The sequence below is a fragment of the Mytilus galloprovincialis genome, chromosome 7 (genome assembly GCF_965363235.1).
Source record: "Mytilus galloprovincialis chromosome 7, xbMytGall1.hap1.1, whole genome shotgun sequence".
Classification (NCBI taxonomy): Eukaryota; Metazoa; Mollusca; class Bivalvia; order Mytilida; family Mytilidae; genus Mytilus; species Mytilus galloprovincialis.
In genome coordinates, this window is record NC_134844.1 from 38,429,401 (window position 1) to 38,501,489 (window position 72,089).

Genomic DNA, 72,089 nt, shown 5'->3' on the forward strand with positions numbered 1-72,089 from the left:
CTAAACTGTTGGGACCAAAACTCCAAAAATTAATCCCAACGTTCCTTTTGTGGTCATAAACCTTGTGTTTAAATTTCATAGATTTCTATTTACTTTGCTAAAGTTATTGTGCGAAAATCAAGAAAAATGCTTATTTGGGCCCTTTTTTGGCCCCTAATTCCTAATCTGTTGAGACCAAAACTTCCAAATCAATCCCAGCCTTCATTTTATGGTCATAAACCTTGTGATTAAATTTCATAGAATTCTATTTACTTAAACTAAAGTTATAGTGCGAAAACCAAATGTCTTCTGCTGACGACGTCGCCAATGTCATACCAATATACGACTAAAAAAATTTCAATTTTTGCGGTCGTATAAAAATGTTCTTTTCTATGCAAAATTGACCTTGACCTATGATCTCAAAATCAAGAGAATTGCCCCATTTCTCTATATCTTCCTTCCTTTTAAGTTTCAAATTCAAGTAAGCAAGGGAACACATTTAGAAGTTACCACATGGAAACAATTAAGCAAGTGACCTTTACCTTTAATATTTACCAAACACAACATAGCATAAACAATTTAGCAAGTGACCTTTACCTTTGACATTTACCCAACACAACATAGCATAATTTTCCTTCCTTGTATCTTCTATCTGTTTAAATTTTATTTCAATCAAGCAAGGGATAATCAAGTTATCATCTGCATATGCTTTGTTTCAGATACAAGGACTGAGAAACTGACAAAACAATTCCTAAATTTTCAAAAGCATACACCAAATGAAGGCTCAATATGGATAGATCCCTGAAATTGCCTGAATTAGTTTCTGCATCTTTTTGGTAATTATATTGTGGGATTGCTACCTGAGAATCTTCAACTGGATCTTACAGATAGATTATCATGCCATGAACTCGAGTTTCTGCATATTGTGTAATTTTTAATAAGCACGTTTTTTCTTGACAAGTATTTGATTATTTACATACACATCAAGCTGCAAAATTGACTATCAGAGTTTATATTATCAATAAAATGCTTGATACAGACGGATAAATTTAAACCATATTCACCTCTTGCTATGTTGTGCATATTTTCAAACACAGGAAGATAAGACAAAGATGATGACATGTAGGTACCTAGACAGTGATTATGACTCCTCCAAACAAAATATAGATACAGCACTGATGTATACCCCAGGAAAGTTCAGATCAAATTGTGTTGATATATGGTTAAAAAAGTATCACAGGATATATAAACCAGATGCTCTGCGCCCGCGCAGCTTTATACAACGGCAGAGATCAAACCCTGAACAGTTGGGGCAAGTATGGACACAACATTCAAGCTGGATACAGCTCTGAATTTGGATTATGATTTAGTTGACACAGCATAGGTTTATCCTGTTTATGACACAGAATGTATGTAGTCTAATGAACTTAATTTTTTTTTGTCTTTGAGGTCTCAGTATTCACTATGCTGTTGAATATTAATCCCCTGAAAAAAAATATTTGGAGAAATTTTCTTTTTAATTTTCTGAAATCTAAACTGAGAAAAATTGTTCCCCCCCTCTTTTCCCTCTAAATATTAAAATATAAAAAGACATACAGTCATGGTTAAAATCAAATCAATCAATAGTAACTTCTAAAAAAAGTTACAGCTAATCATCTCACGACAATCACCATTTCTTAATACATAATTTTCAAGTAGTGTAAGGGAGGTAATCAAACATGTATTTAACAGTATTCTTTAAATGGAATTGGGATTACCTCCCTTACACTGCTTTTAAATTGTCTAAACTGCCTTTAACCAGAAAACCCCGTGTCACTTATCTGACCCGCAATTTATTCTTGGAGCAAGAACCCCAAAACTCAATTCCAGCCTTTCCTTTGTAGTAAGAAACCTTGTAGTAAAATTTCAGAGAGATCCATAAACTAAAACACAAGTTATTGTCTGTAAACTAGAAAAATGCTTCTCTTCGGCCCCTTATTCCTACATGTTTGGGGAAAATAACCACAAACTGAATCCTAGCCTTCCCTTTGTTATATGGAACCTTGTGGTGCAATGTCAGAGAGAATCATACAGTCTGTTTGCCCCATAACCCTTAAAATAAATCTCAACCTTCTACTTATGGTATTAAAAATTGTGGTACAATTTCAGAGCAATTGAAACACTTATACACAACTTATTGAATGTCCTGAAACTAGATAATCTCTTGTTTTGGGCCCCTTTGAGCCCCAAGATCCTAAACCTTTGGGACCATAATCTCCAAAATCAATCCCAACCTTTCTTTTGTGGTTATTAACATTTTGTTAAAATTCTATTGATTTCTATTCACATAAACTAGTTATTATCCAGAAACCATCTGTTGGGACGACGCTGACGACAATGACATGATACCAATATATGACCAAATTTTTGTAATTTTTGTGGTCGTATAAAAATGGAGAATGTGTCCCCATGGACACAGATGACCCCCCCCCCCCTTTTTACTTGATAATGGTAGTGTGACACCACAAAAATTCAACTTGATTTGTGTAATTTGGTTATAAGCATTGTGTATAAGTTTCATAACATTTGGTTGAGGCAAACTTTAGTAAGATAACAGAACTAGAGGCTCTAAAGAGCATGTGTCGCTCACCTTGGTCTATGTGCATATTAAACAAAGGACACAAATGGATTCATGACAAAATTGTATTTTGGTGATGGTGATGTGTTTGAAGTTCTTACTTTACTGAACGATTTTGCTTCTTACAATTATATCTATAATGAACTTTGCCCATTAGTAACAGAGAACTATATTTGGTAAAAATATACATACCAAATTAATGAAAATTGTTAAAAATTGACTATAAAGGGCAATAACTCCTTAAGGGGTCAATTGACCATTTAGGTCATGTTGACTTATTTGTAGATCTTACTTTGCTGAACATTATTGCTGTTTACAGTTTATCGCTATCTATAATAGTATTCAAGATAACCAAAAACGGCAAAATTTCTTTAAAAATTACCAATTGGAGGGCAGCAACCCAACAACCAGTTGTCCAATTCATCTGAAAAATTCAGGGCAGATAGATATTGACTTGATTAACAATTTAACTTCTTGTCAGATTTGCTCTAGATGCTTTGAATTCATAGTTATAAGCCAAAAACTGCATTTTACCCCTATGTTCTATTTTTAGCCGTGGCGGCCATCTTGGTTGAATGGCCAGGTCATACACATTTTTCAAACTAGATACCCCAAAGATGATTGTGGCCTAGTAGTTTCAGTGGAAATTTTGAAAAAGAGTACTTAGATTTATGAAAAATGGTTAAAGATTGACTATAAAGGGCAATAACTCCTAAAGGGGTCAACTGACCATTTTGGTCATGTTGACTTATTTGTAGATCTTACTTTGCTGAACATTATTGCTGTTTACAATTTATCTCTATCTATAATAATATTCAAGATAATAACCAAAAACAGCAAAATTTCCTCAAAATTACCAATTCAGGGGCAGCAACCCAACAACCGATTGACCGATTCATCTGAAAATTTCAGGGCAGATAGATCTTGACCTGATAAACATTTTTATCCCTGTCAGATTTCCTCAAAATGCTTTGGTTTTTGAGTTATAAGCCAAAAACTGCATTTTACCCCTATGTTCTATTTTTAGCGGTGGCGGCCATCTTGGTTGGTTGACCAGGTCACGCCACACATTTTTTAAACTAGATACCCCAAAGATGATTGTGGCCAAGTTTGGATTAATTTGGCCCAGTAGTTTCAGAGGAGAAGATTTTTGTAAAAGATTAATTTAATTTATGAAAAATGGTTAAAATTGACTATAAAGGGCAATAACTCCTAAACGGGTCAACTGACCATTTTGGTCATGTTGACTTATTTGTAGATCTTACTTTGCTGAACATTATTGCTGTTTACAGTTTATCTCTATCTATAATAATATTCAAGATAATAACCAAAAACAGCAAAATTTCCTCAAAATTACCAATTCAGGGGCAGCAACCCAACAACCGATTGACCGATTCATCTGACAATTTCAGGGCAGATAGATCTTGACCTGATAAACATTTTTATTTCGTCAGATTTCCTCAAAATGCTTTGGTTTTTGAGTTATAAGCCAAAAACTGCATTTTACCCCTTTGTTCTATTTTTAGCCGTGGCGGCCATCTTGGTTGGTTGACCAGGTCACGCCACACATTTTTTAAACTAGATACCCCAAAGATGATTGTGGCCAAGTTTGGATTAATTTGGCCCAGTAGTTTCAGAGGAGAAGATTTTTGTAAAAGATTACTTTAATTAACGAAAAATGGTTAAAAATTGACTATAAAGGGCAATAACTCCTAAACGGGTCAACTGACCATTTTGGTCATGTTGACTTATTTGTAGATCTTACTTTGCTGAACATTATTGCTGTTTACAGTTTATCTCTATCTATAATAATATTCAAGATAATAACCAAAAACAGCAAAATTTCCTCAAAATTAACAATTCAGGGGCAGCAACCCAACAACCGATTGACCGATTCATCTGAAAATTTCAGGGCAGATAGATCTTGACCTTATAAACATTTTTACCCCATGTCAGATTTGCTCTAAATGCTTTGGTTTTTGAGTTATAAGCCAAAAACTGCATTTTACCCCTATGTTCTATTTTTAGCCGTGGCGGCCATCTTGGTTGGTTGACCGAGTCACGCCACACATTTTTTAAACTAGATACCCCAATGATGATTGTGGCCAAGTTTGGTTTGATTTGGCCCAGTAGTTTCAGAGGAGAAGATTTTTGTAAAAGTTAACGACGACGGACGACGACGGCGACGGACGACGGACGACGGACGACGACGGACGACGGACGCCAAGTGATGAGAAAAGCTCACTTGGCCCTTCGGGCCAGGTGAGCTAAAAATAAATATTTTACAATTTTTCTGTTTATTAAGAGGAATAACTCATAATAAGTCTCAAATGGTTAAGGTGAAACTACCAAAATTCAAACTTGATCAGTATTTTGGGGTAATAAGCATTGTGTATAAGTTTCATAGAATTATATGGAAGCAAACTGAAGTTAGAGAAGGGAAACCAATTTTGGGTACATACAGACAAGGGCAAAACTTACTGCCCCTCCAGCTATGGCAGGAACATAAAAAGAATGTGTTCATGTGACAGATGACTATGCTTGTAAAATCTAATGAAGCATTTTTTTCCATTTATAAAGGGGAAATTACTTGACAGTGATTAAAGGGACACCATCCAAATTCAAGCTTGATCTGTGTTTGATATGTAAAATGCATATAGTTCCGTAGGAGGCTAATTGAAATTAGAAAAAAGAAAACCACTTTCGGAGGGAATGGACATACAGACATGCAAGGGAGAACATTTTACTCTTGTCACCCAGCAGCAGGGGGCATAAAAATATACCAGGGCAATGTTCATTTAAACTTTCAATAAAAATAATAATAATAAATTGGATTTACGCTAGTGTACCTCTTTATATAAACATCAATGATCTTTAATTTATTTAAAAATATACTAAAACCACACTATATATACTATCCATTTGGCAAAATACATGCTTTGATTATCAATGTATCATTCCTAACATATGTAGAATTATCCAGAATTCCAATCGGCAAAAATTCCATATACCCAAAGCCTTTATGATTGCGAGGTGTATTTGGTCTTTGAAATGCAGCTAAATTTGGTTTAGAGATTAAAGTTTCAACAACATGATGCCGTAATTCACATACAGGATTTTGATCAATAACGGTCAATATTATTCTGCCATTAAAAGGCCAGTCTAAAATGTCATCATAATCTCCCTGCATAAAATGAATAAAAATAGAAAGATGAGTTCCTCGCGCAGAATCTACACCATTTAAATTGGCTCTTATACATAACTTGTACCCATAGAAATGAGAATAAAATGGTGGACTGTGAATTGCTGTTGTATCACCAATTTCCGCTTCTCTTCTGTATTTGCGATAATTTCTTATTTTCCAAACATAAGTTCCATTGCAAGTCCTTCCTTCAAATTCATTAATAGTACTTTCTAACATTTTAAGCCTTTTATTTAAATCCTTGACAATTTTTTCATGATTATCATTTCTACCACGAATTTCATCGATTTGATGTTCGTGTCTAGCTAAACTTTCGTCCTGTGTAACATTCTGATCTTTCAGAGACTTTAATTCATATCCTTGTTGGACAGAGACATAAGCCCCACCTTCTACATCCTTATTGGATTGCTGAGAAGAATAACTTATACTTGGAGCAATTTGTGTTTGCTCACTTATATTCCTCTCTATCAGACCATGACTATGGCTACCAGTGACAGGTTCTGGGAAACCTTCAACAGAGGAGACATTAGAATCAGGTGAATAAGGAACTGGAGTAGGGTTTGATAAGACATTCATTCCTTGCTGTACACCTATACGTAAAGATTCTAGTAAGTTTGTGATTGATTGTTCCGATGACGTGACTGGTAAACTGTGTGATTGTGGGACAGCAGGAAAATGTTGTAATGCTCCAGGGGCTATATTTTGTACAGCTGAGCTCAGCTGCATTAAAATGTTGAACATCAAGTTCATATGCTGTTGTATGGATTCTTGTAAATGTTGTGACATTTCACATCTCTCCAGCTAAAAAAGAAGAAAATAACATTCAATAATCATTTTATTTTTCATTTTCAAATGGTTATAACATTTTATTTAAATAAAGTATGTCAATAAAGGTTTTGATTTTGTAAATAATGCCCGTATTTTTAACAACCATTCATTCTGTTAAAGAACAAATTCCTGATATTTTGATAATACTGAACTCCCTCTTATTTGTTATATTTTCAAAAAATCTACCCGGAAATATGTGTTTAATTAAAGCCAATTGTGTAAAGGTGTAAATATCAGTGAAAATATACCTATGTCATGTAATTGCAGTAATTCTGAATACACATATGGCCCCATTTCCCATGTCATAACAGGAGACACTAACATCGTTTGTGACCGAGAGTTAAAATCATTCCTCAGTTAATGGACCTAAATATCGTCCCCCGTCAATTATTAATTGGAACTGAGTGTCTATTAATTGGAACTGAGTGTCGTAATATCATCCACAACTCACTCAGTAATTACTGTTTGAAATGGGTAAAACTGGAAAAAACAGACAAAAATCTTTGGCCTCTTTTTTTTAATTCAGCAATTAAGATACAACAATGTAGTTGATATTTGTATACAACATTTTAAAGAACATTTTACTCTTAACAACAACCATAAAAACCCTATTTCGCGTATCAAACTAAAAGAACCAAACAAGGAATTTGTTTTTGTCTCAGCTGATAAAGCTGCTAATAATATCATTATTGTTTGACATAAATTTTATATTGAGGTTCTGCAAAAGGAAATCACGAATTCACCAACATTCCAACTGACTTCATTTTCAGAAAACAACGTCTGTAACAAACACAAACTTTTAGCTACTTCTTTACAAGCAGAACCAAAAACAATGAAAGTTCCAACTATTTACTGGCTTCCAAAGCTACACAAACAACCTTACAAATATAGATTTATTTTATCTTCAAGCCATTGTTCCACTACTAAATTGTCTATTCTACTTACTAGTACACTTGGTACAACAAAAAACCTTCTGGAGTGTCAAAAACTTGTTGGAAGTACTTGATAAATTGAAAGCATATATTGGTGATTTTGAATCTGTTCAAAGTTTTGATTTTTCTACCCTATAAACCACTTTGCCTCATATTCTTATTAAGAAAAACTTCACAACCCTAATTAACCGGGCATTTAAAAATTCAAAATGCGAGTACATATGTTCAAACTCTTTTAGGTCATTTTTTAGTAGCAATAAACAAAAGAACTATGTTAATTGGACATGCTTTGATACTATATTTGTGCTTGAATTTTTCCTTGATAACATTTTTGTTCGCTTTGGAGTTTCTGTATATCGTCAAGATATTTGAAAACCAATGGGGACTAACTGTGCACCACTTATTGCGGACCTGTTTTTGTATTGTTATGAGTTACAATCTATGACTAAAATTAGCAAAGACCCATCGAAACAACATTTGATACAGAAGTTTAACAATACTTTTAGATATTTGGATGATATATTGGCTCTCAATAATGACGACTTCAGTATGTATACTAAAGAAATTTATCCTGTTGAATTTACTTTAAATAAAGCTAATACTAATCATGACCACTGCTCTTTCTTTGATCTTGATATCTATATCATTAATGGGAATCTAAATACAAAAATTTATAATAAAAGAGATGATTTTTCATTTCCTATCATTAATTATCCATTTTTAGATTGTGACTTTCCCTTGTCACCGTCTTATGGTGTTTATATATCTCAACTTGTACGATTCGCTTGTGTATGTAACAACTTATTAGATTTTAGCGAGAGAAATTTATGTATTACCGAAAAATTATTACACCAGGGTTTTTGTTATCACAAGCTTGTCAAAACATTTACTAAATTTTATCATCGATATAAGGAAATAATTCCTAAATATAACTCAACATGCAGACATCTTATACGTTCAGGTTTTTCACATCCAATCTTTTATGGTAATATTCTTTACAAAGCACAACCAGATGCTCCGCAGTGCGCAGCTTTATACGACCACAGAGTTCAAACCCTGAACATTGGAGCAAGTATGGACACAACATTCAAGCTTGATACAGCTCTGAATTTGGATTGTGATTAAATAGTCGACACAGCACAGGTTTCTGACACATAATGAATGTGGTGTAAGAACTTAAACTTAAAAACTAAATTTTAAATTGGACATTACCTATGATGGTCCAATATCCAAAATCTAAATACATGGTTAGATTCAGCATATCAAAGAATCCCAAGAATTCAATTTTTGATGAAATCAAATAAAGTTCAATTTTGGACCCTTTAGACCTCAATGTGATCCAATCTGATAACCGGGCCCAAACATCAAAAATCTAAATACATGGTTAGATTAACCATATACATTGTATCAAAGAACCCCATATATACAATTATTGTTGAAATCAAACAAAGTTTAATTTTGGACCCCAATTTGGACCCACTTGAAAACTGGGCCTATAATCAAAAATCTAAATACAGGTTTAGATTCAGCATATCAAAGAACCCCAAGGATTCAATTTTTTTTGATATCAAACAAAGTTTAATTTTGGACCACAATTTGGACCAACTTGAAAACTGGGCCCATAATAAAAATTATAAGTACATGTTTAGATTCAGCATATCAAAGAACCCCAAGGACTCAATTTTTGTTGAAATAAAAAAAAAGTTTAATTTTGGACCAATATTTGGACCAACTTGAAAACTGGGCCCATAATAAAAATATAAGTACATGTTTAGATTCAGCATATCAAAAATCAAACTTAGTTTAATTTTGGACCTTTTGGACCTTAATGTAGACCAATTTGAAAATGGGACCAAAAATTAGGAATCTACATACACAGTTAGATTCGGCATATCAAAGAACACCAATTATTCAATTTTTGATGAATTCAAACAAAGTTTAATTTTGGACCCTTTGGGCCCCTTATTCCTAAACTGTTGGGACCAATACTCCCAAAATCAATCCCAACCTTCCTTTTATGGTCATAAACCGTGTGTTTAAATTTCATAGATTTCTATTTACTTATACTTAAGTTATGGTGCGAAAACCAAGTAAAATGCTTATTTGGACCCCTTTTTGGCCCCTAATTAACTGTTAGAACCAAAACTCCCAAAATCAATCCCAACCTTCCTTCTGTGTTCATAAACCTTGTGTTTAAATTTCATTGATTTCTATTTACTTATACTAAAGTTATTGTGCGAAAACCAAGAATAATGCTTATTTGGGCCCTTTTTTGGCCCCTCATTCCTAAACTGTTGGGACCAAAACTCCCAAAATCAATCCCATCCTTCCTTTAGTGGTCATAAACCTTGTGTCAAAATTTCATAGATTTCTATTTACTTCAACTAAAGTTATAGTGCGAAAACCAAGAAAATGCTTATTTGGGCCCTTTTTTACCAATAATTCCCAAACTGTTGGGACCAAAACTTCCAAAATCAATCCCAACATACCTTTTATGATCATAAACCTTGTGTTTAAATTTCAAAGATTTCTATTCACTTATACTAAAGTTATAGTGCGAAAACCAAAAGTCTTCGCAGCGGCGGCGGCGCTACAATGACGACGACGCCAACGTGATACCAATATACGACCAAAAAAATAAAGCGATCGTATAAAAATGTAAGTATTCACCTCAAAAGCTTACAAAACCTTTAAACAGACTTATTAAGAAGGGATATAGTTACAATACTGTTGTCAGGTCATTAAAGATTGCATATTTTGGCTTTAATATTGATTCACTTATAGGGTCTTTGCACACAAATTAAACACATTTATTTAAAAAGAGTTGTTGGCATAACACAGGTTATGTTCTTCTCATATATTTTATGATAGTATGATACTAAACCCCTAAGGGAGGGATTGTGCCTGATATTCATATGATGAAGACATAATCTTTCAATCATTTTAATTGAGGTCTGGAGCTGGCATGTCAGTTAACTGCTAGTAGTCTGTTGTTATTTATGTATTATTGTCATTTTGTTTCTTTTCTTTTGTTACATCTTCTGACATCAGACTTGGACTTCTCTTGAACTGAATTTTAATGTGCGTATTGTTATGCTTTTACTTTTCTACATTGGATAGAGATCTTATAAATATGTTTAACCCCACCGCAATTTTGCGCCTGTCCCAAGTTAGGTGCCTCTGGCCTTTGTTAGTCTACTTGTATGATTTTTAATTTTAGTTTCTTGTTTATAATTCGGAGTTTAGTATGACGTCCATTATCAGTGAAATAGTATACATATTTTTAAGGGGCCAGCTGAAGGACGCCTCCGGGTGCGGGATTTTCTCACTACATTGAAGACCCATTGGTGGCCTTTGGCTGTTGTCTGCTCTATGGTTGGGTTGTTGTCGCTTTGACACATTCCCCATTTTCTTTCTCAATTTTATAATCAATCTTATTTCTTAAGATAGTAGCTGAAAGTCAAAATATGAAAAAAGTCAATGGGTATTTTTAACCCTTATTTTATTTTTACTATAAATTTGGGGAAAATTGTGTACAATAAAATGTGGTTTACCCAACCATATATGTGCCTGTACCAAGTCAGTCTATCTGGACCATATCTTATTAGTTAATATATGATATTGTTTGTGTGTCTTCACAGGAGTCTAGTGTAGGTAGTTGGTATGGTCTTGTATGTTCACTGTTATTATCTGATATTGTTTGTGTGTCTTCACAGGAGTCTAGTGTAGGTAGTTGGTATGGTCTTGTATGTTCACTGTTATTATATGATATTGTTTGTGTGTCTTCACAGGAGTCTAGTGTTGTAGGTAGTTGGTATGGTCTTGTATGTTCACTTGTTATGTTAATATTTGATATTGTTTGTGTGTCTTCACAGGAGTCTAGTGTTGTAGGTAGTTGGTATGGTCTTGTATGTTCACTTGTTATTATCTGATATTGTTTGTGTGTCTTCACAGGAGTCTAGTGTAGGTAGTTGGTATGGTCTTGTATGTTCACTGTTATTATATGATATTGTTTGTGTGTCTTCACAGGAGTCTAGTGTAGGTAGTTGGTATGGTCTTGTATGTTCACTGTTATTATCTGATATTGTTTGTGTGTCTTCACAGGAGTCTAGTGTAGGTAGTTGGTATGGTCTTGTATGTTCACTGTTATTATCTGATATTGTTTGTGTGTCTTCACAGAAGTCTAGTGTAGGTAGTTGGTATGGTCTTGTATGTTCACTGTTATTATATGATATATTGTTTGTGTGTCTTCACAGGAGTCTAGTGTAGGTAGTTGGTATGGTCTTGTATGTTCACTGTTATTATATGATATATTGTTTGTGTGTCTTCACAGGAGTCTAGTGTAGGTGGTTGGTATGGTCTTGTATGTTATTATATGATATTGTTTGTGTGTCTTCACAGGAGTCTAGTGTAGGTTGTTGGTATGGTCTTGTTTGTTATTATTTGATATTGTTTGTGTGTCTTCACAGTAGTCTAATGTTGTAGGTAGTTGGTTTGGTCTTGTATGTTCACTTGTTATGTTAATATTTGATATTGTTTGTGTGTCTTCACAGGAGTCTAGTGTTGTAGGTAGTTGGTATGGTCTTGTATGTGCACTTGTTATGTTAATATTTGATATTGTTTGTGTGTCTTCACAGGAGTCTAGTGTAGGTAGTTGGTATGGTCTTGTATGTTCACTTGTTATTATCTGATATTGTTTGTGTGTCTTCATAGGAGTCTAGTGTTGTAGGTAGTTGGTATGGTCTTGTATGTTCACTTGTTATGTTATATGACTTTTGATTGAGTTAAGCCATTTCAATGATTTATAGTGTATAATTGTATCAATAAATTTATTGACACAATTATTATAACATGTATAAAGAGAATGTTCCCTATTGGAATTTTGAAAAACAAGGATTTATAGTGTGTCGTTCTGATGTTACACTATTGTTTCAGGCAAGGGTGAAAACTGATACCTATTGAAGTGCTGCATTTGTTTGTACAAAATGTACCTGTCCTAAGTCAGGAACCAGATAATCAACGGTTGTTGTATGTTGATGTGGTTCATAAGTGTTTCTGTTTTTTTATATTGTTTAGACCATTAATTTCCCTGTTTTTATATTGTTTAGACCATTAATTTTCCTGTTTTTATATTGTTTAGACCATTAATTTTCCTGTTTTTATATTGTTTAGACCATTAATTTTCCTGTTTGAATGGTTTCATACTAATAATTTTAGGGCCTTTTATAGCTTGCTGTTAGGTGTGAGTAAGGCTCTGTTTTGAAGACTTTTAGGGCCTTTTATAGCTTGCTGTTAGGTGTGAGTAAGGCTCTGTTTTGAAGACTTTTAGGGCCTTTTATAGCTTGCTGTTAGGTGTGAGTAAGGCTCTGTTTTGAAGACTTTTAGGGCCTTTTATAGCTTGCTGTTAGGTGTGAGTAAGGCTCTGTTTTGAAGACCGTACTTTGATCTATATTGATTTACTTTTACAATTGTGACTTGAATAGAGAGTTGTCTCATTGGCACTTATACCATAACTTACTTAAACAAAATGCAGGTTAATAAAAAATATTAGAGATCAGTAGCTATTTTCTGTGGATGATACTTTTGCATTGTATTAACTGTGTTACCTGAAGTCCATTTATGTATTTTATTTTTGTTTCCCCGGTGTTAACTGGTTAACAAGTTTAGATTATTTTCATTGGCTGATTTGACAATTACAGTTCAAGAGTTATAATCCTGTGTAATAAATGTCATAATTAACTTTGGGTTAACATAAGGTCATCAACCATAAATCAAAGTTTAGGTTATGCTAAGTTTTTTTTTATATCTGATTTGATATTCAATATTCAAAAATTAATTATATAAAGCTAAAAATAAATGAAAACTGCAATGCATTGCAAATGTTCTGTAACGAGTCCACTTTTTAACAGTATGTGTACCTTAATACAAAATTCTGCTGTGATCATAAAAAGACCATCCTCATGCACATTAACTGAAATATTTTTAACATGCAAATATATTTTTTTTTCAAACTTTTCAAAGATACTTGCATATAAAACATCAAAATAAATGTTGGCACGTAACATAAATAGTTAACTTCCACTGACCCTTAATTTGTCTAAAAAATTCCCATTGCCATCAAAAAGTATCCTCAGAAAACTTTTTTTCTTTTTTTTGTATTAAAATGCAAACAGTATTCAAGTACGCAACCACTGAAACAATGGGATGCAATGCAAAAATAAAAATGTTCAAATAAAAGCACTTTATAAAAACATCCCTTTATATTTTCTAACTGCATTAAAATCTGTAGCATTAATGTATCATTTTGTTACATGTGTAATGCATTTTATGTTTTTTTATCATACACCAGATCAAAATTAACTAAGAGTTTAAAATTTCAAAATAAAATTCAACTTACAGTTTAATTAGTGTTGTAATATATCACGATAAACAATGCCAATTAGAAATTGATAGAGTCGTAAGGGTAATCCATTCAATATTCTATTAACTTCCTGAATTAAAGTGATTGGACCTTTACAACAAACAATAATAAATGTTATTTATGTCAAATTCAAAGGTCTTTTAAAAGTTAACAGAACATGAGATCTGACAAAGTTAACAGTTATAATACCATGAGATCTGACATAAAAAACAGATCATTGTTACAAGACCATGAGATCTGACAAAACACCAACAAAAAAAACACATCATTGTTACAAGGCCATGAGATCTGACAATAAATTAAAAAAAAACTTATCATTGTTACAAGACCATATGAGATCTGACAAAAAAAAATCCAGATCACTGTTACAAGACCATGAGATGTGACCAAAAAAAAAAACAACAGATCATTGTTACAAGACCATGAGATCTGACCAAAAAAAAACCAGATCATTGTTACAAGAACATGAGATCTGACAATAAACCCCCAAAAAACAGACTATTGTGTCAACATCATGAGATTTGACAATGTTAACAGATCATGAAATCTGACCTCATCATTCTATCTATCTTTTGCTTTTAAGATGTTTAAAATATTTTATTTTCTGGCTAATTAATTGAGATATATATATTTTTCAGTATTGTATCATGCCATATAATGAATCAAATTATGAAAACAAAAAGCGCATTACAAATTGTTATTTTATCAAACTCAAACAGTCTTGAACTAATTAAAATAAAACTGTTTTCCCTATCTTTAAAAATTGTACTACAAAATATTAAAGCATAAAATATAGGCTTTAGTCGTGCATGAGCAGTCATAGCCTTTGAACATCCTCATAATTTCTGCAAGTTTTAGAAAAACCTTAATCATAATATATATAGCCAACTCAAAGTTACCATGCAGTTAATTTTTCAAGCATTGATGCAAGGACAGAAATGTACTTTTCCATTGATTTAATGACTAATGAAATTACTTTTAAGTGATAAAACCTTGTTTCTGGGTTCCTGCATCAATTACTTAATTTCACAGTTTGATCAAAACAATGAACATTAGTACACAATCGGGATATACGCTAGGAAGACTCCAAATTATAATGTGATCAAGATGGGACATAAGGATGACAGCATAACGAGAAGTATTTTACTTCCTTGTTGGTTTGATATATATCATTCTCTGGAATCAGCTGTGATAAAATTAAAAAAACACAACCTGCTGTCAATTTACTTACAGTGAAAAATAAATCTGCTTATTTTCCAGTTATTGACAATTTCAACATACTAAAACCTAAAAATTTGTATTACCTAACAAAAATCTTTTTTATAACTGGCTAAATATTTAATAATTTTTTTTTATCAATTTTTCTTTAATTTTGTATTGATCTTTTTGTGTGATTATTTTCCATCTCAATTGACTCAGCTGATAACAGTTATTTAAACTGAGTAGAGTGAGAACATAATGACATGATATAAGTCAACATCAAATATAAGTCAACATCATTGATGTTGCCTAGGAAAATAAGAGATTAACAGATTATCAATGGTATCTAATCTTGAAAAAAATTGTCAGCTCCTTCTTATCTCTCTTAGTGCTCTTCAGTGAGAGTTTAGCCAAGAACCTCCCTCTATTTTTTGTATCCATATATATTATGTAAATATACTTATAGTCACATTAATAATGATGAGAACCCATTCATAGTTTTTACTGTTACAGCACTGTCCCAGGTTAGGGGAAGGTTTGGATCCCGTTAACATGTTTAACCCCGCAACATTCTGTATGTATGTGCCTGTTCCAAGTCAGGAGCCTGTACTTCAGTGGTTGTCTTTTGTTAGTGTTACATATTGGTTTTTCCTTCATTTTTTTTTATAAATTAGGCCATTTGTTTTCTCTTTTGAATAGTTTTACATTGTCATGTCAGGCCTCTTATAGCTGACCATGTGGTATAGGCTTGAAGCATGTATGTTGACCTATGGTTGTTGATTTCAGTGTCATTTGGTCTCTTGTGGAGATTTGTCTAATTGGCAAACATACCACATCTTCTTTTTTATAGTTCAGTGATAATGAATGTCTCACATATAGCTAGGTTACAAAACATACAACTGAACTAAAATTGTACAAGACTAACAAAGGCCAGAGGGACAGGTGCAAAAATGTGTTGGGGTTAAACATTTCATGTGAGATTTCAACCCTCCTCCTTTACCTCTAACCAATATAGAATGAAGAAACACACAGCAATACACACAGTAAAACTCTGTTTATAACTTACCCTTGTGGTGCAACCCATGGGTTGATACTGACAGGGAACTATTACTCTCTGACAGTCAAATTCTTCATGGCTATTTATCTGTAATAGAATTAATTCAAATAATTAACTCAAGTTAATTTTAAAAAAGGTATATATTATTCTTGAAAGTATTGACAGGGTCCACTGAACCATGGAAATGATGTCAAAACATGTAAGACAGCCATTTACATCTTAGTATCTGAACTAGAGTTCACTACATAATTTTAACCTTTATAAAAATAAGATGTGGTATGAGTGCCAATGAGACAACTCTCCATCCAAGTCACAATACATTTAAAGTTAATAATTATAGGTCATAGTATGGTCTACAACAAGGAACCTTGGCTCACACTTAACAGCAAACTATATAAAAAAAGGGCCCAAAATGACACATGTAAAACAATGAAACAGGGGATTTAAGTCTGTTTATGCATGAAATGAGGTTGGGGTCAGGTGAGCCAACCTGACGGACACGAAGACGCTACAAGGAACCAATATATCAAAAAGAGTTATCCTGTTTCTCCTAAGTGAGTATTTGGTTTGACAAAAAAACTCAACCAAGCAGTCACTTCACCATTACAATGAAGTCAAGGACAATGGACATATGACAGACAGAGAAACTTATTATCATAAGGTGTCTGTATTAATTTTAAGTAGTCAAAATGCATCCAGGTCTTCTATCTTCTGAAGTAAAAGGCATTATTCACATAGCTTATGCTGTCAAGAAAAGTTTGCTAAAAAACATATCAAAGCACAAGTGGCTTTTACCAAAACTAAGTCCTGTAACTTGAGTGGGCGGGGTCTCAGGGTTTAATTTCCTTTTTTTTTTGACAATCATTGCAATTCTTAAGAAAATACTACCACCCTCAATTAATTAATTTGAATGCCCCACCTCTCCCCATGCATTAAAATCTGGAACACCATAAGCATTGATAAGTATTTCAATGAGAAATTATTTCCAAAAAAAAATGAAAAAGATTTTTTTATTGATAAGAAACAAACTACCTACCTGTATTTAGAATATTTTCATTTTATCAAAAATTGTTCAAATATTTACATTAAATGCACATTTTGCTTTCAGCGATCATATATCAAGAAAGCACACCTTTCAATTTAGTTTTATATGACTCGTATTTCTAACATATAATAGGAAGATCAAATTTAGGTACTTCTTGTATATTAAAAATTCAGGAAGTGTTTTTACGATTTAAACACTTATCAACAACGTATTATATAGTACAGTTTGATTCATATTATTTGAATAGACTTTAATGGTCATTAAAAATTTAATTGGTTGTTAAAATTGTGAGAGATGTTAGGTTGTGATATGACCTATAAAAGAATGCACTTTTTATGTTAACTTATTATTACAATTTGTCAATATGATATATAAGACCGTCCTGTGTGTCGTTGTTTTATTCATATATATATATATAACTCCAAGCATAGACTTGCTACCATTCCCGTTCTATTATTTCTCTCTTACTAATTTATATGTTTACTGATAAGTGCCAGCCTACTGATTGCCCTTGGAGAAAGCCTTCCTCCTGCAGATGTCACTATAATTGTAATCTCCTAGTTATAGCAGTAAAATTATTAAAGGGGCAAAATTGAAAAAAAAAGAGAACAAAAAACATAATTAGGAATGGACATGTAGCAAGTCTACTCCAAGCAAGTCATATCAAATGAATATTTGGAGATAATATTGGATTGAATAAATGTAGATATATGATGCTGTTAATTCATTATTATTCTCTGGAAACTCATTTTTGTGGGTTTTATTGGTACAGTTGAATCACAAATTTAAATGTTTCATAAAAGACAAATTTCTATAATGCTGAGTCTAGACTAGTCTAGACTAGGCAGAACCACGAAAAAACACACATCAAGGAAAATGCAAGATTTCCACAATCAAGGAAAACTAGTACCCATTAACATAAATAAATCAATCCCTAACTCAAAAGGAGATGTATATATGTAGGACTCAGAACCACAATGGTACTCAGAACTGCGATGGTCACGCTAAAGTGTGATGGTCCACACTGAAGTGTGTTGGTTTACACGCTGAAGTGTGATGGTGACATTATGACACTAACTTGTTGATAACTACACTGGTGAGCAATGGTGGTTAAGCTGAAGTGTGATGGCGGTTACACTGAAGTGTGATGTTCTAGCTGTCTGTGATGTAGAGAAAAAAACAAAATGTATATGTTTAGAAATCTGTTCTAGTTCATATAAGGAAGAGGAGCTGGATAATTGTTGATGGTACAGCAACACAAATGTAATGATTATATCAATGAAACATTCTTCTTTTTTTATGCCCCACCTATGATAGTAGAGGGGCATTAAGTTTTCTGGTCTGTGCCTCCGTTTGTCCGTCCGGTTAAAGTTTTTGGTCGAGGTAGTTTTTGATGAAGCTGAAGTCCAATCAACTTGAAACTTAATACACATGTTCCCTCCCCATGATATGATCTTTCTAATTTTAATGCCAAATTATAGTTTTGACCCCAATTTCATGGTCCACTGAACATAGAAAATGATAGTGCAAAGTTCAGGTTAAAGTTTTTTGGTCAAGGTAGTTTTTGATGAAGTTAAAGTTACATCAACTTGAAACTTAGTACACATGTTCCCTATGATATGATCTTTCTAATTTTAATTCCAAATTAAAGTTTTGACCCCAATTTCATGGTCCACTGAACATAGAAAATGATAGTGGGAGTGGGGCATCCGTGTACTATGGACACATTCTTGTTCTGCATCAGTTAAATTGGTGTTGGTTAAAAGTCACTGTTTTTATGCCCCACCTACGATAGTAGATGGGCATTATGTTTTCTGGTCTGTGCGTCCGTTCATCCATTCATTTGTTCGTCTGTCTAGTTTCAGGTTAAAGTTTTTGGTCGAGTTAGTTTTTGATGAAGTTGAAGTTCAATCAACCTGAAACTTAATATTTATGTTCCTTATGATATAATCTTTCTAATTTTAATGTCAAATTAAGGTTCTGACCCCAATTTCACGGTCCACTGAACATAGAAAATGATAGTGTGAGTGGGGCATCTGTGTACTGGGGACACATTTTTGTTTGCAATATTTTATGACTAAATATGTGCATATTCAACAAAGAGAACTCGCTAAGGGAAGACATCAAAAGTTCAATGTAGGATAAAAAACTTAATTCAAATAGTTTTTTTACTATGGCCAGGGGCATAAAAAAGCAAAAACTTAGTAAAATTATTGTCAAAGGACAATAACACTAAAAGAGTCAACTGAAAATTTCAACCATGCTTTATAATTTATTTGTACAGGTCACCAAACGGTCTTGAATGATGAACAAATTCCTTTCTGTTTGATAAACCTGAGAATTATTGTCTACAAGGTACATTTAATCCTGCTTATAAACACCATACCTTCCCATTGCCTTCATAAAATTCATCCAAGGATCACTTCTGTATACACACTTTTGACACATCTCTAGAGATGAGTATGCTACAACAAGACCTTCTTGTCAGTTCCCAAAATGATGGGCTTATTATAGATCAACTTGTCAGTTCCCAAATAATTGGCTAATTATAGATCAACATAACAGTTCCCAAATAGTGGGCTAATTTGTCAGTTCCAATAATAATGGGCTAATTATAGATCAACTTGTCAGTTCCCAAATGATGGGCTTATTATAGATCAACTTGTCAGTTCCCAAATGATTGGCTAATTATAGATCAACTTGTCAATTCCCAAATGATGGGCTAATTTTAGATCAAATTGTCAGTTCCCAAAAGGTGGGCTAATTAAAGATCACCTTGTCAGTTCCCAAATGATGGGCTAATTATAGATCAAATTGTCAGTTCCAAAAAGGTGGGCTAATTATAGATCAACTTGTCAGTTCCCAAAAGGTGGGTTAATTAAAGATCAACTTTTCAGTTCCAAAAATAATGGGCTAATTATAGATAAACTTGTCAGTTCATAAATAATGGGCTAATTAAAGATCAACTTGTCAGTTCCTAAATAATGAGCTCATTAAAGATCAATTTGTCAGTTCCCAAATGATGGGCTAATTTAAAAATCAACTTGTCAGTTCCCAAAAAGTGGGCTAATTAAAGTTTAACTTGTCAGTTCCAAAAATAATGGGCTAATTATAGATAAACTTGTCAGTTCATAAATAATGGGCTAATTAAAGATCAACCTGTCAGTTCCTAAATAATGGGCTAATTATAAATCAACTTGTCAGTTCCAAATAATGGACTAATTAAAGATCAACTTGTCAGTTTCTAAATAATGGGCTAATTATAGATCAACTTGTCAGTTCCTAAATAATGTGCTAATTAAAGATCAACTTGTCAGTTGTCAAATAATGTGCTTATTATAGATCAACTTTAATTCCCAAATAATGGGTTAATTAAGATCAACTTGTCAGTTCTCAAAAAATGGGCTAGTTATAGATCAACTTGTCAGTTCCCAAATAATGGGCTAATTAAAGATCAACTTGTCAGTTCCCAAATTAATGGACTTATTAAAGATCAACTTGATAGTTCCCAAATAATGTGCTAATTAAAGATCAACTTGTCAGTTCCCAAAATGATGTGCTAATTAAAGATCAACTTGTCAGTTCCCAAATAATCGGCTAATTAAAGATCAAATTGTCAGTTCCTAAATAATGGGCTAATTATAGATCAACTTGTCAGTTCCCAAATAATGTGCTAATTAAAGACCATCTTCTCAGTTTCCAAAAAAATGTGCTAATTATAGATCAACTTGTCAGTTCCCAAATAATGTGCTAATTATAGATCAACTTGTCAGTTCTCAAATAATGTGCTTATTATAGATCAACTTGCCAGTTCCTAAATAATGGGCTAATTAAAGATCAACTTGTCAATTCCCAAATAATGGGTAGTCAGTTCTCAAATAATGCACTTATTATAGATCAACTTGTCAGTTCATAAAGAATGGGCTAATTAAAGATCAACCTGTCAGTTCCTAAATAATGGGCTAATTATAAATCAACTTGTCAGTTCCAAATAATGGACTAATTAAAGATCAACTTGTCAGTTTCTAAATAATGGGCTAATTATAGATCAACTTGTCAGTTCCTAAATAATGTGCTAATTAAAGATCAACTTGTCAGTTGTCAAATAATGTGCTTATTATAGATCAACTTTAATTCCCAAATAATGGGTTAATTAAGATCAACTTGTCAGTTCTCAAAAAATGGGCTAGTTATAGATCAACTTGTCAGTTCCCAAATAATGGGCTAATTAAAGATCAACTTGTCAGTTCCCAAATTAATGGACTAATTAAAGATCAACTTGATAGTTCCCAAATAATGTGCTAATTAAAGATCAACTTGTCAGTTCCCAAAATGATGTGCTAATTAAAGATCAACTTGTCAGTTCCCAAATAATCGGCTAATTAAAGATCAAATTGTCAGTTCCTAAATAATGGGCTAATTATAGATCAACTTGTCAGTTCCCAAATAATGTGCTAATTAAAGACCATCTTCTCAGTTTCCAAAAAAATGTGCTAATTATAGATCAACTTGTCAGTTCCCAAATAATGTGCTAATTATAGATCAACTTGTCAGTTCTCAAATAATGTGCTTATTATAGATCAACTTGCCAGTTCCTAAATAATGGGCTAATTAAAGATCAACTTGTCAATTCCAAAATAATGGGTAGTCAGTTCTCAAATAATGCACTTATTATAGATCAACTTGTCAGTTCATAAAGAATGGGCTAATTATAGATAAACTTGTCAGTTCCCAAATAATTGGCTTATTATAGATCAACTTAAATTCAAAAATAATTGGCTAATTAAAAATCAACTTGTCAGTTCTTAAAAAATGGGCTAGTTATAGATCAACTGGTCAGTTCCAAAATGGTTGGCTTAATTTAGATCAACTTGTCAGTTCCAAAATAATGGGCTAATTAAAGATCAATTTGTCAGTTCCCAAATGATGGGCTAATTTAAAAATCAACTTGTCAGTTCCCAAAAAGTGGGCTAATTAAAGATCAACTTGTCAGTTCTTAAAAAATGGGCTAGTTATAGATCAACTGGTCAGTTCCAAAATGGTTGGCTTAATTTAGATCAACTTGTCAGTTCCAAAATAATGGGCTAATTAAAGATCAATTTGTCAGTTCCCAAATGATGGGCTAATTTAAAAATCAACTTGTCAGTTCCCAAAAAGTGGGCTAATTAAAGATCAACTTGTCAGTTCCAAAAATAATGGGCTAATTATAGATAAACTTGTCAGTTCATAAATAATTGGCTAATTAAAGATCAACTTGTCAGTTCCTAAATAATGGGCTAATTATAAATCAACTTGTCAGTTCCCAAATAATGTTCAAATTTAAGACTATCTTCTCAGTTCCCAAATAATGGGCAAATTATAGATCAACTTGTCAGTTCCCAAATAATGGGCTAATTACGGATCAACTTGTCAGTACCCAAATAATGTGCCAATTACAGACCAACTTGCCATTTTTTTTTAAATGGGCTAGCTATAGATCAACTTGTCAGTTTCCAAATGATGGGCTTATTATAGATCAACTTGTCAGTTCCCAAATAATGGGCTAATTAGGAATCAACTTGTCAGTTCCCAAATGATGGGCTAATTATAGATCAACTTGTTAGTTCCCAAATAATTGGCTAATTATAGATCAACTTGTCAGTGCCCAAATAAATGACTAATTATAGATCAACTTGCCTGATTTCTCAAAAGTTCAATCTGGCAGTATTGACATACAACTGTCACCATAGGACACTCTTTATGCAGGTGTTCCTAAAAAGTCAAAAACAAAAACTCATTAGAAAACTAAAAAGTATTGGGTGAAAAGTCTGTATATCTTTCAACTCTCAAAAATTCAATTGAACCTTCATGCTACCAGTCAAAATCATCCTTATATTTTTTTGTCGGCTGATATTTATGCTGGATACTGCAACATTCTTAATATTTTCATGGCAGTTAGTTAAACAAATATATACAGGTAAGCCTTCAACCCTTTGTTAAAAAATAATAAATATTAAATAAAAGAAGATTGAGTCCACATGATAATAAAATAAACAGCTGGGCCATTAGAGCATGATACGCACATCATGTTTTCAAAGAATAAAGTTCAATAACGTCATATCAGAAACTTACGAATATCCAAAGGAAGGTTATCTTAATAGATATAAATCAGTCACCAAAGTTTAATAAAAACTGATCAAAGCACTTTGAGGATATTGTTGAAAACTTGAAAATTGACCCTTTTTTATGAATAAAATCCCACAACTTGAAAACATCAAATTTAAAATTTATAAAAATCAAATGAGAGCTTACAATAACTAGAGGCTCTTAAGAGCCTGTGTCACCCACCTTTGTCTATGTGCATTTTAAACAAAGGACACGCATGTATTCACGACAAAATTGTGTTTTAGTGATGGTGATGTGTTTGAAGTTCTTGCTTTACTGAACATTCTTGCTGCTTACAATTATCTCTATCTAAAATGAACTTGGCCCATTTGTAACAGAATTTATGAAAATTGTTAAAAAAATGACTATAAAGGGCAATAACTTCTTAAGGGGTCAACTGACCATTTTGGTCATGTTGACTTATTTGAAGATCTTACTTTGCTGAACATTATTGCTGTTTACAGTTTATCTCTATCGATAACAATATTCAAGATAATAGCCAAAAACAGTAAAATATCCTAAAACATTACCATTTCAGGGGCAGACTTGATGAACAATTTAACCCAGAATTAATTGCTCTAAATGCTTTGGTTTCAGAGTTTTAAGCCAAAATCTACATGTAACCTCTATGTTCTATTTTTAGCCATGACAGCCATCTTGGTTGGTTGGCCAGATCATGCCACACAATTTTTAAACTAGATACCCCAATAATGATAATGGCCAAGTTTGGTTAAATTTGGCACAGTAGTTTCAGAGAAGAAGATTTTTGTAAAATATAACAAAAATTTACGAAAAATTGGTAAAAAATTACTATAAAGGGCATTAACTCCTTGAGGGGTCAACTGACCATTTTGGTCAAGCACACTTATTTGTAGATCTTACTTTGCTGAACATTATTGCTGTTGACAGTTTATCTATATCTATAATAGTATTCAAGATAATAACCATAAACATCAAAATTTCCGTAAAATTACCAATTCAGGGGCAGCAACCCAACAACCAGTTGTCTGATTCATCTGAAAATTTCAGGGAAGATAGATCTTAACTTGATAAACAATTTTAACACCCCCCCCCCCCCTCCTTGTCAGATTTGCTCTAGATGCTTTGGTTTTAGAGTTATAAGCAAAAATCTACATTTTACCCCTATGTTCTATTTTTAGCCATGGTGACCATCTTGGTTGGTTGGGTCACGCCACACAGTTTTTAAACTAGATACCCCAATGATGATTGTGACCAAGTTTGGTTCAATTTGGCCCAGTAGTTTCAGAGGAGAAGATTTTTGTAAAAGTTAACGACACCGGATGACTCCGGACACAAAGTGATGAGAAAATTTCACTTGGCCCTTTGAGCCAGGTGAGCTAATAAATATAAACAATTCATCAAAATGTCAGGAAAACTGCTCAAAGCATTTTTGAGTTATGGATCAAAAACTGGAAAATCCCCTTTTTGAAAAGAATAAAACCCAATGACTCTGAAACATAAAATTTAAAATTTATAAAAATGGAAAGGGAGCTCATGTCAATATATATAAAGAATTCACTAAAGTTTCATGCAAATTGTTTCCTTGTTGTCACCTGTTCTATCAATTACCTGTTCTCTTTCTGCTGTCACCTGTTCACCACATTTACAACAGACAATTTTCCGTTTAGTACAGATCTGAGATAGATGATGAGGTAAGTCTTTACGTAGTAATATATCACTACATTCATTAGGACATGGAATTGGCACATAACCACACACTTCTAAATGTTTCTGCAGAAAAAGAAAAAAAAATGACTTCAGGAGATAACAAACAACACTTTATATTGCAAGGTCAATTTTCAAGTGTGAAAAAATTGAATGAAAAATTTAAATTTGTACAAATAAAAATACCAAATTTAATGCAATCAACAATTTTCTAACTATCACTGTTCTACAGAAATAATTAATACAACAGTTCATTATATTTTCTCCTTTGTTTCAAATTAACAAGCTATTTATAAGACTGTGATAAATTGATGGAACTTTAAAAAAAAAAAATAAGTAAAAAAAATTACAGGTCCATGTCCTTGTTTTTGCAATATTATCATGATTATCTGAAAAATTTGTGGAAAATGATACTCTTTCAATTTTTTCATTTTCGAAGGGCATTTTCTTTTTCAAAGAGAATGAAAAACAACAAGGATTTTTATAAGATTTTCAAAAATTGTTTTTTAAACTTAGAAGATGTAATACAAGTAACTGTTGAGCTACAGCAAACTAAATTTTTTCGCAGAGGTGTGATCCTGAACAGTAGAGCAAGTATGGACACAACATTTAAGGGCATAGGATACACATACTGGGGAGGTAATGACATTGCTAGCGTAAATTGTTATTTTGGCAACGTCAAACTATGACTTATCAGGAAAAGATTCAGTTTTCAACGGATTTTTATCATTCAAACTTATATTAAACTTGAAAACGAGTTCATGGACCCATCTTTTTTAAAATGCCATTTGGTTTGATTACGCAAGAAGATTATGTGTGCCAATTTTCATGAAAACGTAAACAGTGCAATTTTTCTTAATTTGATAAATACAGCAAAAAATTGTGGTTTTTTTTTTCATTTATGAACATTTGATAAATATGGGTTATTTCTGAAAAAAATGTATTAATTTTTAGATACTTATAAAATACAGAAATTACAAACTTATAATTTAACAAAAAATAATTTGTGTTTATCGTTTAAAACAAAAAAAGTTATGTCTTTCTTTCGAAAGCGAAAAATAAGGCCACAAATCCTAATTTTAAGCAAAAATACAAAATTTCTACCTCATTTTACTAAAAAAAAGTAGCACATGAAGGTATATTTTTTATTACATATTTAATTTAATCAGGTAAAAAATAGTCTATATGGAAATTTTTATCAAAACTGTATTGTATGCCCTTAAGCTTAAACCAGCTCTGAATTTGGTTGTGATTGAATATTCAAAATGAGATTATTACTACACCAATGACCAATGGTCAATTGAAACAAAAATGACTTTGAACTTTTAACTGATCATCAATGACATGATACATGATAAAGGCTTAAGCATTGTTATAATAAACAAATTAGTCATGATGAAATAGGAGAGTTCCAAGATAGCTTTTGTGTCACTTTGGAGTTTGAAAAAATCATCTCACACCTATGCATCTTTCACAAAGGTAAATTAAGCAAATGGAATGATTTTAACAGACTTCCTCCTGGAAAATTCAACCATAATTCTATTATAACAACCTCACTCTGTTATAAACCAAAAGCTACAATATGGTATCATTACCCATAAGTTGATATATCAATTATATGGTCATTTTTATAAATTTCTGAACACTGAATTTTTCGAAAAAAACTAAAGAATTTTCTTATCCCAGGAAAAGATTACCTTAGCCATATTTGGCACAACTTTTTGGGAATTTAATGGTCCTCAATGCACCTCATTTTTGTACTTGTTTGGCTTCATAACTTTTTTTATCTGAGCGTCACTGATGAGACTTATGTAGACGAAACGCACGTCTGGCGTATTATATATCATATTATGTGTGCAAAATTTGGCATTGAAACTGTAAAATAACTGAAACACCAATCTTAAATAATTGTACTTACAGGTAATTGCTTTAGAACTTCTATCACTTTACAGCCTTCTTTGGATTTGGGACATTTAACTTGTAAACTAAGGATTTCACGTTTGGCAAAATTATCTGGAAACACTTGGTCTCTTATCACAGTTGTATTATCTACAGGACAACGTTGTTCACCAGACTCACTGCAAATATTATTGAAAATGTGGAACAAAGAAAATATTGAAGTTTTCACAACTCTTCAAATTTACAGAATTAAACTTTTTTCTCATGTACTTTTATAAAACACTACAGGTTTTGTTTAAAATATTTCATTTCAGTGTGACATAGTCATATAATGTCAGTAAATTTAAAAATAAAATGGAAAAACATCAAATCTTAACTGGACAGACACCCAGAATTTCCATGTCCCCTGCAACGCGTTGCACGCATGGCAATAAGTGATTTGAAAATTTATATATGAATAGATATGATAAATTCATGTTGTGCTTAGAAACATCTTTTTATCAAAAGAAAAAGATTACATTTTTTTTATACATAATGTAAAATAATAAATGTAAGAAAGACAACTCCTTTCAAATTATAAACAGAAAAGTATATTTTGGAAAATGAAAATTACCTTAACCACCTGTGTATACATTTATGACAAAATCTGTGTCCACAAGGTGTTTGAACTGGGTCACGTAAAATAAGTAAACAAATTGGACAGTCATATTTGTCATCTTTTAAGTTCACAAATTCAAAGTCATAACCGTCTTCTGGTTCAGTAAGAAAATTAACATTTGATGAGTAACTTCCAGAATCTCCGTTGTTCTTTGGTTCTAATGTGTCGAACACACTGGCCATCTGACCTTGATCATCATATTTACGTTAGGAATCATAGGTATGGTTACACAGGGACATAATACACCTTTTCTTTGTATGATGTTTCTGAAAAATAAGAAATAGTTATATAGTGTTGATACTTAACTGTATGTATACATGTTCATATAAAACATTTTAAACATTCTTTTGTTACATCTTCTGACATTGGACTCGGACTTCTCTTGAACTGAATTTTATTGTGCGTATTGTTATGCGTTTACTTTTCTACATTGGCTAGAGGTATGGGGGGAGGGGGGAGATCTCATAAACATGTTTAACCCCACTGCAATTTTGCGCCTGTCCCACTTAGTCAGGAGCCTCTGGCCTTTGTTAGGTCTTGTATGATTTTTAATTTTAGTTTCTTGTGTATAATTTAGAGTTTAGTATGACGTCCATTATCACTGTACTAGTATACATATTTTTTAAGGGGCCAGCTGAAGGACGCCTCCGGGTGCAGGAGTTTCTCGTGCATTGAAGACCCATTGGTGGCCTTCGGCTGTTGTCTACTCTATGGTTGGGTTGTTGTCACTTTGACACATTCCCCATTTCCTTTCTCAATTTTATTTATGCTTATATATATGTATAAGAGTCAACACTGTATATGATATACATCTATATATTAATATAACAAAACATGCTTTTTCTTTTTCCCCATTACAAACTTATATTCAAATAAGGGACATGAAAATTTCATGAGCAACTTTTCGGACTATTCAAAAATCTCTTAGACAAGTAAATATGTTCAAACTACTTGTAATGGAACAATCAGTAGCGACAAGTCAAGAACATTCCTGGTAAGTACTAAGTATGGAGAGTCACTGAGGATCCAGAAATTTCAGAGGGGCCAACTGCCTGCTTAAGAGGAGGCCTGCTCCAGTAATACCTTAGTGATTCCATAAATAATGATCAACTAAATTGTTCCCATTGTTCCCACAAAAGAGGGGGTTGGCTGCCCCCTGGAAAACCCTCTAAATCTGCCTCTGAGAGGTGTCTCATTGGTACTCATACAACATCTTCTTTATCTATATATAGTACTCGTCTTTGTACTCGTTTTTTACACACCACACCCTTGTAAATAAAACCACACAAAAGCTACCTACTGATTTTTATCCAATTGAAGATTTCAATACTACATTTCTCATTGTAATCTTTTTCAATACAGGTATCTTAGTACATAAAGGGGTTATAACACTACTTCCAATTTTTTCGCATGAATAATCAAATCTACTCATGTTAAAACTTAAATACCTTTTACCATACATCTAATACTATGTTCTCAATTAAAAAGTAATCTTAATTTACAGTGAATTATTGTAATTCTTTATATAATATAAAAATAGAATACTTTACTATTCATTTCGTGTCGTGTAAGTTTTCATAAAAAGAATATGATGTAGTAAAACCTGATTGAAGTTGATAATGATACGGGTTTGGTCCTTTAAAGATGATGACTAAATTTAACAACAAGATTGCTCACTAAATTATACATCTCTCGAGATTTTAAGTGAAAGAAAAAACAAGCACCATGCATTGTTTAAAACAAACGACAAAGTAGAATTAGACAAAAATTCATTCCAAATGCAACTGCTGAGACTATTGCACCACATGTATACATAAATGTATTGAACATACTTGCAGAGAAAAAAGAGATAACCATGATAAGTGACAGATCTGGAAATGTTTTGATCTATGACAATAAGGTTAAGGTCAGGTGAACCCTGACTGACAGACATGTGGAAATTATAATGATTCTATATCCTAAATATAGTTAACATTGAGAATGGAAATGGGGAATGGGTCAAAGAGACAACAACCCCATCCAAAGAGCAGAAAACAGTCCAAGGCTATTATTAGTCTTCAACACAGTGAGAAAATGCCACACCTGAGGCTGGCTGTTTTTTTAGAGAAAATCATGGGATCAAAAGACTATAATATGTAAGTTTCTTAGGCAGTTGCTGAACCATGAAAATGAGGTTACAGACAATCCACATAAAACAAATGTAATCTTCATACAGATACCATGAGGCATTTGTATACAAGATACAAAGTTTCCACATCTTCTACTGTCTGAAATACTAAGCTTTATATAAATAGGTTTACACCATTAGAACCCATATGCTGCGCTCCAGTCATGCTTTAACGATTCCCTATATAATCAACCAACTTTGTCCCACAAAAGGCCCTCCCTGGATCCGTCTATGTTGTTAATGAGCATTTGTTTCATTGGATCATTGAACTCTATACAACATGGAACACTTCTCTGTTTAACCTACTCGGTTCATCTAACAAATTTAAAGTTTAATTGATACCCAGTCAATTTATCACCCTCAACATGTTACATGACATTTTTGGGTCAATCTCAATAACATAAGTAAAGTGTTGGCGTAAATATAATTTCAACATAGTTTCCACTTACCGGTAATCTAAATACAGATTTTGGAAATTCTGTTCCTATAACTGCTTATCAAGTATATATTTATATAGATGTATAAAATATTGGCAAATTATGCAAAGTTTATGACTGTCGAGTCAAGGCACTTGAAATCATGTGCTATTGCTTACAAACAAGGACAATTTATGTGACTATGTTTTGTAAAGAACTTTTTACAAATGAATTGTGATGGCTATCATTCAAAATATGTTTGATAATTTTCAGCTGGATACAAACAAGGAAGTGATCTGTATAACGGACTGGGTAATTTCAGAGCGTTTCTCACTTAAATCATTTTTTTTCTCTCTTCTTATTATGCAACATTAGATGCAGTTAATCAAAGAAAGACATTTAAAACATTGTAAACCAGGTGCTCCGCAGGGCGCAGCTTTATACGACCGCAGAGGGTGATCCCTGAACAGTTGGGGCAGGTATGGACAAAACATTTAAGCGTGATACAGCTCTGAATTTGGATTGTGATCAAATTTTTGACATTATATGGGTTTTTTACACAAAACAAATGTCAAGATTTTACAAATCAATTAACGATTTCTTCTTCAAACTTATTTAAATCTAAAATTAAATAGTTGACACAGCATAGGTTTCTGACACAGAATGAATGTGGTCTAATGAACTTAAAAATTTTTTTGCTTTTGAGCAATTCACTATGCTGTTGAATACTAATCCTGTCAAAAAAATGTTTGAAGAAATTTTCTTTTTATTTATGAAATCTGAAATGAGAACAAGTATGGACACAACTTTTAAGCTAAAAATATTTTAGATAAGATAAGGAAAAAAAAACTTCATCAGCAACATTTTATATTGGCAAATTTCCAATGAAGTTCTTTACATAAAGTAATTGGCAAATAAAAAAATAGAAAATGACATCATAGTCATGTCTGGCAAATATCCAACATACATTATCTAAAAACATTTTAGATAAGATAAGGAAACAAGAGGCTGTCACAACGACAGCAAACCGGATTTATTAACATTTATTTGTGTCCTGGCAATATCACAAGAACCATTACTGATGAATGGTGAAAGTGAAAATCGTCAATATCAAATTTGACCTCCATTTTGTCATCAGTATCAACATATTAAAATTTGAAAAGCTTAGATTGAATGGTTCATGAGTAAATGCAACAACCTGAATGGAAACGCCATTTTACGATCTTTCAAGAACCATAACTCCTGAACGGTAAAAGTCAAAATCGTCATTATTGAACTTGACCTCTATTTTGTCATCAGTAACAACATATTAAAATTTCAAAAGCTTTGGTTGAATGGTTCATGAGAAAATGCACGGACACAACGAGAAAAACCATTTTTCAATCTTTCAAGAACCATAACTCCTGAACGGTAAAAGTCAAAATCGTCATTATTGAACTTGACCTCCATTTTGTCATCAGTAACAGCATATTAAAATTTCGGAAGCTTTGGTAGAACAGTTCATGCATAAATGCACGGACAGGACTGGAAACTCCATTTTTCAATCTTTCAAGAACCATAACTCCTGAACGGTAAAAGTCAAATTCGTCATTATTGAACTTGACCTCCATTCTTTCATTAGTAACAACATATTAAAATTTGGGAAGCTTTGGTAGAACAGTTAATGCGTAAATGCACGGACAACTCCATTTTTCAATCTTTCAAGAACCATAACTCCTGAACGGTAAAAGTCAAAATCGCCATTATTGAACTTGACCTTTGTATAGTTGTCAGTAATAACATATTAAAATTTTAAAAGCTTTGGTTGAACGGTTCATGAGTTAATGCACGGACAACATTTGATTGCCGCCCGCCCGCCCGCCCGCCCGCCCGCCCGCCGTACATCCCCAAATCAATAATTGACATTTTTGTCACAAAAATCCGGTTAAAAAAGCTTTATCAGCAACATTTTATATTGGCAAATTTCCAATGAAGTTATTTACATAAAGTTATTGGCAAATAAAAATAGAAAATGACATCATATTCATGTCTGGCAAATTTCCAACATATATTATCAACTACTATTCTATACAAAGAAAGATAACTCCAATTGAAAATTAATTGCTATTGCACAATATTGTGCAATTAGATATTTCTTGCTATTGTGCATTACTGTGCAATTGAAAATTTCTTGCTATTGCACAATACTTGATATGGAATCCTGATTTGGACCAACTTGAAAACTGGGCCCATAATCAAAAATCAAAGTACATGTTAAGATAAAGCATATCAAATAAGCCCAATAATTCAATTTTTGGTTAAAATCAAACTTAGTTTAATTTTGGACCCTTTGGACCTTAATGTAGACCAATTTGAAAACTGGACCAAAAATTAAGAATCTACATACACAGTTAGATTTGGCATATCAAAGAACCCATTTATTCAATTTTTGATGAAATCAAACAAAGTTTAATTTTGGACCCCCATTTGGACCAACTTGAAAACTAGGCCAATAATTAAAAATCTAAGTACATTTTTAAATTCAGCATATCAAAGAACCCCAAGGATTCAATTTTTGTTTAAATCAAACTAAGTTTAATTTTGGACCCTTTGGACCTTAATGTAGATCAATTTGAAAACACGACCAAAAATTAAGAATCTACATTCATAGTTAGATTCGGCATATCAAAGAACCCCAATTATTCAATTTTTGATGAAATCACACAAAGTTCAATTTTGGACCCTTTGGGCCCCTTATTCCTAAACTGTTGGGACCAAAACTCCCAAAATCAAACCCAACCTTCCTTTTATGGTCATAAACCTTGTATTTAAATTTCATAGATTTCTATTTACTTATACTAAAGTTATGGTGCAAAAACCAAAAATAATGCTTATTTGGGCCCCTTTTTGGCCCCTAATTCATAAACTGTTGTGACCTCAACTCCCAAAATCAATCCCAACCGTCCTTTTGTGGTCATAAACCTTGTGTCAAAATTTCATAGATTTCTATTCACTTAAACTAAAGTTATAGTGCAAAAACCAAGAAAATGCTTATTTGGGCCCTTTTTGGCCCCTAATTCCTAAAATAGTGGAAACAAAACTCCCAAAATCAATCCCAACCTTCCTTTTGTGGTCATAAACCTTGTGTTTAAATTTCATTGATTTCTATTCACTTTTACTAAAGTTAGAGTGCGAAAACTAAAAGTATTCGGACGACGACGACGACGATGACGCCAACGTGATAGCAATATACGACCAAAAAATTAAAATTTTGCGGTCGTATAATAAAAATTCATCTTCGCTTTTTCGGTCGTATATTGTATGACGTTGGTGTCGTCCAAAGACATTTGGTTTTCGCACTATAACTTTAGTATAAGTAACTAGAAATCTATGAAAATTAAACACAAGGTTTATTACCATAAACGGAAGGTTGGGATTGATTTTGGGAGTTTTGGTCCCAACAGCTTAGGAATAAGGGGCCAAAAAGGGCCCAAATAAGCATTTTCTTGGTTTTCGCACAATAACTTTGGTATGAGTAAATAGAAATCTATGAAATTTTAACATAAGGTTTATGACCACAAAAGGAAGGTTGGGATTGATTTTGGGAGTTTTGGTCCCAACAGTTTAGGAATAAGGGGCCCAAAGTGTCCAAAATTGAACTTTGTGTGATTTCATCAAAAATTGAATAATTGGGGTTCTTTTCTTGTTCTTTGCACAATAACTTTAGTATAAGTAAATACAAATCTATGAAATTTTAACACAACAGTTTAGGAATTTGGGGCCAAAAAGGGTCCAAATTAAACTTTGTTTGAATTCATCAAAAAATGAATTATTGGGGTTCTTTGATATGCCAAATCTAACTGTGTATTTAGATTCTTAATTTTTGGTCCTGTTTTGAAATTGGTCTACATTATTAATTAAGGTCCAAACGGTCCAAAATTAAACTTAGTTTGACATGTACTTAGATTTTTTATTATAGGCCCAGTTTTCAAGTTGGTACAAATCGGGGTCCAAAATTAAACTTTGTTTGATTTCCACAAAAATTGAATATATGGGGTTCTTCAATATGCTGAATCTAACCATGTATTTAGATTTTTAATATTTGGGCTCCACATTGAGGTCTTAAGGGTCTAAAATTGAACATTATTGATTTCATCAAAAATTGAATTCTTGAGGTTCTATCACTTCTATGATATGCTGAATCTAACCATGTATTTAGATTTTGGATATTGGACCATAATAGGTAAATGTCCATAATTTAAAATTTTTAAGTTTTTAAGTTTCAGTTCCGTGTCAGAAACCTATGTTGTGTCAACTATTTAATCACAATCCAAATTCAGAGCTGTATCAAGCTTAAATGTTGTGCCCATACTTGACCCAACTGTTCAGGGTTCGACCTCTGCGGTCGTATAAAGCTGCGCCCTGCAGAGCATCTGGTTTTTATCTGCATTCCATATAACATGTATAATGCAATAACTTTTAATAAAAGATACTTGTATGTATATGCAATCATTAGGTTCTAAAAAAGATTCTTTGATCAAACAGAAACATCATGATGAAGTTTTGTCAAATTTTAAATTTGGACTGTCATTGTTTTTTGGGGTTTTTTTTTTCCCGAAAAACAAATGTTGTGCACATTAAAATAGCATTCCTATGTATATTTTTCTATCAGTAGGCTACTTCAGAAATAATGCAGATGTACGAAGAAAGTATCTGAACATATACTTTCCTGAGATATTTAAAATATATAAAATTAACCTTTTTATAATTTAAAAAAAAAATTTTACTTGTAGAAAACAATCAAATGTATGCAAAGACAAAGAAAAAAAATTTCACAGCACCAGTAAGCTAAAATGAAAAGAAATATTGCAATGAATAATATACTACCTTATTGATTGTACAAATTCCAACATTCGTTTAATAATATACTGTACTTCCTAGTTGTCAATTTCAATCAGGTCGAGCTAATCATAGCTTGTATTAAATATAACGCACTCACTTGCAGTACAACTTAAACATTGCTTTTGCTTTTGCAACCAGAACCTCAGTTTATGAAAATGCATTAGAATTCAGAAAAGGTGTATGAATAATAAAGGAGATATCAACGATCCTTCTACGTATTTGATTCAAGTTTGAGGAATTTCATTTAACATGACCTCAAAGATATCTTCCTATTAGGAAATTTAACATAACAATAACTGTAATCATCCATGTAACATATAATGTTGTAAGTTTTAATTCTATTCAATAATTACTTATATTTTCTTTTGTTTATACCCTTTGAATTCAGATAAAAAGATGTTTTTTCAAAAAATTCTGCTTTACTAAAACTATTTATAGGTATGATCATGCATAAGATATACAAATATGGCAGTCCTGAAACCATAAAAAATCTTTACATTAAATCCCTTTAAAAATTTTTTGGAACTTGTGGTCTTCAATTAAATCTATCTCACATTTAATTTATTCTTTGTGACATTGCAGTAACATTTTGTTGACCTTCATCACAGAATCTTTTTCAAAAGGTAATATTTGTGCAGACATGGCAGAGAAGGAATCTGAAGTGTGCAGTTATGGCAGAGAAGGAATCTGAAGTGTGCAGTCATGGCAGAGAAGGAATCTGAAGTGTGCAGTCATGGCAGAGAAGGAATCTGAAGTGTGCAGACACGGCAGAGAAGGAATCTGAAGTGTGCAGTCATGGCAGAGAAGGAATCTGAAGTGTGCAGTCATGGCAGAAAAGGAATCTGAAGTGTGCAGTCATGGCAGAGAAGGAATCTGAAGCAGGCAAATTAAGGAAATATATTTTTTCTGACACAGAAAATTTCAAAGGAACAATTTTTTTTTTTCCCTTTTGATTTAAACTTTCAGAAAAATAATCTCATAAAACAACTTCTTACTTTCATATTTTGAGCAAAGCAGGATGAATCTTTATTGGATACAATGTTAAAGTTTTATTTGTGCACAACTTAAAAACATAATTTTCACATTTGTTTTTTACCATGCATCTCTTAATTATTTTTTTTATGTTGACCACTGACTTGTTTAAAAATATCAAAACATATATATATAAAACACCAAACTAAGATGAGGTTTTTCTTTTCCAATTCTTGATATTTACTCATCTCAGAAAATATGATCAGAGACTTATATACTTTAGTATACATGTACATGTTTTGTCTCTGATATGATCACTATATTGGTGAAAGACTTTAAGCATTACATCTCTTTAGTCTCACTTACATGACACAGTTAAAGGCTGTGAGAGCTTGTTTTTTTTTATATCTGATACACATTTCACCATTAAAACATGAAAATAGCCAAAATTCAAAAAGCATAATAACTTCAACCACCCCACAAATTGGTTAACAGTACATACTGTATATGATTAAACATGTCATTTTTCATATCAGACCCTATATCATCCCTAGGTTATGATATCAGCCTTAGAGCCGACAGGGATGATTTTGAGCATGGGCTGATAAGGGGTCTGATTTGAAAAATGACATGTCATGTTCTTTTTATCATTTATTTCAACAGAAGACATTCAGACAAAAACTATTTTCAAAACTTTGAAAAAATGGTTTTGTTGTAATATATATTGGTTTGCATTTTTTAATATAATTTCCTGATTCCTAATATTTTTTTTGTATCCAACTTTGTTATGTTTTACACAAAGAAACATACCAGTGGGGTATATTTTCAGGAATTTGCAGAATAACATCGAAATGTCAGCCGTTAACGTTACAGGAAAGCAGTTGATATGAATCAGAAGCAGTTGATAACAAAAGTCTTATTACACGGATGGGCTTAGTCAATTCTTCAAATTTAATTAATAAATGTATGTACAAATAAGTTTTATCATGGGTTACAATTATACCATTATTTTCTATAAGTATATTTTAAATATATATATTAATTTAAAATAGAAATATACATTATACAGTCCACAGTATCCAAATAAAAGCTCACCGTGTGAAAATTACTTAGAAATTATATTTTGATCACTTAAATTTCAAAATACTTGTAACTTACATTTCACATCCACATCCAACAAAACAATACAACTTCAAGAGTTCTAAGCAAACAACTTCCACTTTCAACATCTATTTTAAGCAAAGTCAGTTCATTCAAACTGATATAAGGATGAGAAAATCAACACTTTTGAATTATCCTTTTTGTAAGGAAAATCATAACTTAATTATTGATAAAAAAAATACTCATTTAATATCTCCATTTTAACTTAATCTTATTAAGATTAAAACAATTATTCACAAATATAAATTTAGTATAAGGATATCTTTTTTTTTTCAAATGTGATAATTTTATCACAATCTAAGGTTGTATAAAGGTCAAATGTTATCATATAATCTTCAGCCATATAATAACAATACCAAGTAATATTGAAATTCATAAATTAATTCCAAGAACTGATTCAAAATTATAATTTTCATCTTACATGTAAATACAAGTGCACATGTATTGTGTATTTTTAAGGCAATGTGATGAATTTATTTGATAGATCCATGCTCTGGACTAGTCAGTGCTCAGACATGTCATGAATGTAATAATAACAGAGAACTGAAAGAAACATCATACAGGAGCATGAGAAAAGACTGCATGATCTGATGTGAATCAAAATAATGTTTAATGAACAACTGCTTCCTAAGGGCTGTGACCTAGCACTTTGAAAATGAGGCTCAACATGTTGGTCTTGTACAAAGCAGGGTTTCTAGTTATATTAAACTTACATGTTCTTATCCTGGTATGCCTCTTATATTTGAAGCTGGACATTAAAAACTAATTAGTTTTTTTTCAGTGGTGGCATTGCAGACATGCACATTAAAAGTTCAAAAAGACTTAGAATTCCATAACTATTGCAAATAAAATTGAGAAAGGAAGCGGGGAATGTGTCAAAGCGACAACAACCTGACCATAGAGCAGACAACAGCCAAAGGCCACCAATGGGTCTTCAATGTAACGAGAAACTCCCGCAACTGTAGGCGTCCTTCAGCTGGCCCCTTAAAAAATATGTATACTAGTACAGTGATAATGTTTACCTTAATTTTGGTTAGCTTCAACTGCATACCATCAATTATGTCTTTGATCAATTTGTTAATACTGAAGCTACATGCAGAAAGTTGGTGTCTACACCCAAAAAAATCTTCAGTAGGTAATTCCCAATTTTATGTTTACAGGAAGGTTTAGTGTTAAAAATAAATAAATAGTCATAGTTATGGTTTTGGTTATCAATAAGTATAGTCAATCCCCAAAAAGTCATTGCACTTATAAATATTCTAACAGTAATATAGGATCTTCGAAGTTTTCTTCAAAGGTTGTACAGTACATTGTCCCAATACAAATTGTACCCAAATATGTCACCAACATCTTTAACAGATAATACTACTGGATTAAGCCCACACTATGACACACTAATACACACAACAACAACAGTCATTAGACACATTACACTTTCCCCCCCTCAAGAATGTCTTAAGAATCTTAAATCCTAAAGATTTTTGTTGACTGACACATATATGCAAATCATGTTGGCAAAAAAAAAAATTTTTTGTATTGCTTGTAGCAGATGCTTGACTCAGTCATGAAAGTAACCATTATAAATCCAAACAGATGACAGATGTTATCAATCCATATAATGTAGCCATGTTATGCAATTTTCACATAACAAATACTTATAAAGAAACAATCAAAGAAATATTTCTTTTAAAGATGATTTAAACAGCCAACTAATTTAACAGGAATCGGATCACTACAACCTACTTTTCCAAATATTTGTAAAAAATCTATAATTGAATAAAACAGCCTTCAAGTATGTCAGTGTAAACTTTCATCTTTATTTTTTGCAAGAAAACTTCTAATATGACCCTGAATATCAATTCTGTCAACAGGGGGTACAAAAGAGAGTATTTCTGCTAGAAAAAGATCTCTCTGATTATCATATTGTTATTATTTCATTTATATAAGGAAATTCCCCCTTGAGTGATTTGTATTTCATTGCAATTGACAAAAATACAATACTGCAGATTCAGTATTATATCCATTGATTAAAAAATACAGGAAACACTAGAGGTGAACAGAAGTTGAGTTCCCTGTACAAATTTAACTCACATTTTGATTGGCCAAATAAATGACCAATCAATGTTTGATTGAAAAACAGAAAGTCACATGCATTCTTCCTTTAACATTGTTATTTATATTTTTTTTTTTTTTTTAAAACAAAATAACATCCTCTCCTTTTATACTTTAATCTTGAGGATGCATTTGACACTTCTTTATGTGATTTATTAAGTAACAAATGACTTTTTCCAATTAAAACTAAGAAACAATCAATTGGCTAAAAGGAATGCAATTTCATACTGCTTAATAACTTCACAAGCTAGAAAACTGAAGTACTAAGTAGAAAACTCTCTGTTATTGCATAGTTCTGAAGCAAAGATGAGTCTTCCATACTATTTACACAAAATTCTTTATTAAATCCACATAGTTTTGATTTGTAAAGAAAACTGACAAAAGTGTTCAAAAATGTAGCATTCCCCTTTAACAAAAATCCTTAGTTCCATTTCACATTTGTTCTAAATCAATATTCCCTCCTTACCAAATTTAAAACATGATCATGATGATAAATTTAACTCTCAATTAATTGCTACAATAACCAGATATGAAATCAGATGCTCTTGTAAATTATATCACATGTATTTATTCTGATAATGTTATAATACAACATGTTGAAAAAAATCTTCATGCTTAATTTCTGCTAATAAACAATTCTGCCAAACCTTAAATTTAATAAACATGCAAATGGAAATCCACATTAAGTTTTTAACTATTTTCTCCATTTTTAATCAAATTTATTTTAATCATTCTGGTTAACATGTCATTGTAATATATTTTACGTTATTGAATGAAGTATATATTTACTTTGCAATGAGGAAGTCTATCTTATTGGTCTACTACCTTTCGTACTTAATCAGGAAGTATAGATAAAAATAAGATGTTTTCTCCACAAATAAACTGGCCTTATATTTATAAAGGACAGGTCAATATGTGGCTGTTACATATGGATGCAGAGAATAAATCAACTCTAATATTTAATCATGATCATCCTCAACCATATTTATTATACATTTAATGCCATAAGTCATAACTCTAAATTTATACATTTAATTGTACATGTAACTCTGAATTCTCATTATCAGTGTATTTGTCTGTTAAAATATAATTTTCTTGCTTCTTCAAGAGTTATCTTCCTTTATAACAGAGCTAGTATTCATTTAAAGTCCTAAAATGTTAATGATAGCATGTTTTTCAATAGAAGGTCATTAAATTATAAAATCAGAAACATATCCTAAGTTACTCAGTGTACAGATCTAGATAACCTAGTTTATTTTCTGTATGAAAAACCTTAATGAAAATCTTAATAATTTACAAAAGCCATGTTTAAATTGTTTTCTATAAAAAAAAAACTATTAGCAGTTTCTCAAGTTTGAAATGTGGATTATAATTAATGCATACTAAAGTTCTATACTTTGTGTCAGAATCATAGCAGTATCTATTGTCAAGGAGACAAATTATTCTCAGAGACTGTTATTTAATGAATTAAAAGGAGTTGATTTGTTTTACATTATCCTCAACCAGGAAGTAACACAACAGAAAAAAACACCTAAAAATTAAAAAACTACATGTAATTTGAATAACTAAATCTATACATATCACATGTATATACAATGTCATGTACAATCACTACCTGTATGAGTTTGAATAAAGTCAAACACTTTAAAGACTCAATTGAAAACTTGTGTATAAAATCAATGAATAGCGACCATTTTATCCATCAAATGACTATCAATTTATATATATTATATAACATTTATGATAATTCATAAAAGTAACTTTCAATCAATATTGAATACTATTATATTTTTGCACTTGTGTGGTCCGACTTTTCATCAAATGCTTTATAAATCACTGGGTGGCCTGATCCAAGAATAGGAAACAGCAAATGTATTACTGTGATGTCATTTATTTACATAAGTGGGTACCAATTTTCATGGATTGAGGAACAAACTAGATTTTTTCCAAAGTCTGCATACAAGCCAATAGAAAATGTGGACTTAAAAACATTTAATTTTGTGGTTCATCTAGACCCACTATAATTTATGTCCCATGTCAGAGTATAGACCCACTATAATTGATGTCCCATGTCAGAATATAGACCCACTATAATTGATGTCCCATGTCAGAGTATAGACCCACTATAATTGATGTCCCATGTCAGAGTATAGACCCACTATAATTGATGTCCCATGTCAGAGTATAGACCCACTATAATTGATGTCCCATGTCAGAGTATAGACCCACTATAATTGATGTCCCATGTCAGAGTATAGACCCACTATAATTGATGTCCCATGTCAGAGTATAGACCCACTATAATTGATGTTCCATATCAGAGTATAGACCCACTATAATTGATGTCCCATGTCAGAGTATAGACCCACTATAATTGATGTCCCATGTCAGAGTATAGACCCACTATAATTGATGTCCCATGTCAGAGTATAGACCCACTATAATTGATGTCCCATGTCAGAGTATAGACCCACTATAATTGATGTTCCATGTCAGAGTATAGACCCACTATAATTGATGTCCCATGTCAGAGTATAGACCCACTATAATTCCCACTATAATTGATGTTCCATGTCAGAGTATAGACCCACTATAATTGATGTCCCATGTCAGAGTATAGACCTACTAAAATTGATGTCCCATGTCAGAGTAAAGACCCACTATAATTGATGTTCCATGTCAGAGTATAGACCCACTATAATTGATGTTCCATGTCAGAGTATAGGCCCACTATAATTGATGTCCCATGTCAGAGTATAGGCCCACTATAATTGATGTCCCATGTCAGAGTATAGACCCACTATAATTGATGTCCCATGTCAGAGTATAGACCCACTATAATTGATGTCCCATGTCAGAGTATAGACCCACTATAATTGATGTCCCATGTCAGAGTATAGACCCACTATAATTGATGTCCCATGTCAGAGTATAGACCCACTATAATTGATGTCCCATGTCAGAGTATAGACCCACTATAATTGATGTCCCATGTCAGAGTATAGACCCACTATCATTGATGTCCCATGTCAGAGTATAGGCCCACTATAATTGATGTCCCATGTCAGAGTATAGACCCACTATAATTGATGTCCCATGTCAGAGTATAGGCCCACTATAATTGATGTCCCATGTCAGAGTATAGACCCACTATAATTGATGTCCCATGTCAGAGTATAGACCCACTATAATTGATGTCCCATGTCAGAGTATAGACCCACTATAATTGATGTCCCATGTCAGAGTATAGACCCACTATAATTGATGTTCCATGTCAGAGTATAGACCCATTATAATTGATGTCCCAGGTCAGAGTATAGACCCACTATAATTGATGTTCCATGTCAGAGTATAGACCCACTATAAATGATGTCCCATGTCAGAGTATAGACCCACTATAATTGATGTCTCAGGTCAGAGTATAGACCCACTATAATTGATGTTCCATGTCAGAGTATAGACCCACCATAATTGATGTCCCATGTCAGAGTATAGACCACCATAATTGATGTCCCATGTCAGAGTATAGACCCACCATAATTGATGTCCCATGTCAGAGTATAGACCACCATAATTGATGTCCCATGTCAGAGTATAGGCTCACTATAATTGATGTCCAATGTCAGAGTATAGACCCACTATAATTGATGTCCCATGTCAGAGTATAGACCCACTATAATTGATGTCCCATGTCAGAGTATAGACCCACTATAATTGATGTCCCATGTCAGAGTATAGACCCACTATAATTGATGTCCCATGTCAGAGTATAGACCCACTATAATTGATGTCCCATGTCAGAGTAATAAGGAATTTACAGTATGCTTCCATATTTTTTGTAGGTACATAAAAAAAAAACTCCATATAAACAACATATTCTTTGACCAGTGACCTATATTTAATGAACTCCATAGTCTGTAGCATAGATCTATAAAGTTCCACTTACTTCACTTATTGTACTTTATCAAGGGAAGCCATAAGCTTAATGACTGCCTTCCTGTACTAAAAATTATATAAATTTTCATACAAGTTTATTAAGGTTACAATTAACATTTTTGTAGATAAACTGAGTGCCAATGAAAATGCAACACTTTTGTTTTTCAAAAAAAATCTTATAATTTTTATTTTATTTATATTAGAACTTATTATAGTTGGTTGAAAATGACTTTTAAGACAATTGTCGACAACTTAAAGGTTGAGTGTTTTTTGGAACAAATGCGAAGTAAAGATTATTTTGAATGGACATAATCCGAGTTTACTGCTTTTCAACATAAGCACCATTTTCACGATTAGGTCATTTAAAGCCTTGCTAATGTCATGAAATTTCACGACCTTATTGTTAAGAAACTGCAATAAACATCTGAGTAAATGCCAGGACTTTATGACAACCAGCGACATGCAGTTTTGGGCATGACCAAATGAAGCCTTTCACTGCAAACAATTACAAGAAGACTGAAGTTGTAGCCTCTACAATAACCCAAATCATCCACAAATTCAACCAAAATGGATCATTTAATGATAAACAATATCCCGGGGGATGAGAAATGCTCAGCAAGACCGATACATTTGGTCTTTAACAGTCCAAAGGTCACGAGAGTTCAATGATGGTCATGGTAGAAACTTTGGAGCAATTTCAGTAAAGCACCATTTGTGCAAAAAATTATTAAAGTGCACCACAGTCTTTCCTTAGTGACATCTAAACTGCCGTCTGGAGTATACATCGAATTCTGTAGACCAAAAATCATTCATTATGTACAAAAACCATCAGTGGTGGTTACATAGACATTTGGCACCCTCCTTGGCCATAAGACATGCTTTTCGCCGGATTTTGGTCTGATCGAGCAAATTTTGCATCAGATTTGATATGGTTTAGACGATTAAAACCATCACCAATATCATAAAGTCAGCTTGAGTTTACTTTGCGGGACAAGTGGAATAACATTCCTCGGGATCCGGGATGATCAATTCCAAAGCGCTGTTGAGATTTCGCAGCACCACAGGTTGTAACATTTTTTGTTAGGACTGTGAATTGATGATTCCACATTGGATGTTTTGTTTACCAATTGCGCCCGAAAGATGACAATGAAACATTTTTGTTTGATATCGAACTATTGTTAAAATTAATAAAGAGCTGCTGAACCAACGCCTCTTATGTTTTGTGCTGGTAGAGTTCCCTTAAGTGGATACCAGATGGTATGCAGGGTTGTCAGATAAAAAAATCAAATACCGCTACATTGACAACAACACTTTTAAGTAAACTGCATCTTTTATTGTCGACATGTTTCGCCGATTAGATCGGCTTCATCAGGACAAAGTATACAAAATTAGAACCCCTGAAGTACAAAAAAAACGGTATCATGTATGTGACGTCATAATTGTCCATTGTTGACGTTGCTATGGGATACTCTATATCATTATGTAATGTTGAACAGAAAATGAATCAAACATAGTACAATGCAAATGAAGTTACTAAATTTTAGAGTTAATCTATAATTTTTCGAATTGTCTTTATCTTTAAAATGGTTGTAAACTATTATAACGGTAAGTGTATAAATAAAATGTGTTTTTAAATAGAAATTAAATTTGTGTAACATGAATGTAAGTACAATGTCAGTGTACAGTTTTATAAAGTTTCTTCCTAATTTGGACAACACTTATAGGGCACACCCCTACCACTTCGACTGGGTTCCCTTTGGCCGGAGGTACTACTTCCAATCGCGTCGGGAATGCCGTAAAGTGGTTTACTGTCGCAAAATTTCTTGGCAATGTTGGTTGAACTGGAAATGGTGGTGGGAAGGATTTATGTTCTTTGTATCTTACTTCTTTTAACTTTAATTTCCTGCAGGTTTTAAATAGTACTGGAAATCTATCTTGGCTGTTTTGTGTCATCTCCATTTATTTTTGAAAGATCCTTTTTAAGGTTTCACACTAAAATAATTTTACATTTAATTTTCTGATGGCACAGAATGATGGTACATATAAATCTTGATATATTGGCCGTCCTGTTGTAGGAATGTAGTCCTCTTTTCATGTTTGATTCATTTTCTGTTCAACATTACATAATGATATAGAGTATCCCATAGCAACGTCAACAATGGACAATTATGACGTCACATACATGATACCGTTTTTTTGTACTTCAGGGGTTCTAATTTTGTATACTTTGTCCTGATGAAGCCGATCTAATCGGCGAAACATGTCGACAATAAAAGATGCAGTTTACTTAAGTGTTGTTGTCAATGTAGCGGTATTGTTAAAATTGTTAATTTTCAAGAACAATTTATTTTAAAAGATTATCATTTCTAATATAAATTAATATTATTATTAATTTTGAAAAACCAAGTGTTGCGTTTTCATTGGCACTCAGTATAAGTTTAATCAACTTTAAATTAACTTATAAATTGATTATTCTGTGAAACAAAAGATGTCACAAACCACAGAAAGACCTACAATGTAAATAAACTCATCATAGATACCAGGATAAGATTTTGTATTCATGCAAGAACTGCATTTCCTCTACATAAGACTCATTAGATACTCTTGAATCCAAAAAAGTTAAAAGGTCAAATAAAGTACCAAGTTGAAGAGCATTGATGACAAAATTCCTAAAAGTTTTGCCAAATACAGCTAAGGTAATATATACCTGAGGTAGAAAAGCCTTATATTAGTATTTCTAAAATTGAAATTTTTTGTATCTAGTTAATTTATGAATACGACCATATCAATGATAATTCATGTTAGCACAGAAGTGCTGACTACTGGGCTATTGCTGTTTCCCAAAGGAAGGATATACTAGCCTTTTTGCAAGTTTTTGCCCAGAAAGGTATATATCTGCCATGTTTAATGCAAATACATAAGAGTGCACCACTTGCATATGGCCTAACTATTCTTGTCATGATTTGCTGGTAATTTTTACAAGTGACTACTGGAGTGGAGTTTGAGGGTCATTCATTCTTAAATATCTCTTAGTAAATACTGTATATTCAATAAATTATCAGACGGGTTAAACATTCAGATCTTAATTGTCACAGAATTTGTCAGAAAATCAAAAGCAAACACCATGTTTTCACTGATATCAGCAAAAGAAACTTTCAAATAAATTTCCAGAGTTTTTCATATGCATTTAACCCTTACCGAACTTAACCTTTCCATGAACATCATTTACAATGTATAAGGTGGTGGTATTTCACAAACATACACAAGGAATGACACATTCCACTGACACATATCTGAGATGAAACATTACACATACATGTACATGTACATTATGTAACACATTGCTATATGACACACTGCCCGTGTTACAGTTTTACTGTTAGTAGAGCGTTATTTATAAATTTAACTGCAAGCAATTAATATCTCTTAATTACATGTTCATGAACAAATATGTATACATGTACATGTTTACTATAATGGTTTAAAATATAATCCACTTCAGAATTACTGTCAATGAGACCGCAAAGGGGAGGGCTACTTCAATATTTAATATATTAATTGATAGGGGGTGCCGCTGGGGTTCTGTTACCCCACCCTTTTCATATAATTTAGATGTTTAAAATGTATACCTTTTCATATATTGTGCAGGTGAAAATGTAACCTTTTCCCATATTGCTCGGGTTTCATGTGGTCTGTAATGGTATGTAATGTAAGAGTGGAATACCAAAGTGCCAAAAGAAACCAGATGCTCCGCAGGGCGTAGCTTTATACGACCACAGAGGTTGAACCCTGAATGGTTGGGGCAAGTATGGACACAACATTCAAGCTGGATTCAGCTCTAAATTTGGATTGTGATTAAATAGTTGACACAGCATAGGTTTCTGACACAGAATGAATGTGTTCTAATGAACTTAAAATTTTTGTTTTCTCTTAGAGCAATTCACTATGCTGTTGAATATTAATCCTCTCAAAAAAATGTTTGAAGAAATTTTCTTTTTTATTTATGAAATTTCAAATGAGAAAAATTGAACCCAATTTTTTTAATCACATCCCCCTTTCCCTTATTCCAAAACTAATCTCAATTAAAATTTCTAATGGAGTTTGCAACAATAACTACTCATTTAAATACATCATAAAATATTAAGATGTAAAAAACTGCTTGTTATCACTGAATGGTAAAGATTATTTTAATTTATCAGTTGGTAGTAAAAAGTGAATATACATTGTATATTGTATATAACAAAGATTTAAGTTGATTCTGGACAAAGAAAGATAACTCCAATTAAAAAAAAATCTTGCTATTGCACAATATTTTGCAATTAGATATTTCTTGCTTACTATTCTGGACAAAGAAAGATAACTCTAATTAAAAAAAAATTTGCTATTTCACAATATTGTGCAATTAGATATTTCTTGCCATTGCGCAATACTGTGCAATTGAAAAGACTTGCTATTGCACAATACTTAATATAATAATTTTAGATCCTGATTTGGACCAACTTGAAAACTGGGCCCATAATAAAAAATCTAAGTACATTTTTGGATTCAGCATATCAAAGAACCCCAAGATTTCAATTTTTGTTAAAATCAGACTAAGTTTAATTTTGGACCCTTTGGACTTTAGTGTAGACCAATTTGAAAACAGGACCAAAAATGAAGAATCTACATACACAGTTAGATTTGGTATATCAAAGAACCCCATTTATTCAATTTTTGATGAAATCAAACAAAGTTTAATTTTGGACCCCGATTTGGACCAACTTGAAAACTGGGCCAATAATCAAGAATCTAAGTACATTTTTAGATTCAGCATATCAAAGAACCTAACTGATTCATTTTTTGTCAAAATCAAACTAAGTTTAATTTTGGACCCTTTGGACCTTAATGTAGACCAATTTGAAAACGGGACCAAAAGTTAAGAATCTACATACACAGTCATGACAGTTAGATTCGGCATACCAAAGAACCCCAATTATTCAATTTTGATGAAATCAAACAAAGTTCAATTTTGGACCCTTTGGGCCCCTTATTCTGTTGGGACCAAAACTCCCAAAATCAATACCAACCTTCCTTTTATGGTCATAAACCTTGTGTTTAAATTTCATAGATTTCTATTTACTTATACTAACGTTATGGTGCGAAAACAAAGAAAAATGCTTATTTGGGTCCCTTTTTGGCCCCTAATTCCTAAACTGTTGGGACCTAAACTCCCAAAATCAATACCAACCTTCCTTTTGTAGTCATTAACATTGTGTTTAAATTTCATTGATTTCTATTTACTTAAACTAAAGTTATTGTGCGAAAACCAAGAATAATGCTTATTTGGGCCCTTTTTTGGCCCCTAATTCCTAAACTGTTGAAACCAAAACTCCCAAAATCAATCCCAACCGTTCTTTTGTGGTCATAAACCTTGTGTCAAAATTTCATAGATTTCTATTAACTTAAACTAAAGTTATAGTGCGAAAACCAAGAAAATGCTTATTTGGGCCCTTTTTGGCCCCTAATTCCTAAAATGTTGGGACCAAAACTCCCAAAATCAATACCAACCTTCCTTTTGTGGTCATAAACCTTGTGTTAAAATTTCATTGATTTCCATTCACTTTTACTAAAGTTAGAGTGCGAAAACTAAAAGTATTCGGACGACGACGACAACGCAGACGACGACGCCAACGTGATAGCAATATACGACGAAAAATTTTTCAAATTTTGCGGTCGTATAAAAAAATGGTTGATAAAAACAGCCAGGAACACCAAGAAAGATGACAGACAAAGAAGTTATAAGAATTTTATTGACTTTATCACATATTTCTGATAGTTTTCCAGACCTATTCACATATTTTTAATCTTAAAAAAGTGACCTATTTACCCGGCACGTCCTATCACCTTGTATATAGGAAGTACATGTACCAATATCATTTATCAAGAAAATTTCCAAATAAAAATCGTATTACAATGCTAAGTGCTGTAAATTTCAACAAGACAGCTGTCCAACAATACAAGATAACAAAGCTACAACATCTAGAGATCACCAGATGCCCTTTATGGTCACAATCCCGACTGCCATTCTCTGGATAAACTACATGTAAGACAACCTGACACACACAAAGATATAGATTAATAACAAGTAGAGAGATATATGAAAAAATACATTTCTGTCATACTAGCAAACTTTTACCAGACCAGTTATATTCAGCGTTGACATAGATCTCTCAGAAAGTTTATTTCCAAACAAAGAGTTCATTTGTCACAATAGAAAAATGTTTAGTGCAAAAAAGTTCTTGGCATATATGTGAACATTGGCCACAATACATACAGCTTTAAATCAGATTACAGTTGTTTTTTATCAATGATTGATGATAATTATAAGATAATTGACAAAAACATGGTAAATGTTTAATGAATAAGGAATTAATGTTATTCAAAATTAACAAAATAAAGTTTATAGCACTCTATGTGTAAATCAGCTGCTTTGAATTATCTCTAAAGTTTTAAATGAAAATTAAGTAAAATATATGTACTTTAATGGTTTTATAGTATGAAATTCACAAAAATTAGTATCGCAGGAATAATAATGAATAAACAGTTTTTATTGATGTATAACATGTATAAGTTTAATCAAAGGACTGAAGTACTGAACATCGGATGACAGCAAGTTCTTCTTGATGGTCACAAGCACTTGTCTCAAAAAAAAAATTGCATCTTTATACCTGAAAGTGAGGTTAATGCACAGATGTATTTATTTTTCAGAGATAAGTTCTTGTAGTGGAAGATAAATAAATGAACATGATGAAAGGGAATTCAACATCACCGTTATAACTATTATATATATATTGATACTAATCAATATACATGTACTCTGGTTTATATTATATTAATATTTATACATTCCAGCAGGGACTTTCTATACTCAGTATAGAATGTTCCTGATAACAGTTACATTCTATACTCAGTATAGAATGTCCCTGATAACAGTTACATGTATACAACATGTATATGTAAATAATTTTCATCCATATGTATATTACTATATTCTACTAATTATTAATTTTGCAGTGCAAGTGCATGGTGGACACTCTTCGTTAATAATTCGATTTTCTAATAGATAATTTGAGTCAGCATTCATATTTTCCCGCCTAAATGAGAGAGTCAGGACCAATAACTCAGCATGTATCTGTATACAATCTTCACCTCCTTTATAGGAGATTGTAATTGTTCTTGAGATATTCTTCCGCATGTGCATGCGTTAACACAATTTGTCTATACGTCTGCATAGATATTAATGATTTTTACTTACATACATATAAAACATTTTAATATTATCAAATTAAGTTCTAAAAACATTATTTTATGAGTATTCATTGAAGAAATGAATATATATAGCAAGCAATAACGAATGTTATTTTGTACTCGATGATGTCCGCATACCCAAAACTTATTTGCATAATGGAAATTTAGGGGATAACAATACATCGGAATGACCTAACGGTCATCCTCTGTAACAATTAACCAACAGAAAATCACCCAGGTATGACATGTATAAAATGAGAGTGTAGTGACCAAATTGTTGCAGAACAGTTTTTATGTCATTTTTAAAAGAGGACTGAGTGTCAGTATAATTATTGTTTATGAATATATAGAAAGAGAATAGAAAAGGGAATGTCTCAAAGAGAAAACATTCCTACTAAAGAGCATAATAACAAACAAAGGCCATTGATGGTTACAGTATATGTATGTATTACATGTAAAATTACACAATGTACATGCATACATTGTACCAAAGTTTTAACAACTATCACTTGAGTGTGAAATGCAGGTTACAATAGTACCAATATGTTGCTGAAAAACTTAAAACAACACAAGAGAACTGCACACACAAGTGAAATTTCACTTAAGTTTCTAATAAATATGAACATGTACCTACATGTACAAATGTATAAGACCAAATCATAATATAAACCAAAATCCCTCTATATGTCTATGTACCATCATGTCCCGTTTCTATATGTAAAATAAGCAAAATTGGAACAATATTTACAGTAGTATGATCAAATTATAGTAAATTTATATTTGTGGTGGGGCATAAAAAGATGTATATTTGTTGTGGGGCATAAAAGATGTATATTTGTGGTGGGGCATAAAAGGAAGTTTATAATCTGCACTTTCATATGCTACATTTTATCTGATCTACACTTAAAAAACATGCAACTGTCTGAATGAAAAATTATCCGAGTCATTAAAAAAGATGGACGAAAGATACCAAAGGGACAGTCAAACTCATAAATCTAAAATAAACTGACAATGCCATGGCTAAAAATGAAAAAGACAAACAGACAAACAATATTACACATGACACAACATAGAAAACTGAAGAATAAACAACACGAACCCCATTAAGTGTTTTCAAGTTTTCAATTTAAAAGGTTATTTTGTCAATCAAATTTACATGATTTAACATCTATTATACAAATACAATAAATGTTCTAACAAAATGGAATTGAATAGAATTATAGATAAGCATGATAAGGTAAAAAGATAATTAGGTTTAGAGATTCCCCACCTACCCTTTTATAAGTGCTCACCTATCAACAGTATGCAGTGATATTGTTGTCTTTTTTTCAAAACTACCTCTACTGTTTTTTATTGGGAAAAATGCATATTTTTTATTGAAATTGGGAAATATTATTCTAAACACATCTCCGATTTTTTGCTGACCTTTGCGATCTTTTTTGCACTGTTTTTTTCATGTATATTTTGGTTGTCAGACATTTTCAACCCAGAAGGTACTTTTCAGAGAGGTGAAAGAAACAAAAGCAATGATGGTACTTAATACATTGAAAACCACGTGTTACAAACACCATGATGATTCTGATCAGAAAACTGGATCTCAAAAGTGCTTTATAATATCAAAATAATAACATGAATGCGATATTAACAAACATTACTACCAATGCCATCACTGTTTGGGGAAAATGTAGACCTTTTTGGGAGGAATTTTAAGCCATTTTTTTTAGTAATTGGGAATTTTCTCTAGGGGAAAAGGCTGAATTTCGGCTGTTATTTGAGGCAAACAATATCACTGGTATGTATCATGTAGGTTTTTTTCTAAATAACTTTAATAGTTAAGTAAGCTACCTTTAATGGTATATCACTTTTAAAAGAATGCAGGAACCAGTTTTGTATTACGATTCCAATTTCAGCAGCAATCCAGCATGTCAAAACATGGAGTGAAATAAAATAGTGCATTGTTTCCTGAATTTTTTCTGTTTGATTATAAGTTTATCCTGAATTGAAGCATATATTTAGATTTAAAAAAAATCTTGCATCTTTTGGGGTTTTCAAACAAGCAAAGTGGAAAGATATTGTGTTTTAATACAATGTACTGGAAGTGGAGTGGACTAGCAAATGCAACAAACAAAGTAGAAAAAAATATTGTTTTGACTTCAGGGTTACACTGTACATAACTTTTTTATTTTTCTTGGCATGACCCACTTTTTTCCCCGATAAAACCACAAATTCACATTATTTAATATTATGTACTTATATATATATATATATATATATATATAAATTAAACATGAAACAATGTTTCTTTGCCATGTTTGCAGTATTTTAATTTTTTTTTAATTTCAAAGATTAGCTGTTTAGCATGTACATGTAAGCCTATAACGTAACGGTACCCAAATTGCACCGAGTACCTAAATTGCACCTATTTAGCAAAAATAGCAGCAGAAATCTTGTAAGATTTCCTAGAGACTAATCAATTTGTATTTTTATGATTTGATACTATGCACGTCTTTCAACATAGGTAAAATATATTCAGATATACTCAAAACGTTCACAGTATTTATCAACAGATGAAGTGTTTACTGAAAAAGCAAAATGAACCGAAACGTCACCATGCGATGTCATCAAAACGTCTCCTTTTTAAAATTAGCAAATACAAAATGTACAATATGTTTCAAGTATCCATTTCTTAAAAAATGAAGAGTAAGCATGGACCATTATCCAATTGTTCAAAATATTTGAAAAAAAATAAACAAAATGTCTGTTATTCGACTTTTGACTATGCAAATTTAAGCATGGATGCAATTTGGTTACTTCTCATTACAGAATCATTGCATTGATGGTTTGGAGGTTAGTTCAGACCAATTTTTCTATGATTCCATATGGATTGAGATCCAAGATAAACACAAAATGGAGCTTTTTGTCTTGATCATAAAAAAATAGTTGAAAAAACTGTCAAAATAGGTGCAATTTGGGTACCGTCACGTTAGGCAATGATAGATCGAGCAGTCAATAACAATATCAACCTGAATGTTGTTCCTAAATCTGGCCTTTGCAGACAGTCTTACTTGTGACGTCAAATTTTAAATTACAAATTCACTATTTTAAAACTACCTTACATGTACCAATGTGTATGTAGTATCGCTATTTTCTGTTGTAAACAAATTAAACAGATGTTTAATTAAAAATTATATCCATGGAACACTATTTAGAATATTAAAATCTACACTATACATGTATAGTGGCTTAAATAGGTTGTTTTTGTTGAGTTAAATATACATGTATGACATGTAAGTTCCAGTTTCATTTAATTTTACCACGAACATTATCAAAATAATTTAGTCATACATGTATCCTTCCTTGGACATGTTGGAGTTTCATTTTCAAATGGCAAAATCTTTAATGTTTTATGCCCATTAAAAAATGTTTTTTGAACATTCCTAAATTTCAAACATGTTAAACCTTGATAAAAAGGACTAAATGGTGTTAAAACAAAACAATTATAGATATGATTAATTCCATTCCAAACTGACAATGTCAATATGCATGACTAAAAAAGGAAAATGACAACCAAAGCACAACATTTTCCACAAGAGAAGTAATAAGCAACACAAACCACACCAAAAACTGGGGACTATCTAAGATTTGTTGAAACATACAATCTTTAACATGCTGAATGTGGGTAAAAGGGTTACGGATTAGTTTTTGCATTAACCATGTTTTCTTCTTCAGTAGGTGGTGGTGTTCTGTGACTTTGGTCACCTGCCCCTGTAATAGCTACAAGTTTCAATGTTATGTTTACTTTTTAATTTTACCCAAGTAATAATTTGTCTTTTCTGGGAAAATTTACTGTTATGACAGTCAAACTGATTGGTTGGTTAAAATAATGGGAATTTCTAGGATTTCTGCATATATTATCAATTTTCAAGCAAGTTTTTTTTTAAAGAAACAATACTCAATAGACATGACCTTGCAATATTATATATTTAAGTAAATAAAGTTGGTATAATATATAACAATTAACTTGCTTTAATAAATATAGTAATATAATGCAATGTTTTAAGGTCTGTCATCTAGTTTTGCACACTGCATATGGATAAGTGCAATGAACCCACTCCTCATTTTTTAATTTACGTCTGACATGCTTGGTTTAAACACGTTATTCAAACTTTACCAAAGCTCTTTCGAGATTGGTAGATCAAACATGTTTTGATATTTGTAAATTTTATTTAAAGGCCTCACCTTAATTTGAAAATTTCTGCTAAATTACTTGGAAATCGGCTGCTACAGGCTACTTCCTTCTTCGAGTCACAGTTGATCCAATAATTTTACTTAGGGAAATTCCCAACTTCTAAATTAAAAACCATTCCCGGACGGTGTCATCAAATGCACTCCGGAATTTCTTGAGTACAGGCGGGCTCTGTAACAGTTGGTTGTTATTTAATGACATGAACAGTTGAAATGACGCCTCAGTTTATGCTGTCAAATTTTTTTTTTATTTGTAAATCGATGAAACGACTCGAAAATTAAAACCTGCGTCATCAAAAAATTCCCCGTTTCGAAAGCTTTTTGATTTATACACACCAAACCGAACCAGAAATATACAGTAAATACACTATAGGAAATACCAACGGTAAAACTGGACAAAGTTATTCAGGATGTATCAGAAAAGGTAATTATGTCATTGCATTGTATTGTGTCTTTTTCAATTCGGGAATATGTTTTGAAAATAACGTTTCAAATAGGAAAAATACAGTAACTGTTAATCGGTTCTTCAGTTTGTCTAGGTAAGTATTTTAAATTCAGTCGTATGTGAAATTAGAACATGAGCATTGGTTTAACTCTAGACATTGTTTATGACTTTATACAATGTTTGAGAAGACTCGGTACTGGACGTAAGGTTGTCAATGCTGCCCTTTCGTTCTCAAGTTGCCGGGAAACTTTCAAAGGTCTTTTACTTAAAAACTTTGCTGTAAGGAGACTACCTTGTCTACTGATGACATTCAGTTCGTTTTACAATCGGTTTTTTTTTTCAGAGGCGGATTTTAAGGTCACAGGTTCAGCTCCCTCCTTTGAAGAGCTACTATTTTTCTTGTTTCACTCAGGCCAAAATTTGTCTAGTCTTTTTACACTAAATTCTTATCTTGTTTTCGTGCCATCATGGTTCAGTCTATAATATGTGACAAAAGAGTGTCTGTGAGAGTACGCTGATCATACCGCTCACAGTAAAATAGTGTTATTGCATGATGCTATATGATTCTATATTTAGTGTGCCGATTTGATATTTATCACTGGGCAATTTGTCAAATTCATATTACTTTACTGGACTACCTGTGGTATTGGCTAAACACACACCACCATGATACCCTTCCCCTCAGAGGCGGATTTAGGGGGGGCCAGGGGGCCCGCCCCCCCCTTTTTGGAAAAAAATTTGGTTACTTATATAGGGAATCACTGAAGCGTGACTGGAGCGGGCCCCCTCTAAAGTCAGTCAGTGGGCCCCCACTTATGAAAATTTCTGGATCCGCCACTGCCCCTTGTATGACTCTTTCAACATATTCTGGTCTTTTCATTGGTTACAGAGAAGAGGCTACGTGCTTTTTAGTTGCATTTGCACAAAATTAATCTAGATTACTTATGTATTACTTTAAAACGCGAGTTAGACTTGAAACTTTACACTTTCGAATTTATATTTTTCAAAATGATCAATCTTAACCAATCTTCTGTTAACTAGATCAATAATTTTGATACATAAGTTATCAAAATCAGTAATAACTAATCATCCTTGCCACCATCCCATTTTATCATAGACTGAGATGTAAAATAACAAAAATATCGAAACCCAAGGAAAATTTCCAAAAAGAAAGTCCCTTATCAAATGCGTGACAAAATCAAAAGTTGAAACACATCAAACGAATGGAAAACAACTCTAATATTCCTGACCCTGGTACAGGCATTAGCTTACGTAGAAAATTGTGGATTAAACAGGTGTTATAGCTAGCCAGTGACTTTCTATACTAACCCTGAGCTAGCTAACTCTCTCACTTGTATGATTTAAAATATTTTTATATTGTATTTGACTATATATGAATAATAAAAAAACACGACTTGATCGAACAAAAACATCACGACACTTCACGATTCTTTTACTGGGAATGCTTATGCACTGTGATAACAAACTTTACCTGCTTCAATGTCCAAATTTAGATCTGTTTTTAAATAAACTTTGGAAAACACCTTCCTTTCCTGACACGTGCGTTATGTTTACCTTTTTTTCTAAGTTTTTTTTTTTTTGGTACTCACACCATACACGTTTGGTGCTCACACCATGCACATGCAACATTTCCTTACGTTTAGAATATTGCAAAAAAAAAAATTTAGTTTTCATATTTTCCCCTTCTTCTTATTCTTCAGGAAACGCCTGCATCATCGCTTCTGTGAAGAGCTGGATTGCCTGCAGTTTTGCGAAATGAAAACACCCAGAGCGAAGAAAATTGCCATGAAACAAAAAGAAAATTTAGAAGGAACATGCATGCATACGAAGAAGGTGTTTTTTGTTTTTTTGAATGGGAATTTTCCAGGTCATATCAAACAACCTTTTTGATGACAAACAAACATGGCGGACTTCCTGAGCCAATAATTTCAAAGCATACTAAAGCTTTCTCAGAGACTTCACCAAAGAGCATCGAAAGCCAGCTTTCTTTTAAGCCGAGGGAGATCATAACAATTATGTACACAGCATTCACAAGTCTTGATAAATAACATTTACTAGTCTATTGAACGGACGTAGCTCATATAACATTTACCAACGGAAGAAAAAAGAAAAAGAAAAATGCTTCTTGTTCATATATGCAATCAAATGATATGACTTATAAACAAAGGGGAAACAAACAACTTTTAAAAAACAACTTTTTAGAGAGGATAAACCATCTATAAACAGGAAAGTTCCCTTTGAATATATTTTTTATTTATTAATGTTTTTGTGTGACTTTATAACTAGATAATATTGTTTAATTATGAAAAGAACTGTTGCTGCTACTTGTTAGTATCTACTTTACCAAAAGTAACAATATTTTCAAACATATTTTCCGGTAAGACTTGATTTTATAATTATTCAATTTTTTTGTCTGTAATTCTGTTTTGTGTATTGATTTGCCAATAATATCAAGCATTTACTTAAACAAAAATCCTTGCTCATTTTTTTTTATGAATAATCTCAAGAAACCATAATTCAAAATTTTGAATATAATATATGAATGCTTCGTTTTGAAAATATTTTACACAATTATCTCTTTTAAAGTATGCAAGTAAGAAAAAGCAAAAACAAAACTTAAAATCGAGATTTTTTTTTAACTTTATTCTTTCTGATTTTGATTTATTCATGACACATTTCTAATTTACAAATTCATAATTATAATAATATTTATAATAATAAGAAATTTAATAAAGTTTGCATATGCTGTAAGGAACTTTTGCTTTGATTCATAGATCAATGTTGTTTAACTTTCAAGTTTAATCAAATATGATGTTCTTTTTAAAAAAAAAAAACATTTCAAGTTAAACAGTTAGCACAACTGGAGTCAAGATATTCTTTTTATGAAAAAGTTTTGGATGGAGTATATAACTTTGTTTACAATGATATTTATGTAAACATCAAAAATATTATATGTTTTTCATCCCAGTAGTTGAAGTACTATAGAGCATATTTGGATAAAAAATGTTGTAAGAGGAAATTAAACTTAATTCATTTACTTTACCCAGCTGCCTCTTTGTGTAAACTTCTATTAAATCCATTATGTCAAAAAATATCATTTTATCACATTTCTCTGCATTCTCCTTCATCTGAATTGAGTTGTCTGTTTGCTTTATTATTTAAAAATGCTACATAGCAACTTAAATTGCTGATGGTTGAGCTCTAGTAACTAACACTAAATATGATTTCAGTTTAGGCTATAACTCTGATTGTTGACGGTTCCAAAACATTGTATTTTTGAGTTCCATCTAATTCAATAATTTTACCATTATGAGTCATTCAGTATTTTAGTATGTTGATATAGAAATTAATAAATAACACATTGTGTTGTAAAAAATGTAAACACCCAATTCATTCATGGAACCATCTTGTCGATACAAAGTGATGTTAAAATATTTGATAATCACCACAATATATCACATTCATCTTTGAGTGAGAAGGCAAAACATTACACAAAATTTCACTAGCCTTATGTTGTAATGCTTAGACTACCAGATTTTACGTTCATTGTGGTTTTAGTTCGATTTTATTCGCAAAATGACTGTTTTTGATGACTCTTTACTTTTAGATATTGACTTGACTGAATCCAAACTTTCGATCTTCCAGTAAAGTTCTTCCTCTTTTAAATATATCCATATATGTTTTGTTATTCGATTCCATTGTCAATGAGAGACTGTAAAATGGAAGTCTTTGTTGTTGCTGGTCATCCATCTACGCCCATTCTTACACATGATCTTGTTTGTACAGGCCATTTTAAAAGCAACACCAAATGACATCGATATCGTATAATGAGAGGCTTGGTAAATCGGTCTGGATAACTACATCCTTCCATTAAAGTCGTTATTAAGTCCATGAATACAACTGTAACTTATCGATACTAAGGTCCAGAACTATAACATTGTCTGCGATGTTTTTTTCGTACTGGACTTGTTTTGTAACCCGTTTCACTGGAATGGCAAAGTTACCCAATCAAATCTCGTCCTTATACACAAATATATAGAAATGACGTCACCACTTGGCATCTCGGCCATGACTTCTCAAAAGCTTTCGCTGCACTTTTGGTAGCTATCAGTATCGAACGAACTTTTGCTTAGAAATCTCTTGGTAAATATTAAAAGATCAGCAATATTCTGGCATTGCTGTTGGCTTCAAAGGCAACGTGAAATTTATGCATCATTTTTCTATTGAATGCTAAATATTTTGCTCTGCATTTATGGCTGTCTGTCCGATCATTAGGTGCCATTTTCGATTACCACCTTCTTGAATAGACGATGGCTTTGCTTTCCAATACATATGGTTTGATATTGTATTAAAAATTAGCAAAAATATCAGGCTTGCAATTTGGTACGCGAGACGTAAATAAATTGTAGTTAATTACTGTTATTGTTATTAAAATTAATATTATTATTATTATTATTATTATTATTATTATTATTATTATTATTATTATTATTATTTAACCATCATCGTCATGATCATCACCGTTTTCATTTTTGATTTTAATGTTTTACAAATTTAATATTTTTAAAAAGTTTTATCCATTTGTGTCTGGATGCTGCAAATGATTTATTTGTCACTTTCTAAAATGTTTTAGTTGGTTATATAGTTTACATAATTTTCAGTATTGAATTAGTCTAAAAAAAAATGACATAAATAATGATTTACTTATTTTCCAGAAATGCATAGCAAATCTGAACCTAAGTAGTAGATTCAAATATAAATATGGACAAATAGTGCTACGTACTACATTTGAATATTGTTTTTTTTTTCAGTGGCAGAATGAGAAGCATTTAAGCAAAAGTTGATTTGATAAAGTTGTTTAGTTTAGATTTTCTTTACATTAAAAATGCAATAATTGTTTTTATAAGACTTTAAATTCGAAAGTTATTTACGATTTTCAAAAAACATAATCAAATTAAAATGAAATTTGTGAAAATAAGCAATTTAGCTACGATTTCCTCGAGTCCATTTTCATTTTAACAATTTAATCATTTTATAATATAATTATACTTTTTAATAATTTGATTTTTTATTCATCCTTTCCCTATTTTTTAAAAGATTAAATTTGCTTTTCAATCAAATTTTGTTAAATAGTTTTTTAAGTATTAAGAAAACATTTTAATCATGAACATAAAATCTGTTCCAAAATTCTTGTATTTAGGACGTCAATATCTTTTTTTTTTTTTACATTTGACTCATTTTGTCTCATTATTGCGGAAATGCAATTTGAAAAAAAATGTTGCATGTTCAGTTATTTTTTCTTCTATTAAATTATAAATCATAATTTTGTTATTAAGATACAACAACTTGTCTGTGCTAGCAAGGAAATAAAGAAAATGTCAAAAATCATGCAAGAAAATCATAAACATATCTCAAATATTTATTAAGTTTGCTGCTTTCGAAAATCTTTATCTTTATATTTTTACATAAGAAAAAAGTTGTTATTCATTCGCTTGATGTATTTGAGCTTTTAATTTTGCCATTTGTTCAGGAATTTTCCGTGTAGAATTTTCCTCGGAGTTGGGTATTTTTGTTATTTTATATTTTGCACAAGCACTCACCCCCAAAACGTTCAAAAACATTAATGTCTCAAGAAAACATGCACTGAAACACAACTATGCAAATAGCTACAGACTCAACAGTGGAGGTTCCAATAAAAAAAAGTTGGAAAGCCGAATCAAGTTGAAGAGCAGTAAGAACTTGGGAACAACGGTTGACATCTTTGCCCGGGTGAAGACGATCCTTTGTGTTTAAGTGAATTTATTTTTTTTTAAAAGATACGCCATATCAACACTGAAGTACTGACAACTGATTTGTTCTCGATTTGTTGATAATAAACATCCACCTTCAGCGTACTTTCATGAGCATGCAAATAATGTTCTCAAAGAGGATACCGAAGGGACATTCAAACTCATAAATCGAATATAAACCGACAACGCCATGGCTAAAAATCACTAAATTTTTTATTGATGCCTCTGCTGATGGGCTGTTAGTCTCAGAGAGTATCAACAAAACAGTAACCTGTACATCTGTACTTCTGCTCTATAATACAAATCAAATTATTTAATATATCTCCCTCATGGAAAGGTCTTATTCCTTGCCCGGATTTTGCTATGTAATAGGTCCAATTTTATTATATCAGCTCTTTAACATTTGTATTATGCTTGAAGTGTTCAAGTTATTTGGTCTTAAGCATCCTTCAATAGACATTAATTGTCAAAATTTGCATCTGATGCAGCAAAATTTGTACTGTTGATTTTTATCATAAATACTGATAAAGCAAAGACTGAAAATACAAAAAAAACATGGAAAAATTTCTGTTTAGGTTTATACTTATATAGGTTTATTCTAAAATTTCTTGTTTCGCAGAAAAAGTTTTGTTATAATTTTTTATTTTGAAATAAACAACGAGTCTTATGACCAATTCTCCGAAAGAAACACTGCTTTACACTACATTTGTAACGGATTATGCACATAACTTATTAAACTTTTGATTGTTTTGATAAATGTTTTGATAAAATGAATATGGCCCTCATGGGTTTGCAATTTTTTTTATATAAAATATTTATTTTTCGCTCCCTTTATACTTTATGAAAAATATTTAATACACAATTTTCGAGAGAAAAAAAATCGGGCTTGTTACCAGTTTGTCTCCGATTGTCAATTGGATTTTCTTTTAATTCCCGTTCTTAAGATGTCATTGCAATTAAAGGGAGGCGAAATATACCAAAGGGATATTCAAACACATAATTTGAAAACTTACTGACAAAGCCATGTCAAGAAAAAGAAAGTAAAAACAAAGAACACAAACATCAATATACAAAGCACAACATAGAAAGCGAAAGACTGAACAACATTACGCAACTGAATGCAAATGTTACCAATTCATATCCCAGAGAAACTAATTGGATTTAATGCGTAACATTCTTTCAATTCATTAATCTTTATATTTAGTTGCAAAAGAAATTTTAGTAAAATGTAAAACAAAAAATTCAACACAGGACCCACCCCCTTTTCTCCACACACACACAATATAACACCAGCAATACTGACAAAGTTCATAGACCATATTACAACCTTAGTCACTATTATAATCAACAACTAATATTGAATACCTTTAACTTGTCACTTTATTACAAGAAACAAACTGGATGCCAATAAAATTGAAAGGTTCAAATTTTCTTCTCGGTTAAACGAACTCTCCGAAGTTCAACAATTTATTATAAGTTGGAAGTGATGATGGGTCTTCATTTTTCTATGTATTTTTCTTCTGATGACTTGTATGCATGTATCAGTGGCAAGATAAGCAGTTATAGAATAACAACAGTCCACTTAACAATTTACAGAAAACTTGGGACTGAGATATATGAGTCAAACCAAAAATCAGATATAGCAGGTTTTTCAGAGGGCAATGATATAATTGGTAACAATTTTGATGCACCGTGTGCTTATTTCGACAAATAATGTCTCCTTAGTGATGTTTGAGACCAAAATATATTGTGATATCCAAGATCTTATATAAGATCCGGCGCCACACGTTCTGTCCTTGATAATGCCATAATCAAAGAAACGACGACCGGATTGTGGCTAGGACAATATGAACATATCAGTGGTCAACAGTGATAAGATACACGTATTTCATAACGGTCATCCAAATTATTGAGATTTCACTTACTTTTGAAGGCATGGCTTCAAAATAAAAATTCTAATTGCCAATTTCTACATGCAAACCAAGATTTGAGTCAGCAATTTACTGTATCTGTGGTATCCATTATTTCAAGTTCGATGGGATAGACTTTCAATGAACGTTTTGTTTTGTTTATGTCTCCCATTTGTAAGTGTTTCTATCCCTGGAAGACTAATATGTGTTGTTTTCCATTATTTAATACAATTATCAAATTCTTAGGTCAGAAGCCCATTCTGTAATTGTGTGTGATCAAATGCATATTGAAGCAAAGATCTCAAAAATTTATATCTTGCTCTTTGATTTGGATAAAAATCCGTATATCAAATATTACAGAAAACAAACTAATTTTCAATTATATATAGATGTCCAGGTATAAATAGGAGACACCAGTACTAAAAAGTTAAATAATATTCGAGGAAAATCCTAAACTAAACTGCATGTCAGTAGTAAATCGAAATGAAAACCTGAAAAATCCATTTATAACATAAACTTAGTCAAATTGTATCAACTTCAAACAGGGTGAGAACAGATGAGTCAACAGGGTAAACTTATCCTATCGTTGTTATTGTGCGGTTTACATGTTCCAACGGCTTTTATTTTATTTGTTTGTGCGGTTCTCTGTGCTGAGTGTTCTTGTTTGTTCGTGCTGTATTTCTGTCATGTAGTGTTGCCAATTAAGCGATGTTTATTACAACATTGCAATACCAGCGGGAGGTTTTGTTAGCCATAAAACATGGTTCACGGTGACCTGTAGGTGTTAATTTCTGTGTCATTTTGGTCTCTTGTGGAGAGTTGTCTCATTGACAATCATACCACATCTCTTTTTTTTTTGTTTAATCATCCAACCCCCTTTTTTCTTTAACTGTTATGTACCAATATAGGAATTTGGCAGTTGCTATATTATAGCTCGTTTCTATGTATATTGGCATTTGTTTTTGTTGCACTTCAGTAATTACGTTTTTCTCCTCTTATAGTTGATGTGTTTCCCTCGGTTTTAGTTTGTAACCCAGATTTGTTTTCTCTCAACCAATGCATGACTTTTGAACAGCGGTATACTATCGTTGCCTTTCTTTTTTTTTTTTTTGGTCCAAAATTACGTATTAATGACTATTTTATGACATACTGACATTTGTTTGTCTCTGAGATATATGTAAAAAAAATTAATGTTGACAAAATTTGCGCGAATGGCGCATCGATTTATAAGCTTGGTTTTGAATTGATGAGCTTTCATTTTGATCAAATGATTAGTCAAACTATGTGCTTTGAAAAATAATAAAAAAGATAATCGCATTATAAGCTTGATACAATTACATTATTTTTGTATACCAATTTTTGAGCACGTCGACCGGCTCATTATCACTAGCTCTTCTTTCAGTATACAGGTATAGGTTTTTTTTGTAAATACAATGTATAACAATTTAAGCTTATGTCTCTTTAGATTAAAAAGTGAAAATATTGTTTTACAAAGTAGATTACCCGTTAAACGATATTTATAATTTTTAATAAATTTATAGAATAGGTTGTTTTGGAATAGTGAATATGTTGTTGCTATTTTCTCGATTTATTCGCATTCAAAATATTATTCGGTTCTTTGGAATCACGAGCAACACTCTGGGTGCCATCCGTGAAGCAGAATCTTCGTACCCTTCTATGGAAAATAAACTCACTCTTGGATTTCGGTAATTGAGATGGGGAGGGGAGTTGTGTTCTTCAGTTATTATGTTGTGTTTTGTGTACTATTGTTTATAATTGGTTGTTTTCGTATTTATTTACTTTGGGATATGGTGCATTTGAATTTGCCATGTACATTAATTTCATAAATCTTAATCTTTGATGTCTACTCTGCTCATCGTTCGTTTTCTATTTTATGAGTAAAATAATATTATAAAACAAAACGTTTTTATTGCAGTTAATTTTATTGTTCCTGTTTACCGGAACGAGTTTTGTGACTTCATAATTATGATTGCGTCCTTGCTAAACCGAGACAAACGTCAAACATTTAAAGTTTTCATTTTTTGCTAGAAAGATATTTTAGACAATAGATTTTCTAATGCATTTACATGTATCATTCTCTTATTATTTAATTCTGTCCACGTTTGATCACGATAAGTTATAACCAAAAGGTGCATAACAACCAATACAGAAAAAAGACACTTATTCTAAATTTTTTTGTCAACATAGTAAACAACATACATAGATAAAACGAAATTTAAGCTACGATTAAATAGCTTGATTTCCGGTATGATCGGATAGATAATTTGGCAAATATTTCAATCTCCGTTAAGTTGGCTGTAAGCTTCAGACTCAGATTGTATATATCTCCAAATACATTTGACAAGTAAATGTGAGTTATCGATTAACAAATGTCCCTTTGGCTAAACATGGACTCGGTAATATTTTCAGAAATAAGTCAATTTAAATTAGAACCCCACCTATTATCAATATGAATGCTATCCACATAATTTAAATGAAAAACCAATGTTTAAAATTCTGTATACAGATTTCAGAATTGTATATATTTGTGCAACATCTTACGTTTGTGTATTAAAATGGTAAAAGTCATATCTAGTGAAAAGCTAGGACAATGGTAAAGTATAACCAAACACATCAAAGATACCAGGATTTTAATTTTACATACAAGACTCATAAAACTCATCAGCGGCACTCAAATCGTAACATTTCAAATGCCATATCAAAAACGAAAATGAAGATCATTATTAATCAAGATAGATCAAATTCTTGATAAAGCCATTTTGACTGGTGGTAGAAAACTACCCAGTTGTTTCCCTCTCCAATTCTACATTTGTCAACTGTTAACTTACAAAATAAACTCATCATAGATACCAGGATTGAAATTTTATATTTGCACCAGACGCGCGTTTCGTCTACAAAAGACTCATCAACTCAAATAAAAAATAATATTAAAAGGTCCAAATAATGTACAAAGTTGAAGAGTATTATGACACTATACATGAAATATTCCACCAACAGAGTAGTGTTGTCTGACTACTAGGCTGGTGATACCATCGGAAACGAATGGAAAATCAGCTCGCAGTATCATCGAATCAGTGGTTACAAAACCTCGTCAAGGATTGAAGTATGCAAGGCGAGGGCCAGGTGGCTAATAATTTGTAATTTATGACAGGGTAACACGCCTCTTGTAACTTAGAAAATGGCAAAGCAATCATCATTCGTTGACATTGATTAAGATATGGCTTTTGAGTAAATGTTTTAAGACACTTTGTAAAATGATTCAAATAAAATGGGTTTTTAAATTTATAAACCAAAATGTGAATGTAGCAAATAAAAGCTGGTTTGAGTAGGTCCTTGAAATCCTTGAATTGTTAAAATCATGCCCGAACCGAAACTCTGGGGAGGTGATAGGAAACCTAAATCTTGTTTGACGTAGATCCATAAGCTTCAATTTAGAGAAACCTATATGAATATGATTATTTACCTCCACCCATTTCCTTCATATATTTGGATTGATTGCAGGTTCTCAGTGATGCTAAGGAGATCCTGCTTCACATATGGCACCCGTCGTGTTACTCATGATAGTACAAACCCGGTGATAAGTGTAGTACGGTAGGTAAAATTCAAATAAAACGAGACGGGATTATAGCTATAACAATTGGAATATATCCGTTAGTAAGGATACTATTGATACTAGAAGGACCGCTTGCTACGTTGATAGTTTCCTCATTATTGACACAGATGGACAATTTCGCACTAAAATCTATGACTATATTTTATCCATTTCCCATTTCTGAGCAGTAACATACCGTTTGTCAATGTTCACACGATACGTATTTCATTTACATTTTATAATTTTATGGACACCATCACGAATTGGTTGATCTATACGATGTGTCTGTGTCTCAACTAAATAACGACATTTTTACCACGTCTTAGATTGTAATTAACTATATAGTTTGGTCTTCTAATTACCGAATGTGACTGTTTTGATAGAGTAAATTTGCATTGCTATAAAATTTGTCTCGGTATTTGTATATTTAAAATTCATTTATTACATGATTAGCATGTCGAAATGTCTTATTGTAATGTTTATTTGTGTATTTCTCTGTCCTGAATGTTCTTGCGTTTATTATACCCCCGCTTTAAAAAAGGGGGGTATACTGTTTAACCCTGTCTGTCAGTCCGTCCGTCCGTCCGTCCATCAGTCCGTCCGTCAGTCAGTCAGTCAGTCCGTCCCATGAAACTTTCGTCACATTTTTCTCAGGAACTACACATCCACCCTTTCTGAAATTTGGTATCAACATTTATATATGTCAGCCATACCGTGTGATGCGTTTTCAGATTCATCACTCGACAACTTCCTGTTTACCGAACACTTGCATATTTTTACACTATTAATATTATCCACTTGCGGCGGGGGTATCATCAGTGAGCAGTAGCTCGCAGTTTCACTTGTTTGTACTGTAGTACTGTCATGTAATGTTGTCGTTTTAATGTTATATTTAAAATTGCCTTTCAAAGCGCGAGGTTTGGCTAGCCACAAAACCAGGTTCAACGCACCATGTTTTCTTAAAATGTTCTGTACAAAGTCAGGACAATGACAGCTATTACTAGCATGATTTTCTTGATAGAGGTTTGCTGCTCACAAGGAAGCTATTAAACCAAGAGTTCCAAATGGTGAAGTTGAAATCATCCCTTCGTAAATTTTACGGACGTCATCACGAGTTGGTTGACCGTTATGGAATAACCGTTTCACAAATGATATCGGATATGTTCCTTACGTCGTAACTACAACCCCCTTCCCTTTCATGAATATGACCTACCGAATTAGACTATTTACCGGATTTGTAATCACTTAAGCAACACGACGGGTGCCACATGTGGAGCAGGATCTGCTTACCCTTCCGGAGCACCTGAGATCACCCCTAGTTTTTGGTGGGGTTCGTGTTGTTTATTCTTTAGTTTTCTATGTTGTGTCGTGTGTACTATTGTTTTTCTGTTTGTCTTTTTTTATTTTTAGCCATGGCGTTGTCAGTTTGTTTTAGATTTATGAGTTTGACTGTCCCTTTGGTATCTTTCGTCCCTCTTTTATAGGTTTTTTTTCTGTGTGGGTTGCATTTTAGTATTTCTGTTGTGTCGTTGTTCTCCTCTTATATTTGATGCAATTCCCTCAGTTTTAGTTTGTAAACCGGATTTGTTTTTTTCTCAATCGATTTATGAATTTCGAATAGAGGTTTACTACTGTTGCTTTTATTTAGTTATGATGTTCCATTTGTAATTCTGGTTTGGTGTTGTTTTATGTCTTAAATTTGTGGGTTTAATTCTAATTTTATTTTCTATATGTAAATAAAAGTAAAGATATAATCACCTAGTTCATTTACATGACTTTTAGTTTAAAGCAATTACTAGTATATGCACGGGATTTATTTGTCTACAGTTTGATCTAAAAGGAACCGACATGGTTATAAACTACAATAATTACACCATTATTAACAACATTCTATATCAATACTCTTCTAATGGTTAGAAAAAAACATCAAATAAAAACATAGGTTTGATACCACTGCTGGTGGAGTTTTATTTCCCCGAGGGTATCACCAGCCCAGAAGTCAGCACTTCTGTGTTGTCATAAATTATAATTGATATGGTCATAATTATAAATTAACTGTTTACAAAACTTTGAATTTAGGAAATACTATGCATTTTTATACAAGGAATAGATTACCTAAGCTGTATTTGGCAAAACCTTTTGGAATGTTTGGTACTTAATGCTCTTGGTTTTCGTACTTTGTTTGGTCTTTTAAACTTTTTTGTTATTCGAGCATCACTAGTGACGGCTTTTGTAGACGAAACGTCCAAAAGTACAAAATTTCAATCCTGGTACATATGATGAGTTTATTTACAAACTTACTCACAATATTATATTAAATTTCAGGGATTTAGCTGTGACTTCACTCTTTGTGATACATTCGTGGGGCGCATAGTTCAGTATTACATTGCGCTGAATTTGTGTTCTGTTGTAAATTAATTTTAGTTGTTCGTTGATATTCCACATTGGATAAGATATTTGAATTTGACCATTATATTATTTATTTATGTATTTCTCTGTCCTGAATGTTCTTACAGTTATTTGGACTATTTCAGTCACGTAATGTTTTCATCTTATGCGTAATTTAACATTGCCTAATAAGTGGGAGGTTTGGCTAGCCATAAAACCAGGTTCAACCAACCAAACAAGACAGGAATGTGACAGTTGCTATCACATAGTCCGTTTATTATGTATGTGTCGTTTGTTTTTTTGTAGTAGTTCAGTGGTTTTTTTGTTCCATTTTGTTTCCTTTTATAGTTGCAGTTGCAGTGTTTCCATCAGGTTTGGTTTGTGACCATGATTTGTTTCAGGTAAATCGATTGATGAATATTGAACAACGATATACTACTATTGGCTTTATTCATCTGTATAACAGATATTCTATAGCAGTCAACCATTGAGTTTTTAACACGTCCTTAAAGGTAACAGATATATCAATAAAAAAAATCAAGCATCTTGATATTGTCAGTTTCTTTGAAATTTGATTTTTTACAAAGTATGATTTATCCCTTGGTCAGTGTTGTTAGGGTATACACTAGATGTTGAGTTTCCAAGTGAATTGTTAATACCTAATTTATTTATACACAAACACTATGTTGGTTATGGGCTTTATCTGCAAGTTGCAATTTATTTATGATTAAGGTAGGACAGGTGTTTTGCTACATTAGGATTTAAAAAAAATGATGTAACATTGGTTTTAACGTTATGGAAATTGATGCGACTGTCATACAAGTTAGAGGTTTAGCAAGCTTTAAAACTAGGTTTAATACACCATTTCATACATAAGAAAATGCCTGTACCAAGTCAGGAATATGACAGTTGTCATCCATTCATTTGATGTGTTTTAACTTTTGATTTTTCCATTTGATTAGGGAATTTTTCCTCGGAGTTCAGTATTTTTTTATTTTACTTTTTTTCATAGATTCATTCAGTTTTTAATTATGAATTGTATCAACAACTTCACAGCCTTAAACCATTCAGAAAGAATATGTACGGCTTTGTAATTAATATAAATTGCAAATGATAACAGACAGGATTTTGACTATGTTGAGGGACCGATGTAAGTATATAATTCAAAAATTGTAAACCAATGAAACATGTTTCTGTAACCTCCATCAGGAGTGTTTTAAAAGTGGATGTACGTTTTTTGAATTTACCTTGAAGGTCGGTATTTTTTTTATCAGATAAAACATTGATGCTAAGTCCTTAAGCGAGGCAATAACTCAAAATAAAATCTACAAATATCATTAACATTAACAAATTTATCATGTAGAAATTTTAAAACATCATCATTCTTTAGGTTAGCAAAAAGGTTAATTATTCTCTGTGGAAATGGAAATTTTGTTATTTAATTATTCGCCTTTGCATATTCGAAAGAAAACCAATATTCAATCAAAGTGTGTTGTGAAACTAGTTCACATTTTTCAACAATCAGAAGCTCTTATCCCAGATTGTTGACTTCAGTCTTCGATATTTAAATCTTTGATGAGGAATTCAAAACCACTGTTTTGATAGTTTGTAACTGAAGTATTAACGCAGAGAAATCGCACACTATGTGTCAAGCGTGTTATATGTCTTGTATAGTGGTATTAGGAACACTTAATTATTGGACATGGCAGCTTTTTTTAGTTTATAAATATGTTTTTTTATGGAGTTTTTTCTTGCATTTCTTGCAAATGTGACATTTTGTCACTAAACGGGCTGTAGGCACTATCATTCAAACATCTATGAAACATATGATGGCAAGAGACAAAATATAGTTTGACACATTCAAAGGGAGACAATACCTACTATAACGTTTGCGAATAAAATGAGAAAATTGACAAATGCAGTCTGTTATTACAATCTAAGGCAAAGACGATGGACTACCTTATTATTGGTACATATGAACTTTAAAACTGAAACCGATATTTAAAATGTCAGTTTACGAAAGGACTTCAAAATCGATAAAGTGAATAAAGAGCTAAAAACTAAAACTTGAAGGACGAAATGAAAATCTTTCTTACCCACAGCAATGTGGTAATTGTACCAGTCTATGGTTAATGGAAGGGTTAAAGTTTTCAGTTTTGTAGCCATATGTTTAACATATATTTTTAAATGTATTTTTAAGCCTTTAAAGAATGTTCCTCAGTGGTAAGACATAATTCACAAATATTATACAGAGATAAAATTATATGTTCCTTCTACAAGAACATCCGTCAAAAGAGGGACGAACGATACCAGAGGGACAGTCAAACTCATAGATTGAAAATAAACTGACAACGACATGGCTTAAAATAAAAAGACAAACAGACAAATAATAGTACAGAATACACACCATAGAAAACTAAAGACTAAGCAACAAGAACCCCATCAAAATTGGGGTGATCTCAGGTGCTTCGGAAAGGTAAGCAGATTCTGCTCCACATATGGCACCCGTCAACTGAACTGAGAGTCAAAAGAAAAAAAAACCAATAATATCAATAAAACATCTCAGCTTTTGTATTTTTCTGAACATTTGATGGTCCCTATTGACTACACAAAATACCTATTAAATATAGTTTCTACGTAAGAAAATAGTCCTATTCTAAATCAGGAATATGACAGTTGCTATCAATTTATTTGATATGTTTAAGCTTTTGATTTGTATTGGATACATAAGCTTTACAAAATTCTTTGCCGGATCATCTGCATGGTCGACTAAAGAATTTTCAATTTAAATTACAAAAATGTCCGGAGTGAAAGAGGGTCTTTAGAAATACTGCGAAGCTGTTTACTCGTGTAGTGGTATTATGGATTCTAACTTGAAAAACTCTAAAGTACTTCCGAATAATTTTCAATCTTTTTCTGAAATAAGTTCTATCAACCCTGTATACAACCATTTCCAATATTAAATTGAAAAATCGCGTAAAAATAATAATACATAATGCATTTCAACGTAAAATGGTAGCATACACTATAAATGTATTACTTTAGGATACCAAACGACATATTTTGTTAATTGTGAAC

At 32.1% G+C, this 72,089-nt stretch overlaps 1 protein-coding gene across 5 annotated transcripts; it reads right to left on the bottom strand.

Annotated features, from left to right (window-relative positions):
* Positions 1-5,430: 5,430 nt before the first annotated feature.
* On the bottom strand, positions 5,431-54,978 carry LOC143082926 (TNF receptor-associated factor 6-like). Of its 5 annotated transcripts, none has more exons than XM_076258939.1 (7): positions 54,840-54,978; positions 27,624-27,934; positions 27,030-27,189; positions 25,016-25,177; positions 22,958-23,032; positions 16,246-16,323; positions 5,431-6,599 (listed from the first exon to the last, which is right to left on the bottom strand). In XM_076258939.1, exons 2-7 carry the CDS (start codon positions 27,848-27,850, stop codon positions 5,511-5,513), a joined length of 1,791 nt encoding a protein of 596 aa, XP_076115054.1. In that variant the 5' UTR covers positions 27,851-27,934; positions 54,840-54,978; the 3' UTR covers positions 5,431-5,510. The 5 variants fall into 5 exon arrangements, with proteins under 5 accessions (XP_076115054.1, XP_076115058.1, XP_076115057.1 ...); XM_076258943.1 differs by lacking the exon at positions 54,840-54,978 and adding an exon at positions 38,288-38,345; XM_076258942.1 differs by lacking the exon at positions 54,840-54,978 and adding an exon at positions 37,263-37,357.
* Positions 54,979-72,089: the final 17,111 nt, after the last annotated feature.

Bases quoted from the DNA above. Each gene is read 5' to 3' on its own strand.
- LOC143082926 (XM_076258939.1), bottom strand. From the start codon at position 27,850: ATGGCCAGTGTGTTCGACACATTAGAACCAAAGAACAACGGAGATTCT. The intron at 25,178-27,029 runs GTAAGTACAATT...CTTTTTCTGCAG, and splicing joins AAGTTCTAAAGCAATTACCT to AAACATTTAGAAGTGTGTGG. The intron at 16,324-22,957 runs GCAAGTTGATCT...ATTCTATTACAG, and splicing joins TTGAACTTTTGAGAAATCAG to ATAAATAGCCATGAAGAATT.